The sequence below is a fragment of the Embiotoca jacksoni genome, unplaced genomic scaffold, assembly GCF_022577435.1.
Source record: "Embiotoca jacksoni isolate LCO1_2020_lvr unplaced genomic scaffold, fEmbJac1.0.p SCAF_96, whole genome shotgun sequence".
In the NCBI taxonomy this organism is placed as follows: domain Eukaryota; kingdom Metazoa; phylum Chordata; class Actinopteri; family Embiotocidae; genus Embiotoca; species Embiotoca jacksoni.
In genome coordinates, this window is record NW_027185454.1 from 284,236 (window position 1) to 356,324 (window position 72,089).

The window sequence follows — 72,089 nt, forward strand, 5'->3', positions numbered from 1 at the left end:
TAGTGGGGAAATCTGGCAGGATGCTGCTTTGTATTTGGAGTTTGTCTGCCTCCGTCTAGCCAGTCGTAAGCAGTCTGTGTGCGTGTGTGGTCAGATCAGTCTGTCTACTGAGGAGCATGATAAACTCTTTAAAATAAAAACTGTCCTTTGTTTTGTGAACACAAGAGTCACCAATTTACCGAGCTGCTTGAAGAAGTCAAACACTACGGTTGCAGAAACCACTTTGACAAGAACAGTCAGCAGGAATCTCACCTACATTACAAGGAAAAAAGAGGACACATTTGTCCGTGCGGCGGGCGACAGGCATGTGTTTTTGTTTTCATCCTCCGGTCTGCAGCCGCATTCCTTTTCCGTGTGTTGTGCGAGACGGAGAGATTGCCGGAGAGTGACTCACTAAAACCTGACCCAGCAGTGAGGTAATCACTGGAGGGATGCTTGGAGTAAAAATGAACTTTGATGCTGATGTCTGGGATCGTGTCTAGGAATCCCCTAGACAGTCAGGAATACTACAATGCGTGGGTGTCATGGAGGACTTTACGGTGACGTTTGGCGTCTCCTTAGCAGAGGCCTGTTTCCTCTCTTTCTTCTGACACTCATTCGGGAGTAATTTCTGTGCACCAGACGAAAGCGTTGTGATGATGTGTGTACGGCCTTCCAGTGCCGACCCCAAAGACCCATTACACAGTCTCTCCACATAAGGAACTTGATTAGAAAAACTGAAATACAAACTCAACCCAGCTGATAGAAGATCATCTATGATTCTGCCCTATTTTTTTTATTTTTTTTTTATTTTTATTTTTTTTTAATGTCTAATAAGATCAGAGAAGAAGAGTGGTGTTGATTTCAGATCCAGGTTTTCTAATAAGTGACTTAATAATTTTGCAGAAATAATAGTCCAACTAAATAAAATGTACTATCTTTTTAAAGGTAGAATTTCTAGTTGGGCTATTGTATCAAATTACATTAAGTTGTACAGGTGTACCAAATAACATGGCCACTAATTGTAGATTTTTATACAACATGATCGTGGATGTGTTTAATGTGTTGACTGTCTCTGCTCCCGTGTGTGTGTGTGTGTGTGTGTGTGTGTGTGTGTGTGTGTGTGTGTGTGTGTGTGTGTGTGTAGACTGACAGCGACAGTAGATAGTTTGTTGTGCAGCATCACCTGCTGGCTTAATGGAGAACTGCCAACATGACTGATGGAGGAGGAGATGCACACAGCAGCAACAGAAATACAGAGCAAAGAGCTGCTTTAATACCATTAAAACAGCCAAAGTTCAGCTTAAACTACAGTTCATTTATTGAAAGGAAAGTGAAATAAGACTATTTAAGTAAAATGAATATTCACTGAAGTTCACAGGGCATATTATACTGAAAGAAAATCATCCTCAAGAAGAAAAAGATACAAGTCTACACGATTGGTGAGAAGAAACAATCAAATTACTTTGTGTTGTGTCACAAATATTCCAAACTCTTCATTCAAATTATTTCCAAATTTTTTCAGATAACCTCTACTCCCAATGCGACCAAGTATGTATGGAGGAGGACTGTGGGAAAGTGGCTGAGGAAAACCAGGGACCTTGGTGTTTGTCTTAAAATAGTTTCACAATGGCTGTGCAGACGTCTCATTCTGCAGACGTCCGTTCTCTTTGACTCTACAAAAAACGCCCAAACACCCATTTTAGTCCATTTTGGGTTTGGATTGCTCACACACACCACTGAACGAATCACATTATGAATGAAGACCTTTCAGCCAAAACTGGGAGTGACATTACTGGAGACCACTTTCAAAACAATAACCAGATAAGAAATACAAAAAAAAAAAAAAAAGAAGAAGAAGAAAATCCTGTGACCAAAGTATCAAAGTCAGCAGATACGGAGGAGTTTGATTATTAACAAAAAGCTTTCACAGTTCGCCTGCTTCAACATCACAATGTCACAACTTATATCTGCAGTTGGTTTAAAGAACCGCGAAGTCAAGCAAATGTTTTTTATGTTTAACTGTAACTAAAGAAAACTTGACATTATTAAAATACCAATAGAGAATCAAAACAAGTCAAAATTATTATAGATTCTGCAGAGTTCACAGACTGTCACACTTTCCCCAAGTAGGTATCTGACAAATTAATAGACAGCAATTGAGTGTATGAGATGGGTGCACAAGTCTGTATCAAACATTCCTTTTTAGAGTATAAAGTGGAGTTTAGTTAAAAAAAATTACCTTGCTCTAATAAAATTTTTAAATACATACTTCATATTAATCTCCAACTGCAGCAAAATTAATCAATAAAGTTTGTATATGGTACACTTATCCACCTGGGCTCATGACTGAGAGCCAAATATTTACCAAGTTTGGACATTCTTTGAAATCATTCTTGCTATGCAAACTGGTGGGCAAGAGAAACATGCCAGACCCCATGTTTGGGTACGGGGCCTCCAGTGAGTTGAGTGAGCTTTGACCTAAAATAGGTCTGAGAAATGTGGATATGCTCTATGAATAGAGATAAAACAGACTGCAGAGGGAGAGAAAAAAACTGCAAAGATAAAATAACTTTAGGGCCTGCAAATAAACCTCCAGGCATCAGGACAGAAAGAAAAAAAATGAAATCTGTGTGGATGGTGGTTTGCAGAGGGCATGGGAAAATCTGCACTGACAGTGAGGAAACTTGGGTTCTTTTGAAGAGTAATGTAATCATGTAGCCAGAATGTGAAGATTGAAAGGATTTCTGTAAGCTGAGAGCAGCTTCAGACAACAGGATTAGTCCTGTATTGTTAGGCTCTTTGTAAGAAGACGGCAACATAAGAAGAGCAGACAAATAGACACGACTGTGAAGTATCACAAATTATCTTTATGGAATTTTTATGTGTGAACTTCGTGAACCCGTTTATTGCCATTGTTAAAGTTTCTACAACCGGATTGCTTTTTCTCCAAGTCCACATAGACACAAAATAAATAATTGGGCTTTTATATTTCAGAAAAGAAGAAGCTTATTGACAACAATTTGCCATTTAAAGAAAAAGATGTACCATCATAAGGATCTGGGAACAATGTATTATAGATAATTCGACCATTTTTCAACTGATGAGAGAGATAAGGTCAGGATCTGTGGGTGCCACAACTTGCCACTAGAGGGTGCTCGGCCCAGGCCATTTACAAACCATCATCAAAATAGACGATCAGAACAGACATCAGCTGAGACCGTCAAATTTGGCGGTACCATCAAAACATAAAAAAACCATAAAAGACCACAAGACCAAATCTGAACCGCATTTTAAAGCCTTAGCAAAGACACGTATCAAAGCTGAAAACTTTCCAACTCCATAGAAACACAAAAAATGGCACACTTGTCTTTTAAAAAAAACAAAAACATGTTTGTTATGTCAAAGTTGATGACTAGTGCATCGCATTGAGCCCCGTTATGATTTGGGCGCTCCCGGGTGCCTGCGGTCCCTCCTCCATCAAACGTCAGAAACGAGCGGTATAAAACTCCTGTGAGCCCATACCGACCGCTCAAAGTCGCACATACCTCGTTAACGTGACAGCCTGCGGTCTGCCTCCTCCACAGACAAATAAGAGGCTCTAGATTTTAATGAGACAGACAAGAGGAGAGATATGCCGAGCCGGGGGACGATTTAAGTCTGCTGGATTGCGCACAAGTATGCAAAAGAAAAGTATATTTGTACCGGATGAATTTCATATATGCGGGAGGGTGTCTGTTCGGGACTTTAAAGTGAGCGTTGTCTAATGGGGAGAGCACAAACCTGGATTTCTGCTGACAACAAAAGGGACTGCCACGAGAATTGAGCGAGGAGTTTTTCATCATTAGTTGCCAAGGAAGTTAAAGCAGGGTTTATTATCAGTTTGATTTGATTTAAAGGCTGGTTGACACGGACCTCGGGAGTCCGCGCTGTGAATCTGCACATTTCATCTACCGAGCGAACCAAATGCAGAGAGAAAGATGCATTTGGGTAAGGCTTTACTGTTTGTCCTCCTCCTCAACTGCGCGACACTGAGCTCATCCCTGTCAACTTGTGCCACCGTGGATATTGACCATGTGAAGAGGAAGAGGGTCGAGGCGATACGAGGTCAAATTCTGAGCAAACTCCGACTGACCAGTCCTCCGCACTCCCTCGGACCGAGTAAAATCCCTTATCAAATCCAAGCATTGTATAACAGCACCAAGGAGCTACTGGAGGAGCTGGGGAGGGACCGGCAGCAGAGTTGCGGTCAGGACAACACAGAGACAGAGTACTACGCCAAAGAGATATACAAATTCAACATGGTCTACGGGCCGCCAGAGAGCAGTAAGTATTACACTTTTTTTTTTTTTTTTTTAGCCGGCCCAGTTGCTATTACTTTCTCGTTTTCGTGCCAGCAATCAGCGTGTCCATGGTGCGTAATTATGCACAAAATAAAGAGTGTATGCCTAAAGCCTAAGCCGGTCAGCTGCACCCTTGTCAGAACTACAGCGAAATTATGTCATTAATGATGACTAATGATATTTCAGCCTTGTAATAGCAAACCTGAGTCTTATCACCGAGTTTAAAAATATAATAATAAATTCTAGCTTCTTTCCATCCAAAATTCAGAACCCTTGCAAGAGAAATGCAAATACCTTTCATTTGTGAAATGTTTAACTACCAGACACAAGTTGTCCCCTATTTCACCTAAAATGTCCTGACTAGTTATAGTCATATGCAAGTATAGTGATGCCTCATAATCATCTCAAACACAAAGTAAACTCAAACTCAAGGTGAGTCCAGAGAAACATCTGCACTTTTTTTTATTTCAACACACTGAGGATCTGAATCAAAGAATAAGCCAAACACATTTCTGAGCTAACAGGGCCTTTTTCTCTCCTATTATCTTGTAAACCTGCAAAAAAAAAAAAAAAAAAACAGAAACATGTCAAAGCTCTTTAGGTTTTGTAAAACTGAAAGCTGAACTTGAAGTGCACTGAACTGGAAGATAAGCTTTCTTTCTTTAGTGTTCACCAAACTGTTTAAAGTCTGAACCTGTGTTCCAGGAAAGTCACTCTCCTCCTACTCCTGACTCTACTCTTCTTCCTCTTGTCCCCCCCCCCCTTCTATGGATCATGTCCCTCTTCCCAGATGTTGCCATTTCCTTTCCAGTTAGGTCCAAATGAGAGGGACATCTGCCCAGGCGGATGGGGATGCCTTCAGGAGAAGGAGTAGGAAAAGTTAACAGAGGTGGACAGGAATAGTCAGATGATGGCAGGACCTCCCCATTAGCCTGGATAGAGGGATGTCTCTCTCCCATGGAGTCTGTCTGCGTGGGGGGAGTGGGGTTCCATGAAGCCCTCACACACACAGACACGGGTGGCCCAGGAGAATGAGATCACTCACTGCAGTGCTCAGGTTTAACTTTGCTAAATTGAGTGTGAAACTGAGCCTTAAACCTGAATGACTCCACTATGCCAGTAGGTAACATTTCACTGCTCGGTTTATAATAAGCTTTATTTTGAAGTTAAATATTTGTTAAAAATAGTCAGTGAAGGCTGGTTTGGCTCACATTCTTTCCTCTTTAAGTGACTTAAACCTCTATTTGACCCAATTATTTCCCCTATAGAATTAAAAGCTATGAACCGGATGTGGAAAACTGGTTCTGAGAACGACATGTGTCAGTGCTTGCAGGAGACTCGAGCGGCATTGTGGTCTGACGGAGTCTGGATTACTGAGAAAGTAGAATAGGATAAATGCTGTGCGTGCGCGAGAGCCGGAGAGGGCCTCACGGTCGAGAGCAAAGCCAAGACCGTTGCATCACAGTCCCTTTGAAATCAACAGGTGTTTCTCAAAAGACCTATTTTCCCTCAGCAATGTTCTGTTTTGAATCTAACAAAATGGTTTTGACAAAAACGTCAGGCGGTAGGTGCCTCGAGTTGATGTGCTCATTGCTGGATTCAGAGCCACACTGAGGTACGAAAGACAGATCTACATTTTACATAACAGCTGGATGAAGAAGACAAGTTGGTGGGCAATATGGCCATAAAATAACATCACGATATTTTAGGGTCTTTCTTCCATAACAATATTCTTGTTGATATAACAACATTTTTCGAACATATATTTTAAGAACATACAATTTCAACAAAATAAGTGTTAAAGTTTCAAATATCAACATAAAGGCAACAGTTTAACTTCAAATATTCCGTGTAAATTGACATCTTACCGTAGTTTGTTTTACCACTCTACTGAAGTCGCTCTCTTTTTTGCAATGAACTCCACCGTGGAGTTGCTTTCAGCCATGTTTGTTGTTGCTGTGCGTAAGCTACATCGGTAATGTGCGTCACACTGTAACGTTCCCCAACAGTGTGATGTCATTACAGTACGTCAAATATTGCCATTACCATGATATTCATTTTTTCAATCAGATTATAAATTATACAGTTTATTCCGAATGATATGGTATGACTCACCCTTAAAGAAGATAATTTCTTCATTTTCTTTTAGTGTAACCTCATGTAATTAGTAGAAAAACAAAGGGAAAAAGGCAGAGAAAAAAGCAAAAATGCCTTGTGTGTCCACAAGCATACATTAAGTCACCTAACCAAAACTAGCTAATGTGATTTTGATCAAATACTGCTTTCAGTCATTTTATCAAGAGCTCAAGCAAAGCAAAGACAATGACAAACAGGTCATCTTCCAAAAAGGATGCACATCATATAGTTTCCTTACATTTTGGAAAAATCTATTCAGATTTTAACTGATCCAAAGCCTCTACATAGTAGTTTTCAAAAGATGTGTCCAATTTCTCTCCAACAAGTGCTCCACTTTAAATAGCAGAACACGTCATTAGTCAATGCCCTCCAGAACGACACAGAGCATTTTCTGATCTAATGTCCCGGCCTGTTAGTGTTACAAATCCCTTTTTGAAGAATAACACTAAATCTCTTTTATGAGGTGACAACGCGATGGTACAAATAGAGCTTGGTTAGGTCCAGGGATTGCTCATGGTTTGCCTTAAAGCAAGCGCGTTAACATTATTTGTAATAAAATGACCAAACTAGTTCATGAAGGTTAGGGAAGCTTTGTCATCATGGTTACATGGTTTTCTTTACAATAAAATGTTTTGATAACACTTGAAGGCATTTGTCCCAATCAGGTGCTGGTATGCAGATTTCACTACCTGGCTGTTTCTCCTGGATTTCAGTCAATACCCTCATATTTACCATACAAACACAACAATGATATCAGTGTTATTGCCCAAATCTCAGCAAGAAAGTGAATTATAATATTTCAAAAAAACATGAAACTATTCCTTGAAGATTGGGTAAAATCAGTAGGTTGTGACTGAAGCCAGTGGTGACAGGCCATGGTCACCTTCAGGTGTTGCCCTACGAGGAATAGCAGAATTAGAAGACAGGCTTTGTGGAATCAGCTTCTGACTCTGTGCCAGTGGCGTCACTCACTTTACCCTGGTTAATGTGGGCAAACATACTTTTTCTTTGAAAGTAAACTGAGGCAACTCTGCGAACCACCATGAGTCCGTGACAGGTGCAAATGAAGCAAAAAAGCTGCTAGAAATTGCTGCATTGAGCGGCTGGACAGCAAACATGGGAAAGATTTCCTTTTATAGCATGGTCTGCAGAGACGATCTGGCATATGTCAATGACTGAGGTTGGTTTGTGGAGAAGTCCTCATGGTCAGAGAGTGCTCAGGTCCAAAAAGTTGTCAGTGGGACTGAGAAAAGCGGAGCCTTTGATACGCAGATACCAGAGAGGTAACGTCATACTGAGCTCAATGATATTGCTATTTCAATTACAGCATTTTCATTTCCACCAAATATAGACAAAGTGTGTTAGAGAGACACAAAGGAATTCTGATAAGGCAGGCAACACTAATTATTCACTGTGGGTTGATAAATGTAGTGCCAGCCACTAAAAGTCAGTGGGTCCAAGATCAATTGAGTTATGAATAAGATAAGAGGGTGAAAATGTGATCTAGAGTGTGAAATTATGATGCTTACTGACATCTCACATTGGGCTATCAGTCAACCAAGTACTGTACCTTTTATTTAAATGTTGTATATTCATGCTTTCTAATGTCAAGCTCAGACACAAGCGTACAATATAATACAATAAAGACTAATATTTAGGGTCTTTTTACAGAACTCATTTAGAAATCAAAATTATGAAAGTTATTATGTCAGAATTGCTTCATTTTTTGAGTCCAGTCTGGTTCACTGTCACCTTCTACATCCGAGAACTTCTGTCCTGTCAACTTTGAGGGAGTTTCACAAAGTGTGTCCGTGACTATACACTGCAGAAATTTCCAAGCTTTTTTTTTTCCTTGTCTTTGTTGCAGATGACCTACTTTACTGCCCGAAAGGCATCACCTCGAAGGTTTTCCGTTTCAACGTCTCCGCCATGGAAAGGAACTCAACCAACCTCTTCAGAGCAGAGTTTCGAGCTCTCAAGGTCCCAAACTCAAATGCAAAGAGGAATGAACAGCGGATTGAGCTCTACCAGGTGTGTAAAGGTACCGTTTCCTTGTCCTTCTACCCAGATCAATGTCAAAGCTTGTCAAGGACAAGAAGCCAAATCTTATTTTTCCCCTGGATGCAATCTTTGTACAAAAGAATATAACTACACTGAATTTATAGTCTGTCTGGAACTTATCGTAAATCAGCTGGTTAGTTCTCAAAAATATTATTTCATGCCCTTACTGACAAAAAGAACCAATCACAACAAGATTGTGGTTGCAGGTAACAGCCAAAGCTAAAAATCACAGCAAGCCAGCAGAATGTTTGCAGAACAAAGACACTGTTACTACAGTACAAGTTGTCCAGATCTAATATAGTCCCAATTCCAGAGGACTTTGTTTTGAAAACAGCATGTCAAGTCCATTAAGCTTTTGAAAAACAACTCTGGTCTGCTGAGTGCTAAAATGATGAAACACACAAGTTGTAGTTAACATTATTACCCCCCCCCCCACACACACACACACACACAGAATAATACTGTGGGTATTGTTCAACATCAACTCTGTTACTTTTTTCCAGTGAAATGTGTTGCAACAATTCGTAATGTAAATCTCACATCAGCAGAATATGCTTATAATGCAAGAAGATTCACACCAACATCACACCACTAAGCCAGAAATTACAGAGGTTTTGTACACTAGCACGTCTGTATGTGCAGAAGGCCTTAATCTGGTGGTCAGTGTTGTGTACGACAGCAGCACGGGCAGGTGCTCTCATCCCAACAAATAAAAAACATTTTCACCACCAGTTTCAAACACAAGAGGAAACACAACCGAAGTGTCAAATCCCAAGTCTGATTCATCCAAACACACGAGAGGGTACATGTGCATTGTTTTGCTATTTATTCCAGACGGGGCCGACGAACGCAGACTGTGACTATAGCTTTGCTCCAACTACGATCAGCCTTCAAAATAGACATCTTAATTTAAAGCAGGGTGTTGACCTTGATAATTTTAACTAATTTGCCATAAATTCAGTTCACTTTAGCAGAAGTGTCTTTTAGAATAATTCCAAAGTTCCAAGAAAGTTTTTCAGGAACAGTTAAGTAAAGAGTATAAATATAAACATCTCCAGTACCAGAAAATCTCAGAGCAGTACAGACCTGTAGCAGAGCTGGGATGATGTATCATCTTGAAGTAGCAGGTTTCAGTGTTTCTGCTCACTCCTTAGCCAGGCTCCCTGGACAGATGAAAACACAGTCACTGTAGTGTCTAAAGACTGTCCTTTCACGCCACCTACTAAATATTGTTTGCAAACCACAATTTATGATCCGTGCCTTTTGTTTCTTTGAAACATTTGGTATCAATGGTCAGCCCATATCACTGATCGACTTATAGTTCTGCCTTGCTATTACAGTGAACTTTAGATGCCAAGAAAAAGTACATTTTTACTTTTGTGAAACTGTCTAACAATCTTTAAATTAACTGGAAAAAAAATTAAGACTGATCTAATATTACAGACGAGTTAAAAAGATCCTTGTGAAGCTGGCCCCACCTCTCTTGTTAGACTTGTTAATTAGTTCCTTTGATTTTGAAACACCTCCAACCAAAAACTCCATGCATGTGTTGTTGTTTTGTAATCAGATTTAATATGTTTTATTGTGTGGAGGAATAAAATATCTAATAATATAATGTGAAACGGGTTACTTAAGGTGACAAACCAGCAACTGCAAAATCATGACTTTTAGCTTATTGGTTTGGTTTTGGGACACACATTTGCTGTATGGTTTGACATTACTGCTCTCAGCAACATTGCTCCCACCAACAACAAGCAATATACAGGCAAAGTTAGCAACTGGATGAGTGAAGAAAGTAGAAAGGTAAATTGCCAGAGACATTTCCCCAAAAAGGAGAGGCAAACCGAGTTAAAAGAAGAGTGAACATTACTTGCATGCATCAAGGGGACAGAAATGTCTCCAGCTGTAAGCAAATGTTGGTCCGCGTCTGTTGGGTGTGCATGTTGACGGTGTGGACATTTCAAGCAAATATAGTAAACGATATTCGCTAGAAATGATTCGATTATCAATTGGAAGACCCCCCGCCGCCACGCGCGAACGCACAACCAAGAGAGGAACGATTCACTCGCGCGTAAAATCGGACACAAATGCCATCGAACTTTAAAAACCCTCCTATTTGACAAAGCCGATGAGAAGCATGTCTGAGGCTACCTTTTTCTGAGATGAGGGCCGCTGTTTCCTCTGCACGTCGAACATCAAACTTCCTGATCTGGTGTCAAAGTTAGCCTTTGATTGTCGATGTGCGGGTTGGAGCGTCCGCTCGGGGCCTCTCTCCCAAATGACTGCGCACACCTGTGGTAGATTTACCTGGCAGAGTTTGCGCTGCTCGTCACTTTGTTTACTTTTTCAGGATTTTCAAACATAACTTGGTATTGGTATTTTTTTTTTGCAGGTTTCGGCTGTATCTAATCCTGTAATGTAATGTCACACCGTAACACGTTGTACCGGAGCTGCTCGTTGCATGTTTTCTTCTCCGCTTAATAATGGTGGTTGGCAAACAGTTTGGTGCATTACTGCCACTTTCTGGCAACGGTACTAATACATTATTACCATGCACCCTTATAAACATGGGAAATAAAACAGTCGCATAAACTATTTTTTATTTTTATTTTTTTTTTCTTAATGACCCTGACCCACCCCTAAGTGATTTGAATTCATGCTGGATATTTAGAGATGCTGAGTCCGCTCTCTTCTGCCCTGTTTTGTTTATTTCAGTATTGAGAGAAACCTTACCGGAGCAACCGTTTATTATTACCTTGCAGATTGTGAGGCCAAATGAGCACATCAGGAAACAACGTTACATTGGAGCCAGGAATGTGCTGACCAAAGGTACTCCAGAGTGGGTCTCCTTCGATGTGACTGAAACAGTGCGGGAGTGGCTGATCAATAGAGGTGAGACTGAGGTCACCTCATTTCATTTCACAAACTATCATTAGGATTTATGATTAAAAAAAAAACTATCATTGGGATTAATAATAGCTTGTTGCATAAGCTTTCATAAATCGTAATCACCCCAGGTTGAAATTCAGAAACGACATGGATTTCTGTTACAAGTTGAAATGAGAATGACAGTACTCCTTTCCATGATTGTTTGCCGTCAGGCTCGAATCTGGGTTTGGAAATCAGTGTGCACTGCCCCTGCCACACCTTCAACCCAAATGGTGACATCATCGACAATGAAAACGAGGTGCTGGAGGTGAAGTTTAGAGGTGGGATTCAACGGCATTTTGCCAGAATTATTTATACCAGATGTTAGTCGCTCGTTTCAATCTAGTAAATGTACATGTTAATTAATTCTTGCTGTCAACCATTTTATCATTCCTACCCCAGTTTAAATGGGTGCCATTGCATTCTTTGGTCATATTCACAAAACATGCCTTAATTCTGGTATATAATCCAAGATTATTTGTATAGTTCTCTTTTTAGGGAGTTTGATATGAAATGGTTTAATTAGAGGTGTTGTTGGTTGTTTTCTTATATTGAATTGTATAGTTAATTGCATTGACGTTTATTGTAGGTAAACTGTTGCCTTATAAAACTTTTGGCTCAGTTCTATTTTTTTCTCTTTTTTCTTAGTGCTCTCATTTCTGCATTATGTAAGAGAGTAACAGGGATGGCAGTTTCAAGCTCAATAAATTTGCTAATTAAATGTCAAAATGGAGACAAAGAAAAATACCATAATAGTTAATGGCTGCTTCAATCATGTTTATGACTCAGGCGTTGATGGAGATGAGGAGCACAGTCGCCTGGATCTGGATCATCTAAAGAAGAGAAAGGAACAGTATCTGCCTCACCTCATCCTAATGATGATCCCGCCCCACCGCTTGGACACTCAGTCCACACGCAGACGAAAGAGAGCGCTGGACACAAACTACTGTTTCTCGTAAGGGTTGCATTAAGTCCTAGTAGATAGTACTTTTGAAAGATTTTTCTTAGATGGTGTTAATCTTATAACTGTACATCTGTTGTATATCCTCATCACAGAAACACAGAAGAGAGCTGCTGTGTTCGCCGGCTCCACATTGATTTCCGGCGTGATTTGGACTGGAAGTGGATTCATGAGCCCAGTGGTTACGATGCCAATTACTGCTCGGGGCCCTGCCCTTACCTGAGGAGCTCAGACACAACGCACAGCTCGGTAAGACGGACCTTGCAGGGAAAGTTTATGAGGCTTTAAGCAGTAAAAATTACAACAAAGCATAAACATATTTTGTCATTTACCTCATGTTGTAAATTCCCATTCAGTTTTATTGGTCCAGATTTTGAGATGTCCACCTTTGGAATACTTGTGTGGAGGTCTTCATGGGCCCAAAAGGCACTAAATCTGGCATGAATCCACAGAAGCTGACATGTGAAAGTTTAATTGCTAAAAAAGGGAGATCAGATCCAAAATGGGGCCTGAGAGTATTGATATTCCAACCAAAACACCCAAAAGGACATTGAGAGAAAGAAAACCAACTCTGCTCACAATTTCTGTCACACTTTATTCAGTTCAATTTTATTTATATAGCATCAAATCACAACACAAGTTATGCCAGCGCCCTGAACATAGCAAACTCCCTACAATAGAACCGACAACATTATAGAGAAGAACCCAACAATTCAACAGCAAGTCTACAGAAGCAATGCCCACATTCCTCCCTCAGAACAGTTTTGTTTGGAATTACCTTGTACTGAAGAAACAATCCTTATAAAACTATTTATTGTGTAGTTTATTACTAAGCTGGGTAATGAGGTCAGTTTTTAAACCTCTTTCATTTTATTGTTTTGGTTATTGACGCCACACTTGAACTACATGGTTACACGTACATGTACAAAAGAAGATCCTATCTGGCAAACACTTTTAGATAAGCAGACAGCCTTTTGTCGACTTTAATCTTTGAGAAAATCTGAAATTAAATAGATAGAAAATTGTTTATTTGATCATTAATGATCTCTGTAATGCACCTCAATTCTATGTCTCAGTATTTACAGATATTTCTATGATGTTGATTTAAATTAGCCAGCAAATTACAAAGACTTTGTCTCTCATCATACATGTGTACAATACGGTTCAAAGCACAACTGTAAATACCACATGAAACAAAGTTGTTGGTTTTTTTTCTCCCCACTGTGCTTTTCAATAGCTGCTGAGCCTGTACAACACTTTGAATCCAGAGGCATCCGCCTCCCCCTGCTGTGTCCCTCAAGACCTGGAACCCCTCACTATACTCTACTACTCTGGACGAACCCCAAAAGTGGAGCAGCTCTCCAACATGATCGTCAAGTCTTGCAAGTGTAGCTGAGAGGACATGAAGGCGAGGTAGTGCGGCAGGATTTTACCAGGTACAGACCAAACACATGCTTGATGACTTTTGGACTCTTAGCTGTGACAAATACTTAAACTGATCCTGTGGCCTCATGGCTTAGATCTGAACACCACTCTGGAGGTCACATGTTTTTTAAGGATGCAAATTCTCTCAAAAACTTGAGATCCATGTTTTTTTTTTTGTTTTTTTTCTTGTTTTGTACTTTTGCTCCCACTCAGTCAGTTCTGGATGACAAGTAGTTTAACTTCAATCTTAACCCAAACTCAAACATAACCACACTTAGTCTTTCAATCCAGGTAAGACCTGAAAATACTTCCATCTGTATTTGTGAAGATGGACAACATACTAAGGCTAGATAGCAGAGCAGCTGTCAATGACAAAAAGAAAAAAAACAACATGTAGCTGCTTAATTAACAATGACTAAAAGAGACTATTTTCTTCTTCAGAGCTGAAGAAAATATTCCACAAAGTTACTATTTCTACACTGTCAATAGTTCAGCTTTCTTGTTTGTAGCCTTAGTATTATGTTGTTAAAAATCACAAATATTAACGGTGCTCTCCTGAATGGTCAAAGAGTCCTTTCAGGTCAGACTATTCCTTGAACTTGCCTTAAGTTCCCTTTGCTTCAAACAGTGGGCATTATCTTCAAACACAAAAGGAGAAAGGACAGACTTGCTGCTGTATCCAAAGCCATAGCTGTGGTCAGGGAAAAGGAGAGCTGAGCGAGAATGCCTGTTGGATTTGCAATGGAAAGTCAATGAACAAAGAAGTTGGGCCAAGCTTTTCCTTTTTTTGGCCAGCCAGCAGAAATGGCTTTTTTTTTCCCTCGGTGCATCTATTAGAACCGATGGAAGAAGAAGAAGAAGAAGAAGAAGAAGAAGAAGAAGAAGAAGAAGAAGAAGAAGAAAAAGAAGAAGAAGAAGAAGAAGAGGAAGAAGAAGAAGAAAAAGAAGAAGAAGAAGAAGAAGAAGAAGAAGAAGAAGAGGGGACCTGTATTGAAGGGAAGAATTGTGATGGAAACTAGCCACCAGCACGCTGCCATTCACTGGAAGTTTTCATCCCGAACAGGTTCAAATTATTTTTGGGACATCAAACAATATACTGGAAACAGCTGTTGCGCAACAGGTTTTTATGAGATTTCTTTTACATTAATAGCAGATTTAGTCTTTTATGCAACTTGTCATATAGTGATTGTTTCACTAACTGGGAAGGAAATTGACGTGTAACTCCATTATCCACAATGGAAACAGTATTATATTAAACTATGGGTACTGTTACATTTCCTTGTGATTTAGAAAGACAATGAAACCTCTTTGTCCATATACAAATTAGTTTAACCTGTTGTATGTGATCCAGTGTATGTCTGACTAAAGTCTTATGTTTTACAAGGTGACAATCCCCAGGAAGTTAAATCAGAGCACTTTTCTCCAGCAATAACAGGAAATGTAATATAATTTAAAATGTAGCTGTTTTCTTCTTTAAAAAAAAATCCTACTCCTCTATCAACTCACCTGTCACCTTTCACTCCAGCCAGCTGACAAGGACTCACATGTACAGTCAGGACTCGGGTGTTCACAAAACACTGCAGTCTTTCATTCCCTCTGCTCTGTCTCTGTTTGTTTTGGTGCTCTTTTACAGTGTGAAGCCCTAATGGAACAAAAATGAAGAGGGAGGGGGGAGGGGGGGAAGAGTCATAACATGACAGTGGCTGGATGTACAGTTAGACCTCATTTTCTCCGAGTCAGGAGAACGACTCTGAATCCCTGTACTGTTTGAAATTTGCCCGGTCAGAGTCATCTAGCCCTTAGATGACATTTAGATGATGTTGTTTTGGCAGTAATATTGTTTTGATTGACTTGTTGATCATGATTGTTATTAAAAAGATAACATGCAAAACTGTATGAGCCCTTTTTAAACCATAGCAATCCCTCCAGTATTTGCCTTTATATTCATGAAATAATCAAATGTAACAGATCTGCAAAAACATTTAACTCCAAATTAGGAAATGATGAATTTATCCCCTGGTCTTGTCTGCCATATTGAAATGCTATTTAAAATGCCATTTTCTCATAATGTTTTGGTTCCACGCAAACATAATTTTTCTTGCTTGAATCTCACCAGCCCCACCTGTTTCCTCCAGGCACATGCACAGGCCTTTTTTTTTTCTACCAGAGTAATAAATTCAAGAGCTCTTTCTCAGGGATTGTTCCTTAACAGCTTTCCCAGGCAAAAAGCAATTACTCATATTTTCAGGGCATATTAATGTGCAGACATATCTTTATTTTTTCATAAAATGGTAACAATAAATCACACAAAATCCTTCGAAACTTAATTCACATTTGGTACCACCTTCTAGGTATTTACTCTCCTCCTGCTTGTCACTTTATAGCTCTTAAATTCATTAAAACAACCACATCACTGGAAGCTTTGAGGTTCTTAAAAAGAGCTGCAGGGCAACTGGACGAATATAAGTTTATTAACAACTTATTGATGTTTGAAAATTATTTAATGACTTATTAGAAAGTTAGATCTTCTACACATGGATAACAGGGAGGACCAACAGCCGGACCTTGTGTAATAATAACCTAAAAGTTGTTCTTATTGCGGTTTATTGCTGATCTATAAGGCTTTACTAAATGTTGAACCACTAATAAAGACATTAGTTATATCTTATAAAGTCTTTATTAAGGGTGGCTATTTAAATAGAGATGGCATAAAATTCCATGTTATCTTCACTAATGGATTGCAATCAGTCACATAGATTTGGAGGGATGTCGGGTTGAGCTAATACGGATTGACAAGTAGCCAGAGAGAATTTTCTTTCTCTGCGTGCCCATTATTGTTCCCTGTCACAATCAATCAGAGATTAACCATGATGGAAACACAAAGACCAGAGGGCATGACGAGGTCTAAAAACAGGGGTCGGGGCTTTAATGGCTTTGCAGACAGCCCTGTACTAACAAACACACATTACTGGTACAGAGCAAGCGTGCCCCATGCATGATTGACTTTTAACCTTCAGCAAAGGCCAGCAGAAGTCATGTTACTGGCTTACGTTCAAGTCCACCATTTGCTAGGAAAATTCAGTAATACATACATCAGGCCTCACTATAGTGTAACATAAATACATACATTTCCCCTTTTCAGTAAATGCAACCAGAACTAAGTATCCGTTAACTGGGTAGGCTCCCAGTAAGAGTAAAATAATATATCTGATTCTACCAGTGTATCCTTTTCTGTGTCGATGTAATGGAAGCAGGCTGAGCGGTTAGCGATGGTGAGGCCTCTCCTAACAGAGGCAGTAGCTTGGCCTGGGTCTTTCTATTCATGCAAGGAGTCATTTTGGCCCGAGTAGCGAGCCACATTGTTCAGAGTCAGACAGTGAAACTCTCAGTGAGAGAAATACAGTGAAGCTGACGGGCTCATCAACTGTGTCTTAATATTAAATATTTGTTGCTCTCAACTACAAGCAGCAACCATGGAAATCATTGAATTTTGAAAAAATAAAAGCGTAAATATGATCTGAATTCTGCAAAGAATTGGTTATTTTCTCAGTTTGAAGATGGAGATAAGAATTTTGTCCTTTCATAAGCTGACCACCTCAACCTCAAACCTGCTATAAACCTATTTCCAGCTCCCGGCTACTGGATGTGCGAGTCATAATATGATTTGAGTTCAGGGTCCATTTCTGGGATGAAGTCTGATTTTCTCAGAACGTGTGCTCGTCCAAGACTTGCCAATGATGAATTGCATGACACGTAAATGCACAGAGGTTTGGAAAACTCTGTCTGCTGCTATTCCCTGAGCAGATTAACAGATGTGGAGGGAGAAAAAAAATGAGAGGGGGAAGTGAGAGACAGAGACACAGAGGGAAACTAAGTGTGTGTGTGTGTGTGTGTGTGTGTGTGTGTGGGGGGGGGGGGGTGTGTGTGTGTGTGTGTGTGTGTGTGTGTGTGTGTGTGTGTGTGTGTGTGTGATTGTGATTGTGATTGTGAGTGTGAGTGTATGTGAGAGAGAGTCCTCAAAAGGACTGTAGCTGCAATAAAATCATCAGGTCACATCAGACCAGTTCTCAGGCCCCAGGGTGGAAAGAGTTGTGTAATTCAGCAATGGGAAGAACACACACACACATACATACATACACAAGTCACGCCAGCAGCCATAGTTACTGGAAAAGAGTGAAGGGGTGAACAAATATGTAAACACATATCAACTTCATAGACCTTTACAGCTAAACAAATGAATGGGAGGTCTGGATCAAACTACAGCATTATATTACAGCGGAGTGCGTGTTTCCGTGACAGTCTTCCAATAATAGAGGGATGGTGTGTGCAAGAGAGAGGGAGGAAGAAAAATAGAGAGAAAAAGGAAAAGGAACAAATAGTGGGAGATTATAATTTGCACAAACTTTAAAGTCAGGATATGACGTGATGTAAAATTTAGTAAAAATGGTTTAGAAATAGAAATATGGAAAAGAAAAAAGAAAAAAAAAAAAGCCAAAATGTCCTTTCATTCTTCTGAATGAGGGTATTGCTGCAGCATGCCTCAGAATTATCATGATTAAAGATAAAATAGTTTCCCTGATATAACTTTCCAGAGATATAAAATCCTGAGACTGGTACTCTAAAAAAACACTGCAGTGTTTTGGTGTCTGATAAGCCTTTTAACACATTAATCTGATATCAGCTGGACTTCCTGGATCATATTTCATTGTCTCACTAAGGAGACGTGAACATTAAAAACTTTTTTGAGGGGGCACAGTTTCACAATCCCATGTTATTGTTATGATTAGTTTAAATTCATTATGCAATTTATTTGTTTTACATTTTACATTGTTTTATTTATTGGTGAGAGACAACCTTAAAAAAAAAAAATCTATGAAAACTTTACAGTTTACTATTGCGTTTAATAGTAATATTGGACAATACATTTCTGGTAAAAATAGTGTCTCCTCAGCAGTAACTTTTTTTTATTATTCTCCTTTTCTCCATCTTCTATTTTGTATACTAGGAGCTTTTTCAGTGGTGGAGTGTTGATTTTTTGCCACACTAATGACCTTACTGTAAATGGCAAAAAAAAACCCAGCACTAATGGTGAAGTGACTTAAAATGTTAAAGTTCTGATGCTCTTAGTAATTTATAACAAATTTATTAAAGTCATATGGTTGATCTGGCTGATCAAATCTAGTTGTTCAGCAACACATTTATAATATCACTTGTTTGATCTTTTATGATATTATATCAAAACCTTTACCAGCTTTCAAATGATAATTTCTCACAATAAAACTCTGTAAGGATGTCAGGACACACGTCATGCTACACACAGGAAGACACAATCACATTAACAACAATCAAACTGTACAATAAAACTACAAAAAAAGACTTCTTTGTTTAAGGAATCTGTGTAACACTGCCAGCAGCCGGATTTGGGTTTCCTTTAGCTCATTTATTTTGTCTCTTTATAGTTGTAAACACCTTCTCCTTTTACATGAAGTTATAGGTCCTGATGCTCTACCTGCTACTTTATACACTCTCAGAGAAACATGAGGACTGCGGATAAAGCAGGACATCTGTGTGGCCTTTAAAGCATCCTCTGCTGTGTGTGTGTTCAGCTGGGCTCGAGTGTTTCTGTGCTCAGACATTCAGAAAAAGAGAACCTTAAATCACGGGGACACTTGAGCGGTAACACTCATTAGATTAGCCTCTAGGTAAATGTAACATTGGTTTTCTCCCACATACTCATCCCAGACGTGCAAACCAGATTGATGGTAGTCATATCTTTAACAGCCTCTCACACAGCTGCCTCCACTCTAACAGGTAATGGAGACAGAGTCAGCAGGGTGCTTTCTCCTGCACAGGCTCAGAAATGAGGACTGAAGGAGTTTCAGCTAAGTTTATTATGTTTCTGCCGGTCTGGGCGTATTGAATGCTCCCACAGTTACTGAGGATCAAACTGATGAAAACAGCTATGCAGAGGTCTTGCCACAAAGACGAAAAAATTCATGCCACTTGGTGACTTCAGGCTTTGTGTAATTTAGCCATTATCCAAGTCAATGAGCTGCAAGAGGCCCCAGCAGCTGCACGAAAGGATGAAAATAAAAGTTTTCTTGGCCTCATTTTCAGTTTTGCCTTGAAAAATACTGGAAATACTAACAATCCAAACTCAGGCAAATATGCTGTGCTGTTCAACGTTCGGGGTCATTAAATCAGATTGCACTTAATGTTGGTCCATACAAAGGAAAATCTTCAGGTGTTTCATATACTGCAGAGTTTTAAATATAAGTAAACAAAATCAGGTAGTTTAAAAAAATATATTTTTAAATCCTTAAACGTGTTTACAACAGCACTCGGAGGTTTTACCACATTTTTATGTCCTCATAAAATCATATAATCTCCTTAATAATCTCCAGCTACAGGTGAAGTTTGTGTTGTGTGCTCTTTTTAGCCCATTAATCATTGTCTACATTCACATTTAGTCTGAGTACATTAAACTACGTTGGCTGTATTTGGCCTACAGTTGATGAATATACCTCACAGAATAATTAATGTGGCCTTTAAACTAGGACTGGTCAACAGTGGTGGGTTTTTCCAGTTATGATGACCCACTAAAAGTGTCTTTGTTCTGGTACACTTTGACAAAAGTCTAAACAAAGTTAAATGTGAACTGAAATTTCTCTTGTGAAGTGAAGCTGAACAATAAGCTGCTCTAAATTCGACCTCAGTTACTTTTGAACACAGGAAACTGCACTGTTGGACTTTTATACATTAACTTACACAACTTATGGCCAACATTACTCAACAAAAATGGAAAGTAAAAATTGTACTCTAATAGCGCAGTAATTACTCTTCTATTAGTAACAAGATATTTCAGCCTCACTGTTGCCAAGTAACCAGCAGAAGCAAAGACACGCTGTTCGTCCACAAAGTCAATGAGAAACATGTTTGGTTTGTGCCTCCTCATTAATCTGCACGAGACCTCATGACTCCTTCGGCTGGCAGTGCTCCATAGGCGACTGGCTGCTCTATGTCTCACACAATGTGGTGTGTGTTGTAATGTACAGCAGGCCCAACGTGCCTGCAGGAGATTTGTACTTACATGTGTGTACACGTGTGTAGGATATATGTTTGGGCCTTTATACAACAAGGTTAAGTTCCACCTTCAGTGCTCACATCGCAAACCAAGGCCGACAGCTTTGCCACAAAAAACACTATTGAAAATGTCAAAAGCTAAATGCATAAAAATGGAAGCCTGTTGTCAAAGAAATGGAACTTTTACTAAAAATGCAACAAATACAAACTTAACTCCACTCTGGGTGGCAGCAATGGAGGTACAAAAGAGGCCTGAATGTGGGTCATAACAATGGAGGTTTGGAGTAAACTGAGTGAAATCAACCATAAACATTACCTGAAGAAAATAAATAATATGGGTACAGACTTCACTATTAAGGAGGCAGGTATATTTTGCATAAAAAAAAAAAAAAATTTAAAAAAAAGAGGAAAAAATAGAGAAATCACAAAAATTGTCAGCAAAAATAAACTAGCATTATACACAAACCCAATCAGCTGCTGAACCCATTAAGGTGACTCAAACCACACCTTCATACATGCAAGAGGGCAACTCTCCCATTTAGCATCCCCGCTAGCACAACAGACAGCCCCACCAGAAAATAAATTTAACAGCCCAAACAATTCAGTAACTGCAGATACACTAAAATCTAAGAGAGGTTGGCTACTCGAAGGGCATTTTTGTTCGGAAACAAAGGAGCGGAAACAAATAATACACCAAAGAAAACTTTGCAACAAACGTTATACAAAATATATGTAAAGTAGTAATGATTAAAAATATCTTTTAAGCCTGGAACACAGCTTCCTCTCCGAGTTGGAGACATGCAGTTGACTGGAGTCTCTATTTATTATAAATAAGGACCATGTTCATTTTGACTGTTTAAAGAACATCTGCTGGTCCATATCTTTAGACTCGCAACAAACAGCAAAACAAACAAGTAATAGTACTTAACAAATATTTAGCAGATCTTTAATGCTGGAAGTTAAAAAACACATTTCATACCCCTGTTGGTTTACGACTGAACCCAAGTTTAAAAAAAACCAAAAACATTTTTGTTCCTCAGCTGATCTCTCCCAGGTGAGCTTTCTGTCCTTTTTATAGACTCTTCCCACAATGCCTCAGTCATAGTGAAAGACTTCCTGTTCCCTCTCTTCCACAATAAAGTACAGCTTCTGTCCGTTTTGAATGAATGTTTTAAGGTCTCATCCTTGCCATGTAATGTGCCTTGTGATGACATAGGTTGTGTATTTTGTGCTGTATAAATAAAACTGAATTGAATTGCTAGCTTGTGATTAAGATGATTAAAATGTCACGATTGGGTGATAAATTGAATCTACACCGTCAAACCAATCGGTGTCGGTTTACCAATCATTCCCTGTGGAATATTAATCTGCACAGTTTATTACTCTGTTTGCTCAGGTTATCAATTCATTCACACGGGTTTTCACTGAAGTATTTTTTTTCAACAGAATGGTTTAATATAGCAGTTACTTGTGGCTTGTATTGTCAGTTTATTGTAGGAGCAGCTAACAACAGCCCCACCACTGGAAAAAAAAACGTGCTCGTTGTCTGTTATCTGCACAGGATTTCATTGAAAAGTTTTCTAAATTATAACCAATATTTTTATGGCATTTAATCACTATATTTTCTACGTATGTTCTACAGGATCTGCTGGACACGATTATTGACAAATGTGCTTTTAAAGTGAGATGTTTTCTCAGGCTTTATAAATCAGGTCGCACCATTGTAATGGCTACTCTTCTACTTCTGCTCGTTTTTTTCTAAAAATGAACATCGTGACATCCGAACAGTGAGCTAACTGGAGGTTTTTATAAACATCATGGGGCAGCGAAACGAGATTTAATGTCAATTGTCAGAGTGATCCGTTGGCTCACTTTTGTACACAGTCGTACAGAGAACATGGCAGTATCACAGAAGATTCTATACTTTAGTGCATTATGTAGGATTTCTAAGTCACTATAACACTTAAACAAACACGGCATAGTTTTCAAACCACATCCTGTCGTCACTGTAAACAAAAACTAATATGGGCAGTTCCGCCTCACATTCCCACTCCAACACACCACAGTAAGATTTGGCCTTGACATGCTTCAATTTTCAATACAATCACTGATGTCCTGATGGAAACAGCCTCAAAGAGCTACACCGAATTTTTTCTTTTGTTTCATGACGGTGCTTCCATTGAAATTAAAAGCCTCTAAACAAACTGTTGCCGCTTCAGTTTCTTTGTTCTCTAATGGCTATATAATCTAATTTGTCCAGATGGCCAAATGGGATCTGTAAATATACAAAATGGGATGTCTTCTTCCTCTGCCGCTGCTCTTCACTGCTCCACGTGGAGACCCCAGTCTGATTTCTCTTTATATTCCCTTCCAAATGAAATAGTGGTCTCACTGTGGCTGTAAACCGAGCCCATCAGCTGAATTGTGTTATGTTTGCAAAGGCAAATAACAAACAACCTTGTAGTCAAGCTGCGGGCTGTCCAATGGTCCACTTCTCCAGCCCAGTGACTAACATGTTTCTTTTATTACACAGATTAAATTCAGTTTTATCTTTTCAGCACCACAAACATAATCAGTGTAATGGGAAACAGAAACCCACCCTGCATTAAAAAACTGTTGTTTTACGATTAAAATTTCCAAAGATGGAATAACAAATAACATTTCCACTTGAGAAGCTTTATTGAGTAATTCAGCTATTTTAATCAATTTCTCAAGTCAGTAATTTTATTTTTATGGCATTATGTTTTCACTTAGTCTTTGGCACATTTAAATAGGATCCATTAAACTCAAAAACACAGATTTTCCAAATATAAACTGCAAACTTGTGAAGAATATTGATGAGATTGTGTTTCCTCTAGCAGTATCATGCTCGAATTGATCCATTGTCTAAAAGGACGATATGAAACAAAAAACGCCGGCTGTTGAGCAGCAACACACTTTGTAGCCAACAAGATCCGTTTTGGATACTTACCTGAATATTGTCGAGGTGTTTGGTCCTGGCCCGCTTTTCAGAACCTTAACTTCAGCACGTCCCGGTCGCTCTTCGTGCGAGTTCCCAACTCTTCTCCCTCTAGTTGGGCAGGTAGGAAAGAGGCTGCATTTGTCTGCTACAGAGTGCAGTTGTCAATATTTGAATCAAAAAAGTCATGTATGACAAGTAAAAGTAGCGGAATGGCTCCTGACACTTTTAATTACTGGCAGCATGATAATGTGTCGACATCTTGGCATCTATGGCATTGAATAATGTACAGAAGTGTTTTTGTAAAACATTATGATGCCACAGTAAAGTTGACCTTTGACCTTTTGGATATAAAATGTTTATCCTTATCCTTTATCCTTTTAGAAATTTGTGTGAAATTTTGTCATAATCTACAAATTCATTGTTGATTTATGGTCATAAACGTGTTTTGTGAGGTCACAGTGACCTATGACCAACAAATTCAAATCAGTTCATCCTTGACTCTGTGCAAATATTTGTGCCAAATTTAAAGAAATTCCCTCAAAGCATTCCTGAGATATCATGCTTAAGAGAATTAAATGGGCATTTGAAAACAATGTTGCCGGCACAAAGAAAGCATGGCAAAAGCAGCAAAAATGCACATATTGTTGAGATTTTTTATTTTATTTTTTGCATTATTATGGATTGAATGATGGTGTGAATTCAACTATGGATTTTTTTTGTAATGTTTTGAGGAACGTCTTTAAAACCTTTGCAGATCTAACTGTGTATTTTGAAGAGTCAGCAATGACATGAATGCATTTTAAAGACATCTCTACTAACTATTCTCCAACATCATTTCGGTAAAGTAACATATGCTTGAGAAGCATTTGATATTCTTTATAGCACTGACAGTTTCAGCTTGTCTCCCTTGATTACATCAGATCGGTCAGACAGTCTCTGTTCTTTCATCACTGCTGTAAATGTAGGAAGGAAATTCCAGAGTCTGACTATTCAAACGTCCCCTGACATCCATAATCTCTACTTCTGGCTAAGATTTCACCCCATCCATTACAATCAGATAAGAAATCAGGGCTACTAAACAAAAGATGGAAATCTAAGAGCAATCTTTAGGAAATAAAGAGTTCAGAGACACTTAAAAATCAGTTTATGGTGGTGCGTATCAGGGGATTTCCAGAGAAGAAGCCTCCTACTTTTTTTCTTATCATACAATCGTTTGGACATTGCCAAGAAATGTTTTGAGATAAGATGTCCATATCATATTATTGTGCGAAAACATTTATCAAGGACATGAACTTAAAACGCCTTACTGCTGTGGTCTGTCACTACAAATTTAAAGTTCTGTGTTTTTCACCAGCCTGAACCACTTTAAGACCCTCCATGTTCAATATATGCTCTCAAGAGGCTTTCAAGAACATCTGTTATCATTTTTTACTTTTAATGACATAATGTTATAATGCGGGGTTCAGGCTTCACCCACTCAGGGTAAACCAATGCACACTGAACTGATTCACCAGCATTTTTTAATGAACAATTTAGCCAGCAGGTCAACCATCAAACACCAAGAAAATTACAAACTCACTGTACGGTAATAGAGACTGGTGCCTCATTTTAAAGTTGGTACTGAGAGCTGATTAGCGACCCTCCCTCTGTTATTTTATGAATAATAAATCCAATCTCCTTCTTAAAGAAAAACATAATGATTTACTTCAACTCTTCAAACTACAGCTAGAGGCAACCAACCAGTGCCATGAAATCTGGGCTTTTCACCACACCCCACCACACACATTGAAAAGTATGAGTCAGAACATAAACAGTGTCTGTAGTACATTTTCCCAACACTGGTTGGTGTCCCACACATGCTGGAGCTGTGACAGTCAGGCGTCTGGTGGGTTGCTGTTAGTTTGCTTACTATTGCTATCAAACGACGTTGATCAGATTCATTTGATGAATTAATCCCAAGGCAAAATTTCTCTTCCAAATTTCAGGCCTCACACAGAGCCTGCTGTGTTTGGAGGCAATCAAATGCAAACATGCTGTGGTTTTACTGATGTATTTGAGTCAAAAATGTGTCATCTAGCTAGTATGAGTTAAAATATCAAAGAAAATAACAGCAGTCTTACATAATCGCCTCTCAGCGTTTATCAATCACAGCTATTCAAATGCAACTGGGAGTGTATCCCACATAAAGATTGCAACTTCAGACGAGCACAGTGCCAGAGCTGCCGGGAAAAAATTGGGTAAAAAACATAATCTGGCAAAATTGTTACCCAGCTATGCCTGAGAAACAGTGGATGTGGCAGAGCAGGTTTATCTCTGCCCAGAATAATGGCCCCTGGAGGCTGTCTCGCTGTGTCACTGGGCTCTCATTAGCATGTTGCTGCTCACTGTGAGCGGACTTGTCTTACCTCAGGGGGATCAGAGGCTCATAGCCCCTCATCTGGTTCTGATTTACAAGACTGAAGGTGGAAAAGGGTCCTTTTCTCTTCCCCCTTTTTTTTTTTTTTTAAGTAGGACTAAAAAAACTTCTTCATTTCTGCACTTCTTCTTATTTCAGCTTCTCAATTAGCTTTTTTGGATTGTCAGCCTTTTGGATGCTTTCACTTGAACTTTACATGAACTCAACCGTGCAATTGTCAATTTAATCACCGCTTAATGCCAAGATTTTACAACAGAGAAAAGTAAAAGGAGTTCAATTTCATGTCCAGCTTTCATCTTCAGAAAAGATCTATTACTGTATATAAAAGTCAACTGTATAGGATTATGTGACAGGGCTCATGATTAATGTATTACTTTGAGGAACTCAACCCCTGTGAGAAATTACCCATTTTTCTCCGCAGCGGAGTTTAAACACCTCACAGAATCTGAAATGTATTTCTTTTCATATAAAAGTTTAAGGACAAATACATTTTCCTTAAGAGAGTGGAGTTCTTAAATCTGAGTCAAGAGAAACTAAAAGTATTTTATACTAACTGCAGACATGATTTTCTGCTTGCCCTCCAATTTTAAAACTGGTCTTATGATCCCAATTCTAAATTGTACCATATGTTCCCCAAAATTACTTTTTGCAAAAGCACATCCAGCAAGACGTGGAGTTAAAAATAGACACCAGGGAAATTTGGAGGTTGTTCAGGTATGTTGTTGGTTAGCTTCATATGGTAGATCTATTGAAGCCTCAATTATGATCAAGTATATCTACAGATGTGGTTGGAGAACAGATTTATAACTGACCTGTGTGAGAATTCTTTGGCTGAAATCAGATCAGATGTTAATCTTGAACTCACAGCCATTACAAGGGAAAAATGTAGGGTGCTTTAAAAAATATTATTGTGAAAAAAAATGGTTCGAGTCTCATGAATCCAAGTCTGAAACTGTGGGGCAGAGTCCAGCTGGTTATGTAAAACTTTATATGCACAAGCAGGCACATGTAAAAACTTTTAGCAAGAACCAGCAAACTATAACTTAGTTTTCAAAAGAACAGTTAATTGTGGGGGGGGAGCTTCAGTTTTCTGTGAATAGCTAAAGAGGATTAATACTATTTCCATGACTGGGAGTCGCTTAGCTTATTTTAGTACTAACTCGTAGTGACCTGAAAAACCACGGGGTTCGGGTGAAGTACCAAAACTACATTGTCCAAAGTTGCAATGTCTCGAACTCAAACTCTAGTTCACTGGGTGAAAGTCCACAACTTTACCTGTGACGTAGGTCTTATTTTCACGCTGCAGCAATGCTAATTTCAAGACATGCTACCCTCTAGTGGACTAGAAGGTGTATTACATGCATTGCTGTGATACTGGGCTGTGCATGTTGGATGGAGTCAGGCTAGCCTTTTCAACCTGCCTCCAATTTTTGCTCAATTATAGGCTGATTGTTTGCTGGTTCTGTCTTCATACAGTTTGTAGCATACAGATTAGATGAGGTGAAAGGGACAGGTACATGCTGGGGTTTTAAAAGTAAGATATTATTGCAATGGCACTTATACTTCTTGTTTACATCTCTGCTTAAATATAAGAACAGTTTCAAGACTAGTGATTATCACCCAAACAGGGCTAAGACCAAATAATGATAGGAGTGTCAAAATTTCTCATGCTCCTTATATTTCACTCTCCTCAAACTAATCATATACAAATATTTGCGCTTTGTTGGAAACTTGTGGATAAATAGACAAAAAAACAAAACAAAAAAAACTTCTTAAAATCATAGAGGATGAGCAGTTATGTGAATTTTGAGGGCAGACTTAGAAAAAGCCTGAACACAGTTTGAATACAAAAAATAAAGGCCCTGAAACAAAAACTGTTTTAAAAGGTGGACGTCAAAATGGAATTGCCTGTCAGATTTGACAAAGACAGGATACTGGTGTAGAAACATTTTATATGACAAATTAAACTTAAAACATTTCTTGGACTTTATCTGTTCTTACTATTTGATTTACTGTCTTACTGGATTTGTTATAATCTTAATTATACAACAAGTAGTACAAGTAGTTCTGACCCAGCAATCTGATTGGTCAACTGTACATTTGGAACGTGTTCAAATAAAGCAAACCCTGCTCATCACTTGGAATATCACTCCGCCTTCTCAATGGGAATATATAATTGGAATTGAATTTCATATAATATGCACTATAATGTTGATTTACTTATTATAGGCCTACTAATTGGTATTTCAGCTTAAGAAACCATCTCTCGTAAGCAATAAAACGGACTAGATCTCTGTTGCTACGTCGTTACTAAGGGTCGGACTACTTCCTGGAGTGGTAAACATTGCATACATTACATTCGCTTCTACTGACACACTGATTGTTTGCCAGTTGTTAGCGTTACCCCGTGTATTGCCATGAAAACGGAGATCACGCTAACAAAAAGTTGTATATTTTGAGAGCGAATGGCCACACAATATAAATACATTTTGTTTACATATTTCATTTAGTTGGTAACCTGTTGTATAATCGCAATATTACACTCAAGGGTGCGCTTTAACCTAATTATTGGCATGACAGTGATGCGGTCAGGACCGAGGCAATAATCACATTAAAGCACACCCTTTCGTGTAATATTGTTTATATTATATTATATTGTTTTAATATTAAGTAAAGGAATCTGTTATGCCCGCACTGTTCTAATACGCACAAGTGCCTGTCATAGTTTATCCCACATTTAAACACTCCAGTCTATGTCCTCTGATTTTTGTGCCATTCACTTACATTAACATTCATTCTTGGGATTTTTTTTTTTACATCAATTATGGGCACTCTGAACACTGTTTACACTGCATGCCATTTGTTCCACGTAATACTCGAGATCTACAATTTTAAGCTTGTTCTGCTCGTTGAACATCGTGGTGGATCAAATATCTTAATGCAAATGTAAATACGGGTACAGTCCAGATATAGAAAAGCTTTTTTTGAGGAAAAAGCTAATGAAAAAGCCAAGAAGAATGCAATGTTTTAAAAACTTTCATTCCAAAGATTAAATCACCTTTTACCCCCTACACTAAAGACCCCTCTGAGACTATTACACTCACCTTAAACTTTTACTAACTTTGACCCAATACCCCAAAGTAAGTGCACATAAAAATGCCACAGAAATGAATTACAAGGAAAGTTGATCTTCCCATTGTTAATTCTCTGGTTAAATGTTGCCATCCCGGTGGGAGTATAGAGATTTCAGGAACAAAAAAAAAAAAAATAACTCATCAGGAGAGCTCATTATTGTGGCTCGGTCTGTGAAGATATGGTTTCAGTCCAGGAGGCAGCATGGCCATAACCACAAACACACCAACAAACACTGGTTCAACTTTCTTCCACATGGAGAAGATACAAGGCTTTCGGCTTTGATGCTCCGTCTGTCTTTTCTCAAGAATGAATACCATTATAGAATGTCATTAAGATGCCTGCCTAGCAACCCACTGGCATTCGACTACATTATGTTGGCTGCAATCCTGAAAGGCAAAGAAAACATTGGCCCAAGTGATGATCCAGGCTTGGCTGAGGGAGAAGGGAAGATATATTTTCAGTAACATTACATCAGTAAGTGCAGCGTGCCCGTGTGTTGAAACATATCTCAAAGTGGATGTAAGCCCAAAGAAGGTTTGTTTGCCTTTTACCACTACTGCTGATACTGTACGATAAGCGTCAGTCCCCCAAAAAAATAGATGATTGAGCCTCACAGTTCGGCTGCAGCTACAAGTCTGCATTTCACATACAGTATATGTTCTTTTTAACATATATTTATAGCTCATGAAGTAACCTAAAGAGGATATACAATGCTCTGGGAAATAACTAGCCATTGTAAACTGGGGTTATAAGATAGGACACATGGTTCTTAAAATGTCTCACTACAGGCAATCTTCCCTGACCGGCCATAAAATTGTCTTTGTATCTCTCTCCTGCTAACTCTCTCTTCCCTGTTGGCGTCTGCAGCAAGTTTCCATGAGACTGCAATGCCTTACTTTCTCGCTCTCTCTCAACAGCCTCTAAGATACCACATAGTAAATGTAAAGCGATAATTCACAAGGGGAAAAAATGACTGCATGGCTAACTGGTAAAGGCATGGTTGGACTGGAGGACAATGAGAGGTGGATGACAGATTGATAACGGAAGAGACGGAGCATGTACTTCTGTTCTCTCCATTATCGTTTTACTGCGAATACATGCTGTGCTATGTCTGAAGCCATACAATATTTTGATAGAGCACATTCGAACTGCTGTCTTTCACAGAAGCTGTAGGAGTTTAGTGTCTCGCCAGTTTGGATTCATTATTCACCCGAGAATGAACAGTTCAAATTAACGGCAATTCACTTCTGGCCAATATTTACGTTTTTATAGAGCCAGTAGTTCAGGTGGTGCATATTGTAAAGGCATAATGTGTGCAGGTATTATTGTGGAAAGAGTATATAATTGTATTTTTATCATTATATAAAGTATGACGACATTCAAAACTTCAAAGAACTGTCCCTCAAACTCTATTGACATGACCAGACTTTGATAGTGGCTTTCAGAAGAATCAAAAAGCACGAGGTTCACTTAAACAAGGCCAACATTACCGTAAATATTGCCACGCTATTCACCACATCCGTCAGTGAGCTTTCTAAAACACTGGTAGCAAGATAGTTACTCCCAGGACTTATTTTCTGGTGGATTGGTTAGTGCCTCCCAGGTGTTAGCATTTATCTGGGAGGTATCAGAGGACAGGAATGCTGAGGAGGAAGCCAGCAGGTGCTTCCTCATGTCAGGGGGTTAATGATGGATAAAGGGATGTTAGCATCTCCTGTTCCCTCCTCTCTTTCTTAGACCAAGATGTAATGGCATGGCACTTGCTGAGAAAATCTGGATCATCTGGTTATTATGAGTCCAATTCAAACCAGCTGATTTTACAGAGGCCTGGTGCATTTTGATGATGTCATATCTCCTGAAATCCCCCTTTTGTACAATTATTTAGTTCTCCCCATGAACACTTGAAGAGTGTAGAATTCAATCACAATTAAAGGTTTTGAAAACTCATGAATAATCATAATTTTGTAGTGTGAATGACTTGCCTGGAGTTATCAGAATCAAAGTCACCGCATGAATGGCCACACAGAATTGAGGATTGTTTTGAGCGGTTGCATCCTAATGGGCATAGACCTCAAGCTAATTTTGAAACTACTGTAGAAGCCTTTACCCAATCTGTATTGAGCACCATATGACATATGTTGTGCATCAAAACTCTATCATTACCATTATTATTTAAAGGCTGGCACTAGACTGGATCAGCGAAAGAAACGCTCTGCCTGTGAGCAGGGACTTGGTTAGGGACCAATTGAATGATATTCAAAAAAAAACACATGACAGCGACATAGAAGTCAAATCATGCAATTCGTCCGATTTTCTATGGAGAAACATGTGCTTGATTTCCATGTCATTGCATTTAACCCCCCGTGCTGATCGCTGACATTGTTTGGAGGGCAGGTTGGACCCAAACACATTGATATGAGGTTTTAAAAAGTAAAGGGATTTATTTAAACAATAAAAGAACAGAGGCTGTAACTAAAACCGAGCCAACAAGGTTGACCAAACCAAACGAACAAAAGCGCAAAGGAAAGAACTTACAGACAAATCAAACTTCAGAAGGGACTCAACAATGGATTCACAGGCTGGACACAGGATCGGATACGACAGGGAAGAACAAACTGACAACCAGGGAGTGGAGACAGGGAGAATATATACTTAATGGGGTGATGGATAAGAGACAGCTGCTGGGGCTGATTAGGAAACAGAGAGCAGGTGAGGTGGGCGTGGCATGCTGTATCTTGTTTTTATCTGCCTTTTTAAATTTGACATTCAATAAAACACAGGAAGGCAAATATAGCGCACTTGGTAGCAAATGGGTGATTTCGTTCATGACGAATTTCGACCAGTGATGCAAGATCATCAACACCCTAGCTCATTAAATAGTATGTTTATCAAAAAAATACAAAATAACTCATCATGCAAAAGACAGAGTCCTTGATCATGCAGGCAGTGGGATGCAGCCAGCAGGAGCTTTTGACAGCAGTCTGGTTTTCATGTGTATTTGGTGAATTTCTGCACTCCATTAGTCTGCAGTGTTTTGATGCGCTCAGGCTTTTGTCTTTCCAATGAGCCATGAAACAATCTGCACTATTACTAATCTCATCCACGCACTTTGAGTTTCCCACCGTGTTATCTACAAGTAAAACTGAACAAACACAAAATGCGTACCCCTCTGGACCGCGTGAGCCTGTGATTGTATTGTTTGGCATCACTGACGCTTCCTTGGGAGCTGTTATTGGGCTGAAATTTTGCAGCAAGGGGACAATTATCTGGTCTCTTCAGCCCACAAAGATGATGTAATGAATTGCAGTTTTGTCCTTGTGACCAGTTCTGGAGAACTCTGCATTGTCAAACAGCAGCAGCAGCCTTTCAGGTCAGGGACACATGCTGAATGGAGAGTGAAGACAGAGTTGGAGAGTTTGAAAGGTAATAGGCTGTTTCATAGATTAGTTGACCTTGAGGACCACTAATTTCAGGGTTGTAGAGGTCCGAAGTACGAGAAGAATGTGGAAAATACATCCTCCCCGACGGTTGTGGAAACCGTTGTTTGTTTTTGCACCTGTGTATGGGGAAGGAACATAAAATCTTGGATGGATACCACAGTGGAGAGAAGATAGCTGCTCACAGTGAGTCACTGCCTCGTATTTGAGGAGGAAATGTATCCATGGAAATACTTATATTTTTTTTCTCTCAGAGTCCCATATACAATGAGAAATTACACTTAAAGTAAAACATTTTGATATTCTGACATTCCCAAAGATTAAGCTGACAACGATGCATCAAATTATTTTCAGGGTTATTCTAAAATATAAAAATTGTCTTGAAATGTGCAAAAAATTACACAAATGAATTACTTTTACTGTAGTTCTCCTGAAGGTAGTTACTTTTAGCCTGACTTGTGTCCATATAGCTGGAGAAGCTATTCTTCATCAGTAAAATGTGTTGATGCTTTTTTTCCATCTTTGTTTGCAGTAATCAAACCAACATTTTTCAAATAAATCTGTCAAATATCTTGTAAGTCCAGAACCATAAAAACCCTGCATTATGATCAGAAATGCATGATTTGCTAAACGGATGTCTGTCCAGTTACTGAGTTGATTTTCTCTCTTTTCTATCTGCTATCAGCTTCCGTTTGTGTCTCCTGTTCAAGTACATGTCATTGCTGATATGTACAAAGAAAAGTTGCGCTCTTCAAACACGAACATCTGACAATGCAGGATGAAATAAAACACGGTGTAGTCATCTCGCTGTTCACTGTCCCGGGGTTGGAATGTGAAGCCCCAGAAGGAGACATTCATTAAAGGATTAAGGCCCACACTTTGTACTGACACATGAATGAGAGCAGTAGAAAGGAGAACAATGAAATGATCAAAATGATATTCAAGCACCATTTTGCGCATGAGAGGAGATGCTGGCGGTGTAAGTAGCGGTAATCAAAACAAAGTGCAAAGATCCTGCCTTTTCTGAGGCAGCACCGTGCTGACAAAGATAACAGCTGAGGTGGAATCCTGCTGCAGCTAAGCCTCTTTAGTGCACTTTTTCATGTCATGTTTTAAGGTGTCAAACAGGCTGAGATCAAAGAAGCTATGGCCACTTTTAGCATTTCTTTAAATGTGATCAACAAATTCTCGAAAGGCTGGGAAGACTCTTTCTCTCTAGAGGGGCAGCAACAGCAGCGACTAACTCAATAGATGAATTCAGAGAGTAATTCAGTTAGGCAACGCTTCATGGGAATGCTACGTATCTTCCAGGGCCTTCCAGTAAGACCTTCATATTTTCTATTTGAGATGTCTGAGCTCTCCCCAAATAGTTCATTCTTTGGTGTCCTAAAAAGAAGTCTTAAAGTGTTTCAACCGTAGTTCCAAACCAAACAAAGGCATTACATTTCTTTGCTTGTTTATTGAAACTTTCAATAATAGGCAATTTGGCAGCAACAGTAGGAATCCTCGGCCGAAAACCATAAAAGTGGCAGTATGTGTGGTCTGGTGCTGCCGCTGCAGTGAACTCCGAAGAAGCAGGAGAACCAGGGCCAGCGTATTTCCCGTAGCATAACACATGCCGACAGCAGGCAGACATGGCAAACTGGACTCCCCTTGTTCTCACACACAGTGCCAAATTGGGGGAAATTCTTCCAGTGGCAAGTATCAATTACTCACTTTAAACAAACATCCAAGGCTTTTGAATATCAACATGGTGCGTGCATGTCTCCCTATAGGGCATCTGATACGGGGAGACCACACACACGGGGTCACCTTTCAGCATCACCTTTCTCCTCGTAGTGACTTATTTCCTCATCCATACTCCATATATCCCTCTCTGCTCACTTGTACAAAATCAGAACAAGTTTTCTTCTGATCTCAATCAAAATAAGAGGCGATGACATCAGCCTAAAGAAAGGTTACATCCTCTCTACTGTCTTTTAAGTCATTAAAATGAATCACAGTGTCCTCGAGAGAAATATTGTGATTCTGCCACATATTGAGAAGCTGCATTGAGACGTTTTTTTTTTTTTAAACAATTGTGTCACTTAAAGCATCAGCAGGAAAAACACATCCATCATTTTCACTCCAAAATGTCTCACTTGCAAATTGCATGTCAGTGAAGTCGACAGCCATGAAGTCTGCATCGCCTGGCTCTGCCCCATCTGGTACGGATATACAGGCGACTTCAAATGGTCAGCTTCATCCTGAACACAAATCACGCTGCAGCCACACAGCCACATGGTCCTTGTGAAGCTGTGCGGATTAGATATTAAAGTAGATGTGGGTGGATCGCACAGCTTGTGGTCACCTAAAGAAAATTCAACTCAGTACCAGACACAGTAAAATCAGAGGACGGGAGACACCTGCTGCTAATAATCTGAGGCTTTGATGAGGCAAAGCCACAAGAAAAAAGTGTCTTATTGGCCCTCTGTATGCGTGAAAAGAGTCTGCACAAAAGGACACAAAGCTGTGATCACTAAATATTATGTTTGATTATTCCCAGAGGTATCAGTAAATAAAGCAGTGTTTATGACACCAGCTACTGGTAATTTTTGAATCCATTTGTGGGTTATTGGGGCTGTTTGTATGATGTTCCCTCATATCGCTGGACAGTCATGCAGGGATACTCAGAGTCAACTTGATAGAACTTGAAGGTATTTTTCCCCAGACATCAATAGTTTTATCAGGATTTTTACAAAAGAATGAGCAGAGGTTTAATTTTCGACACACCCGTTTGCATCAACACTTAATAATCGTTAAGACAGAATCGATGAGAACAGACAGAGATACTGAAATTTGTGAATCAGGAAGTTTGTGGATCAGGAGTCGGATGCTGTAGCTGTTCAGGCTTGATCATTTATAAAGTGGAGGTTAACACATCACTGAATTATGTGAATGTGTCACACCACAAAATATATTTTGTACATTGGGATTTATGACCAAAATACTGTATTTACACTCAGTAACTATCTTCTGTAACTGCTACAGTGTAACGTCAGCTTGCTGATAAAAATACCAGTTTAGAGTGAAAACTAGAAGTGCACTCGGAGAGCGCAGGCCTCCACTAAGGGCAGCAGTAGCCTACACTCTTCTAATATATGGAAATCTTATCTGCACCACTATATGTCTGGATATATTTACAAAACTATTAAAATGAGGTCACAATATGCGTTTGCTTCACATCTCAGCTGCACCGGTTCGAGTGCTCCAAAACAGCTGCTTGCTATATTAAATTTGAGCAAGCACATGTGTATCACAGAGGATAACTGGTACAGTCATCCATATTTCTAGAATGGCCTATGTTTTGTCACAATTGAACTTTACTGCCATCATGTGGATTTTATGGCATTTAGTAGGTCAAATATTTCGCAATCTTAATGAGTGATAGATGCCCCCCATGATTTGGATCCAAATGGTAGTTTTTTCCAGGAACTGTGCTGACAACCAAACCAAAAAAACATAACTTCGTTGGCGGGCGGGATGAATGGGAACTGGTTTAAGATGCATCTAACAAAACGAAACTGACAAAACATTAGAATGCCAGCACTTGATGGGTTTCAGGTGTCAAATAAAAGAGGTAAAAGGAAACTATTGGGTTATGTCTGATGTTACATTGAGGTTTTGTTTTGGACATAACGTGATTCCCTATATGACTGAATTATTACACAATTTTTTCTCAGCAACTGATTTACACATTTAAGCAGTTTAAAACATTTCTTACACTTTAATGCTGAAACCAACTCAGTCAGTCAATGTGAAAGTGATAGTCAGTACCCATGCAACATTTTTTGCATTGGAACAATGGTTTTTTTTTTGTTATTGTTCTAAAAAAAAAAACCCCTGTTATAATCATTTTTTTAAATCAAAACTGTACTGAAGTAAAGGATGCAGGTTAAACCAAAGATGATAACTTCAGTTTATCAATCAATTAAACCTACAGTAGAATTAAAAACCTACAAATGATCATCACAACTTAACAAGCTAGCACTTTCTTTGGTTTAATTTTGAATGAAAAAGCTATGAAGTTATGTTCTGAGTCTTTTTAGGCTAAGCAAAAAGCACTGCAAATCAAAAATCAAGTAAAAATCAACTGGACAGCAAACAATGTCACAATCACCAGTGATGGCAGGATGATGTTAGCTGTGAAGGCTAAGGCTGCTGCACATGTCAGCAGCTCCACATGCTGTAGCAGACTCCATGAGACTCCTACACAGGGGTGTTTTTAGTGTGAAAACTATTGTGAAAAAGAGTCAAAAGTCCCTCACTCGCTGGGAAATTGAAAACATGAGGGCATTTTCACACAGGAAAGGAGAAGGAGGCTTTGATTTCTTCAAGTGTTGACAGCGCAAGGACACCTTATCCAGAAACCTCCCTCCCAGTTGCTCCTTGAGCAGCACCCAGTGCAACAAAGACTTCAAAAGAGCTGCAGGCCATTCAGTTTAATGGCAGCACCACAAGAGACGTGCACATGATGTAATTCCTTCATTGATCGTTCGCTCTAATGTGATTGTAATTTTGAACTAGAAGGAAAGGGCAATAGACTGAATGTAAATGAGCTCCAAAATCTCCTTTTACTGTTGCAATTATGGAAAAAAAATTAGATCCAGGTGTCACATTATAACTATCAAACAGTTTTTATTTGAACTGTGGGGTTGTGCAAAACCACTCCGCTGTAAATCCAAAACAAATAAGTCTTTTTGTGGCGTGCTGATCAGGGGCTGATTTGAGGCAGACTGCAGACCCGAGGTTAAAAATCACACAGTGAGAAAAAGACTCAACCATGAGAATAGAGATGAAGCTGGGTTTTCATATCAAACTAATAAGAGTCATATGGCGAGAAAAAGGCATCGGCAGTCCACACTGGGGATTGATGTGGAGAGTAGAGTGAGAGATCATGGCAGCGCTCTGTTTTTCTAGTGCTGTTGCGAAAACAGACACTAGAACTAGAGCAAGTAGCAGCCACTCTGTAATGTGTGGTTTTAGAAGCAAATGAGCAATATAACCTCAAGTGATTCTGAACATCATGTATCAACATAAAACAACAGTAATCTGCACTGTTTCATTCACATCTATTTCACCAATATATTTGACAAAGAAGTGTAGTTTTAAATCATATTTTTACTGAAGAAAGACATTTTTTTAATGTATTTTTCTAAACTGGTGATCTTCTCTTTATGGCAAAAAAGTTCATTATAGCAAACATAAAGATGGTCAGAGCCTCCAGCAGATTACCTTTCACTGGGAACAGCTTGCCAGAGGGCCCGGAGGCTTCAAGCAAAACCCTAATTTCCTTGCAAATCCCATACACCAATATTGGTTTTAAACTGGCAAAGCATTTTACATCATTTCAAGAGACTGAAGGCGTCCAAAAGTATAGGAAATAGAGTCACAGAAGGATTTAACACTTGTGCCAATTTAAGAACTTAGACGTCCAAAAGTATAGGAAATAGAGTCACAGAAGGATTTAACACTTGTGCCAATTTAAGAACCTAGACCTTTATGAATTTAATTTTGTTCATTCATGGATCTGACAATCTGTCGAAGCATTTCTTAGGAAAAAGTGTGCTTTAAATTGTGTGTTGCCGCTCTTTTACTTTAACCCCAAAAGTTCACGATATAAATAATCCCTTTCTGTAAAAGTTGTGTGGTGGAAACTTTCTGTTTTGCTTTGCCGCCATTTTTCACAACTGATCATCTTTTATATTTTTAGTATTGCATGACTTATTTCACCTGCTGACCATGATAAATATACAATGTTAATGCTTTTGTAAAATAAGGTTTTCTTTCCGGTGTAATATACAGTGCATCCGGAAAGTATTCACAGCGCTTCACTTTTTCCACATTTTGTTATATTACAGCCTTATTCCAAAATGGATTAAATTCATTTTTTTTCCTCAAAATTCTATACACAATACCCCATAATGACAACATGAAATACATTTCTTAGAAATTTTTGCAAATCTATTAAAAATCAAAAACGAAAAAAAAAAATCACATGTGCATAAGTATTCACAGCCTTTGCCATTACACTCAAAATTGAGCTCAGGTGCATCCTGTTTCCACTGATCATCCTTGAGATGTTTCTACAACTTGACTGGAGTCCACCTGGTAAATTCAGTTGATTGGACATGATTTGTTAAGACACACACCGTCTATATAAGGTCCCACAGTTGACAGTGCATGTCAGAGCACAAACCAAGCCATGAAGTCCAAGGAATTGTCTGTAGACCTCCGAGACAGGATTGTATTGAGGCACAGATCTGGGGAAGGGTACAGAAAAATGTCTGCAGCATTGAAGGTCCCAATGAGCACAGTGGCCTCCATCATCCGTAAATGGAAGAAGTTTGGAACCACCAGGACTTTTCCTAGAGTCGGCCGCCCGGCCAAACTGAGCGATCGGGGGAGAAGGGCCTTAGTCAGGGAGGTGACCAAGAACCCGATGGTCACTCTGACAGAGCTCCAACGTTGCTCTGTGAAGAGAGGAGAACCTTCCAGAAGGACAACCATCTCTGCAGCACTCCACCAAGCAGGTCTGTATGGTAGAGTGGCCAGATGGAAGCCACTCCTCAGTAAAAGGCACATGACAGCCCACCTGGAGTTTACCAAAAGGCACCTGAAGGACTGTCAGACCATGAGAAACTAAATTCTCTGGTCTGATGAAACAAAGATTGAACTCTTTGGCCTGAATGCCAAGCGTCATGTCTGGAGGAAACCAGGCATCGCTCATCACCTGGCCAACACCATCTCTACGGTGAAGCATGGCGGTGGCAGCATCATGCTGTGGGGATGTTTTTCAGCGGCAGGAACTGGGAGACTAGTCAGGATGGAGGGAAAGATGAATGCAGCAATGTACAGAGACATCCTTGATGAAAACCTGCTCCAGAGCGCTCTGGACCTCAGACTGGAGCGAAGGTTCATCTTCCAACAGGACAACGACCCGAAGCACACAGCCAAGATAACAAAGGAGTGGATCGGGACAACTCTGTGAATGTCTTTGAGAGGCCCAGGCAGAGCCCAGACTTGAACCCGATTGAACATCTCTGGAGAGATCTGAAAATGGCTGTGCACCGACTTTCCCCATCCAACCTGATGGAACTTGAGAGGTCCTGCAAAGAAGAATGGGAGAAACTGCCCAAGAATAGGTGTGCCAAGCTTATAGCATCATACTCAAAAAGACTTGAGGCTGTAATTTCTGCCAAAGGTGCTTCAACAAAGTATTGAGCAAAGGCTGTGAATACTTATGTACGTGTTATATTTTCGTTCTTTATTTTTTAATAAATTTCCAAAAAATTTTAAACAAACTATTTTCACTTTGTCATTATGGGATATTGTGTGTAGAATTTTGAGGAAAAAAATGAATTTAATCCATTTTGGAATAAGGCTGCAACATAACAAAATGTGTAAAAAGTGAAGTGCTGTGAATACTTTCCGGATGCACTGTATATAGTTGGAAAAGCAAAAGTGACTTAAGCTCCAAGCAGAAGCATAATAAAGTTGCCTATAATAATAGCAAAAGTGAATCATATTGTTTAGTCAAAAAAAGCCCACCGTGTACCTTTTTTTTTTTTTAAGAAAATTAAATTGTTAACTTAAACACTAATGGCTGAGTACATTTGTACATTTCAGACTGGTATCATGCCAAGGTGTGGAACACGCCAATTAACCCACTAAAGGATATCATGCGAGTGTCACGTTCATTCAAAGTGCACAGATGTATTAATGGCCCCTTCTCCTCATCAAGTCTGCATTGGGAGGACATTGGGAGCGGTCGGATGGAAGATACACTGGACTTTCATCTTGGAGACCAAAGTTTCAAGCCTGTGAGAGAGCAAAAGGCAACGTAGATTTCTTTAAAGTAAGTTTATAAGTAAGTACTTATCATATTTAACCTACGTAACTTACTTGACTTAAGGTTACACTAATAATTCCTTTTTTAAACCCTAACCCTGTGTTTTTTTATGCCCAAACCTAAAGCACCTTACTTCTCACAACTAACCTAACCTACCAGTCTGAAATGTACAAATGTACTCAGCCATTAGTGTTTAAGTTAACAATTTAAGGTGAGGCAAAACGTGATACAGACACGTTATCTTCAAGTGGAATGATGGGTGTATTACACCACGATGTGCATATATGTCTAGTTTCTTCGCCTATGGACGTTTTTTCTTTTTGTATATTTCCATATTATCAAGTTGTATTTCTATTGTACATTAAGCATTTATAATAAATTTTTCACATCTGCATACTAGCTGTACAGATGATATTTGTTTCAGTTTTCACTGTATTACATAAGTTTTGGCTGGGCCTGAGGAGGTACAGCAGGTCAGCAGTTAATTGCAGGGTTTGAAGTTTGATCCACAGCTCTTCTTGGTCACATGTCAAAGTCTCCCTGAGTAAGACATTCAACTTCCAGTTGCTTCATGCATGGCAGCTCTGTCACAACTGGAGTGTGAAGGGGTGAATCAGTGGCAGTAAAAGGCTTTGGTCCATTAGAAAAACACTCTATGCTGTAAGTGCAGACCATTTACACCATCTAACTGTTTTGTCAACCATCCTTTTGCTATTTGCTGATGGAGCAACCCAAAATTCCCCTCATGGACCATTAAAGCTCCATTTTAGCTTGTGATTAAGTTTACTTTTGCTTCCAGCGAGCTCAGCAACATGAGGGGGGAAAACCCCAACAACCAACTGTATGTGATGCCTCATCAGCCAGTATTTCTCTGAGAAGGATAGTGTTGCATCACTTCACATTTTTTTGTAGTGACTGATGTTTTGAAAGGAATACAAAAGGCCTGGACAAAAGCAAAGACTAATTGCCGTGTGAGATTAAAATAAAAAGTTCAGTAACTTCCATTACACTGAGGGAAAGTGTAATCTGGGATAAAGGAGGATTCCACCTCAAAATTGACTTTGACAGGCATTTAGCTGCCAGGATCCTTTTTGACCCTGTAAGCACTTATTCTGTATTTTGTGGTAGAAACACAAGCATACTTGTGCTCCTGACTTTACAAAAGTATAACACTGCTAACTGAAACACAGATCTCACTGGTATGCCGAATTATTGGGTTTTTAGAGTAAATACAAGGCTTTAGAGTTCAGTCGTCGACTTAACTAAGCCAAAGCCAGCTCTCGCTGCAGCTCCACATTCATTGGGCTAAGACGATGATTGATAATAATTCACTAAACTGGCTTATTGCAGTGCTGATGTAACTTCCCTCTTCACCCTCAGTGATCACATTCACAGCTGACCCTGTCTTGCCAAGGAATTGTTTCCAGAGGAATTGTGTTTTTTTGACCTCACTAAAATCCAAACATGAAGAGTTTACATGACATTCAGCCAGAAGGGCAAAAAGGCAAACAGACAGACAGCTGATGCAGCCAATCAGTGATCTATGTGATGATTCACACAGCTGTTTTATCCAATAGTGAGGTGGACAAATGAGAGCCAGTCAGAGGAGCCTGGATCAGGTTTAGCCAGAGGGGGCCAGAAAATGACTCAACAGCAGGTTTTTTAATGTAGAGTAAATCAAAGAGGACAAAGACTGTGGACTGTGGACCATAAGAGCAGGTGCCTTAAAAACCTATTTTAATAAATCTTCAGCGCTGGCAACGGCTGCGTCCAGACGCAGTATGTTTTCATGTTGTCCATCTGTCCCCTGATCGTTAACGCGATATATCGATTACGCTTTGAGGGAATGTCTTAAAATTTGGCACAAAAATGTACTTTGTCCCAAAGATGAGCTGTTTAGATTGTAGGGGTCAAAGGTCACTGTGACCTTATGTAATCCCAGTTTTGCGAAAGTCAAAGAGCAAATGCCTTCAAATTTGGCACAAACATTTAATCTGGATGCTATCGGCCAACAGCAGCTGTTTTTGTTTGGTGAATCACAAACAGGGTGTGTTGTGCATACTACTCTCTCTGCCTAAACTTCCTGACATCTTCATCCAGATGGTGATTGTCAGTTGAAGAATTTAATATTCTTGTGATCTCAGATCCTGTTTGGTGGATCAAAGTGAAAACATGGAGGTGATCTGGCAAAATGTTCCCCTTTTATGAAATATTATTGATCTCAGTAATATTTGTTGAAGAAGAGATTCAAATGCCATGAGATTTGGTTTCCAGCAGGACTCTGGAACAGTGAAGCATGATGTATTTATACTGACCATAATTTTTTTTATATCTCATTAATACAGATGTGTGTTTACTGAGGCTAATGTGTTTCTATAATGAGAACACAAGCAAACCTGAGGAGTAATACAGAGAAAAGTGACAGATAATTTGATAGTTCATATATTTTCCCAAAGGTCTACTGTTGCTTTAATTTATTGAAGAGGACATTGCAGGTGTGTGTACAGATGTTGGACGAGTTCAGTGTGAGTACGGTCAACACGAGTTCAGTATGAGAGACAAGGATCTCCATCACTAGGATGACCAGGTGTCCTGTTTTATGTGGGTCTGGACAGCATTTTTATATCTTGTCCTGCGTCCCAAATATTGTGAGGATGTCCCAAATTTTGATTGGCTCGAGTTTTTAAAAGTCCACTCTACAGGACAGACACTTTTCTAAAATGTGTTTTTTTTTTTTTCCAAAGGCTGTGAAGAAAGCAGGGAAGGCTATTATCATGTGGTTGTGTCCAACTGTGCATATGGGTCAAGTGAAAGGTTAGTCTGTCACCACCTTTGCTGCTAATTCTACCCCCAATTGGGAAAATTACAAATCACAACAAAGTCAAAAGCTATGCAGATTTCTTCAAAATATGATTAAAATTACCACAACGAAAATAGACTGCAGCAACAACAAGGACATAAAACTATTTATATCTTGCTGATGCTGGTAAAAGTGGATTCTCAGAGTTTTTTTGCTGTTTTGTTTTCAATTTCACATGGGAGAAAATACGGTGTGGAGTGACACATCACGTGTGAGTCTCATAAGAAATGTGGGGCTCTAAAATAGATGTCCTGATCTGTGGATGCGTTCCTACTGAAACCCCAAAATGATTTCCAGACAGATAAGGACAGCGGCTGAAATAACCAGTGTTTACCACACTGCGCACTACTCCCAATTAAACAGATCACCAGGCTGTGGTAGTAGGCTAGCACCACATGCGACCATTTACTCCGAAATTTTAGCTTCCTTTTATGCTCACTGAATTTACTCGGCATTAGCATCACTTTGCATTCAAACAGAGTATATTTGTTTAGTCCTTGATGGCCTAACCTGTAAACTGCATAATAGATTGTGTGTGATCTCACGTACAATCTCAGCATTGGTACCTGTCCCACATTGTTGAAGACAAACCTACTCTTTGCCCCCACATTTGGTTTGTTGGATCTGGTCAACTCTCGCATGCACAAGTAAGTTTAATATCTGATCAGTCAAATGTTCTACTTGATAAAAGAGCCGGACACTTAAACGCCAATATAACCATTCGTCAGTTGTCAAGAAATTACGACAGACCTTTCCTCGATGGTTCACGCTTATGCAGACATTAAAGGTCCCAGGTGCAGTTAAGATACATTTTAACTTTTATGCAGGCAAATTGAAAGCAATGATGGGTGTGTGGCACATTTAGTAAAGGACAAAACCAGGCACCTGCTGGTCCTCATTATAACTGAGGTCATTGCCTCTGGCTTGTAGTCAGGAAGGCAGGCAACCTTGTCATTTCTGGGCAGAAAGCTGAAGGTGCATGATTCGAAGCAGAGTGCAGTTCGCCTGTGGATAGGGTGTGAGAGGAGGTGCAGGGAAACAAAAGGAGTTTTGAGGATTTCCTCTGTCAGGCCTCACATTTGTCCCAACGTTTTTCTGCCAAAAAGACCTAATACCTAATTGATGATGTTATAAAAGCGTGGAAGTCTGACAGGGTAGTGGCCATGAAAACAACCAAAACTGTGTAGATTCTACACTTGGGACGGCAACTTCTTGACAGCGAGATCACGTCTGAAATCACTTCCAAAGAGACCAGAGATAATTCTCTACTATTTTTCAACTTTAAAATTTGACTTCTGAGGTGTTTATGGATAGTAAAAGTGGTAAACATTGTAAAAAAAAAAAACCTTTCAGATGGCAAACTGTAGGCTCTATCTTTCTGATAGTAACTTCAGTTTACATGCGGGTGCTGAAGTCTCCAAACCTACAACCCCCAAAACTGCAACAGATAGGGCTTAAAGCCATGTATCCATTGATTGACTATTTTATCACTGTGCATCACCAAAGAGCACTTTGGCTCTGAGTAAGCACTCTGCTATTGGATTTGTCCACAAGCAAAAGGGAACAGGAACAGCTTCACAGTGTCAGAGAGCTTTTAGTTGTTTTCCAACATCACACTTCCTTCTGGTTCACTGGATCCAGAGTCCATTTTGGAAAAAAGGGTAAAAATTCTTCTGTACATTCCATTTCTTAACTTGAAATATTAAAGAAAAAAAACCAAATTAAGCTTGTTGGTCAGAATGTCAGATATCGAGATTCCACATGAACTTTACAGGGCTTTCTTTTTTCTGCAAAACATAATTGTTGATGTGGGTAAATATAATATGTCATGTGTATATTATCAATGGATATGAAATGATAGAGGACACAACAATAGTTTAACAGTTTCTATTTATAGACTGAAGTCATTCCAGACTTTGTGTCCTGAATGAAACATGAGAGCTGCTCACATAATACAGAATGTGTCTTTTTTAATGTGATTGCTGGTGAAGGGATTGAGGGTCACATTGATATAGACTGATTGTAGCTGTCTTTCTTCAGGCTGAGGACAAATGCCGCAGTGGGTGATTAAATCCAGGCCCTACGCTTGGACGCGTCTGGGGCGGATTTTCCGAGAGCAAGGGACTTGGCGCCGGGGATCCTGTGTATTTTCCACCCTGATCTATGCTTGGCAGAGGCCTAAATAATAAAGCTCTTTTTACTGAGCTGCCCGGGGTTCCCTGTGTACAAACACAAGCCTCCCCAACCACCCCCTTGTCTCTGCTGTTTTAACATGACCCGCCGCCATGGGGGTTTACCTCACACCCCACTAAGCTCCTGTCCTGCAGTTGTCCAAAAGTCAGGCCCTACTCTGTCCCAGACACACACACACACACACACACACACACACACACACACACACACACACACACACACACACACACACAGGGTCAAGCCAATTTGGTCTTGAGGTAATTTCACAAGGACCAAAAGTGCACAATGCTGGGGATTGATTGGAGAATATTGTGAAAAAAAAAAAGTAATGGAAAAAGCTTTAGAAGTGAAAGTGATTTGGGAAGTTTTTTCAGTGCAGTACCTATACCTCTCTGCTAGTCAATATTCCACATATGTTTCTGTGTTGTGACTGTTATTTTTAATTGCATCATGGAGTATAGCAGCGTGTGAGTCCAGTACGATCACGGAAACGTAGTGAGCGGTGATGAAACGTCCATTCATGCGGCCATGCGTGGATGTGTGTTTATTTAACTACTGTGCAGGTTAATCTGGGTCCTCAAAGCCTGGTGCTGTGTGTTAGTGCCAAGGCTCACAAACCTTGTGCACTCTGATCCTCCTGCCAGTTTTGAAACCTGAAGCGGCCAGAGAAACCTCCTCCGAAAGCTGCAGGCCTCTTCTGAATTTATAAAGGTAAATCAAAGAGGTTTTTTTTTCTGCAAACTATTGCATGAATACCTCACTTGTCGTAAAATGCGCGCTTCACAGTATAAAGTGTTCCATATGTCCGATTGCACTGTCGGTCATTACAGTGTATCACTGACAGGGATTTGGTAGCACCTTTACCTCCACATGCCCACAAACATAAAGCATTTAATGGACATCCAGTCTCTGAACGACTGCGTAGGCGGAGGCGTGCGCTCTAAAAGCCAAAACAGTAGCCCGGCAGTGGAGGAAAATTAAGTGATCTTTCCATTTTTACCAGCTGAGCCAGTTTTCCCATGAACAATAAAATGAAAACAACACATAAGCCTCGGGGAACACTGGAAGAAATTATTCCCCAATTGCAGTAGCTAATCAACACAGCCACAACACACATGCTGCGACGCCCTTTTTGCCTGGCAGAATGTTTCGGGCAAATGTGAGTGTGGCACCCTGTAATCAGAGTAAACCACATGAAACTCACCATGACATAAGGTTATTGAACATTTTAGGGGATCATGGAGGAAGGATGTTTAATAAAATGGTATGCATGCTTCAAGTTTTACTAAAAGTTTTTACCTTCAGGTTCCAAAATATATGTTTCACTCCTTAACAGACAAAAATCTGTGTTTCATGCGTGAAGTTCAGAATAGAAAACCAAACACACATTCATTTTCTGTTTGCTATTTCAAGCACTCATTATCAAACAACTGGAGTAGGCCACACACACACACACACACACCCACACACCCACACACACACACACATACACACACATTGGGGAAAAAAAGAGAGCACACGAAGAAAAATGGGATTGGTCTTTATCTTCTCTGTGGAGTGAGGAAGAAGAAAACACTGGTACCAAGCACAGCTCCTCTGGCTCCAAGCCAGCGTTAAATATGAAGAATCAGTTTACAGTTTGCCTTCACAGCAGCACCTCCCTTCTCTGCAGTCCATCTGCAAGTGAGTTAAGTTTCTCCAGAAGGTGCATGAATGAGGTGCTCGTTCAGCAGCCTCTCCAAGATACACCGAGCGACCATCTGTGTGTGACAAAGTCTTCACCACACTTTCTTAGATTTCACTTTCAGTCCTAGTAATACTTTCATCCCAACATTTCAAGGATCTTTTCTTTGTGCTGATATCCTGCTTGTCAGCTAGGCCTTCTCATGTTTTAGCATTTCTGTTTTTCTCATTGCTGTAAAATGATTTAGCTTTATCTATCGCTCTCTTTTTTTTTCCACCCGTGTGTCTGCGCTGCGGTGCACACAGCTCCCTCTTTACTACTGTGTGTCGTACGTGGCCAGCACCATCAATCTCTGTTGCTGTTTGAACAGGCAAAGACAAACAGGAGGCACTGCGTCACGCAGTGTTCGCCTCGGCCTCCTCCCCATACATTTCTCCATCCAATTCATGCTTTATGGGTCTGATAGCTATCTGCACTCCTACACTAACTGCCAGTGTTATTGGCAAATTGATGGTTTATTTCAAGCCTCTAACCAGTTATGAGGAGGCCTACGATCTAGTCTCTAAACCTCATTTTGAATTAGACAGCTGTTTTCCTACTATCTATCTCTCGACAAGGTAAATATAGTGTTTGTCATTTTAGCTGTGTATTTTTGGTTTTTGGGTTTGTGGGTGCAGGATGGATCATGGTGTGGATAGCTGATAGTATCTGTGAAGCGCCAGCAAGCAGATAGGATCGGCCGCACTCAGAGCAATGACGCACTTTACCATCATGCAGTGCAGAATAAATCATCATGGCATGGAGTGAGGTACACCATCACCCAGCCTGTGGTAATGCTGGTCATACCGCCAATCTGTGGCATTACTATTCCCACGATGCCGTATATTAACATGTCTAGGGTTAGGTCATATGACGATACATTTTATAGGAATATTTCAACATTCTTGGAAATGTGCACAACTTTCTTTTTGAGAATTGAAGGGTCAGTATTTTGGATTTTGAAAGATCTATCGGCAGAAATGGAATAACATTTTCATAATTATTTTTTTAATTAGTGTATAATAATCCTAAACTTACAATCGTTGAGTTTTCATTACCTTAGAATTGGCCCTTAGTATCAATGTGTCCTATTTTGTAGAGGCTACCAGGTTTCTACATTAGACATCTAGTTCAAACTTCATGGACGGCACTTGTCGGGTGTCAGAGCATAAAAAATAAAATGAGCCAAACAAGTGGCATCTAACAAGCAAGAGCGCTCTGTAAGAACCAAGTAACCTTTTGCACGTACAGTAAGTTCTTCCAAACAGCTCTGAAATGTCATATGCATACAAGGGGCCTTATTCAAACATTCATTTCTACACGTGGGTGGGCAGGAGTTTCCCCAGCGAGCCTGAGGTCACACCCTGCTCGTCCTCATCCTTTTATGACTTCCATGTCCACAGTTCATATATTCCACATAAATAAAGCTCATAAAAAGAGGGAAACTGTGTGGCATGCAGTATAAATAGTGTTGACACAACAAATGACATGCATTTTATATTCCTAGACAATCTCCCTCTTGAATCTTTCTCGTCCTCCTACACTTCTTAACAAACTTGTTAAAACAGTAAAAGCACCATTTCATTTGCTTTTTAATGGGAGCTGATGTAAAACTGCATTTATGGACACTGAAATACTACTACTATTTCCACAGATCTGTGGGCTGATGAACCTGTAGCACCAGGAAAAAGTCATGACTGAAAATGTAAAAAACAGTGAGTGCCAGGGATCAGTCACAGGCTAACTAGAGAACAATGAGATCATCAGAGAATCAGTCAAATAGGAGCTGCGCTCTCGGTACTGGCCTTAAGTCAGGATGATCTCATAAGAGAACAGCTCAGAGGCAAGTTTATCTCTTCATGCCAATGACAAGTTCAGTATCGTTGATGTAGTTTACTCAGAACAGCACTCTCACTCTCTGAGGCTAATCTGGCATTTTCAATGTTGATTCAGACACAGTGAACTATTATGATGACACAAGAACACGAATCATGCATCTTGATTGTTTTTCCTCTGCCCCTCACTCAAATCCTTCTGGGTCTATGGGTTTGTTAAAGGGGACAGTGCTGTTTGTATGTAGCAATGCTGTCACCACGTGGCGAAGTGAGGTACATACAATCCTCCATTTGAAAAGTGGAATTAGGAGGAAGGGTTACAATCTCACTATAAAGCAAAGTTATATCACTTCAAGTACACCGCTACGATACATTTTTCTTTTGACTTTAGGGACACAGTCGAGCTGCTGTATCTAACGAAGGTTGGAGGACATTAAACAACTCTTTTGTAGTTTGACTTACTGTTCTAAACTCTTCCTCTACAGCAGCCTCAGCAGACTTGCAACCAAATGAGAGAGCCCACCCAATAATGGAAGGTGAAAAAGGGAGTTTCAACAAGAAAAGCTAGGCTTCAGTGATGTAAACAGCGTGTGGATAAGCAGAAAAGTAAGGGAAAATAAAGCAAATTAATCTAAAGTGAAGGCCATTTGGTACAGCACCATGGCTCCTCAACAAAAGGAAAGAGAGGTGCTGGGGTCGCAGCCCTTTTAAAACCTTATTGGCCACGTCATCTTCAGGGGCAACCAATTAACTCTGATTAACCTCTTGATGCTGAAACTCCAACAAGACAGATAATGGTCCTTTTTGGGGATTATCATGGCAGTAAAAGCACAGGTATGATATTAAAAACCACTGCCTTTCATAAAGGTGAATTATTTTCAGGTTCCTGCTGCAGTCTGTGGTCCACTGTCAGGATTTTACTGTGATACCTGGTGGGACTGAGCCATCGTTACACACATTGGTTTCACCTGTGATTTTCCGACTATGACAAGCCAAAATATCTGCCATGAAGAAGGCCTATTGGAGAGAACTAGAAATAAAAATGAAAGAGAGAGAAAGGTAGAGAGCCATCACAATATGTTGATTCGGTGTTGTTGAATCAGACTGAAAAATGATCTGCATCCATGTACAGTTTGATTTATTCATCACAGAACAAGACAAAACCTGTGTATAACTTTCATCTTCTCATTAACATGTTCAGCGTGACCTCATGCTGTGGTTGCAGGAGGGATAAAGCTCCTGTTTGTTTGTGTGCCTGCAGCTGTCCTGCTGAACGACTTACTTTATCTTCCTCGCATTGTTATCAGTGCCATCTGAATCCTAATAACAGAATGATGTACAGTACAGGGCAAATATTCTAAATGTCAAAAAATAAGTCATGCATGGAGAACATAATAAAATTGGATTTGTCAATTAAACTCCAAACAGTGTGGAGAAAACAGAAGAAAAAAAAAAAAAAAAAAACGAATCCCAAATCATATTAGTGTTTGCTGTGAACACTCTTTTCCTTCAGAAACTCACTTGTACTCCTCTGTACACTTGTACAGTTTTTCAGGGCTCTTGGCTGCTGAGTTGTTCAAAATATCTTTAAGATTTTGCAACATTCCCTCTGTCTATTTATTCTGACTTCACGATGTTGGACTCTGTGGGGGTCATGTCATCTGTTGCAGGAATCCCGATCTGTATTATCATTAAAGATAGTTCTTTACAAGTCTGGCTGGATGTTCAGAGTCACTGTCATGCTGCAGAATGAATTTAGGGGTGTCTACTTGTTGGTTGTGCAATGAACACAAATTTAAACTTCTAACCTAAAACTGCTGCACAGCTGTTTTGCATCTGAGTTTAAATTATGATTTTACATTGAGAAATTGTTTTCAAATGGCAGTTTAAACATGAGATACTAACGTTAAGCACACAAAAAAATGAAGAAAGGAAAGTTTATAAAAGTTTTATTTCTTGTTAAATAATTAAACATGAATAGTGTTACAAATTCAATGACACAGTTCATAGTTCATTAATATTTTTCCTGTTCGTCCCTTACTGTCGACTGCCATGGATTAGAAAACCTTGTACGATCTTCTACCAAAATTAATCATAAAATCATACTCAATGTATTTACATGGAGAACTGTTGATGCAATGACAAAGTGAGTGTAGATTAATTTTGGCAATTGTGTTTGTGTACAGATAATCAACATTGGACTTTAAAAACACAGCCAGATAAAACTGATGAGGCACAAATGTTTCTTAGGTTTATCTATAGTTAGATTAGTGTGAGCATTTCATGTATACTTCAAAAAAAGTATGTGAAAAAAACCCCCGTCTGATCAGTCAATTAAGTGTTCATGCTGTTACACAACATTGTACATCTAACTCTTCTTAGAAGGCAAGTGTATCTAAAGGCGGCCTCATTCTTAGTGCTTTCCACTGTAACAGGGAGGTGTCAGTCATTTTTGAGGTTTTTATGTCTGTGTGTCTAAAACTGGGCTTCTCTGACGACAGACGGGACATCCAGGCTTCCATCGAGGCAGTCAGAGGGTTCCTATCAATCAAGAGGTGTGGTTAATTCAACTGTTTTATGAATTCAACACAAATGTTGTCTTCAGTCTCTGTAAAGGACGCATTCCCATGCATTGCCTTTATGCAATCCCACGTGTACGCAAACCAATATGCGTAAACATGATACACGCACACACGGACATCGTGCGATACGCACATACGCTACAAACATGCACGTGTAAACACGATATGCGTAAATGCGATGTCCGTGTGTGAGTACACGAATACAAGGGTTAACATGTACACACGCAAACGCATAGATGCGCACATGGGTATGAATGTTTATATAATTTTTGGGAACCTGTCAATTCTTTTAAATTCATTTTTCTATGACAGGATGATGAAAGGAGAGCATTGTTTTATTGCCAAATATACACTTCCGATAGAGCTGCAAATAGTGGCTTTGCTCAGATTTTCAGCATCTCGTAATGCTAATCATCTCAACAACTGCAATAAAAATGTCCATCAACAACATGAATATATATCGACAATATGAACTGCAGTTTTTGTAAACATAAATTTGCAGATGTATACAAGTAAAGCAAAAGGGCCAACTAACATTAGGAATGGAGTAACTGTAAGAAAATGGTTTCTGATTAAAGTGACTGCTGATTGAAAGGCACCAGGATTGATCACACCTGACGGTTAGCCTGGTCTGGAGCAGGCTGGTTGCACAGAATAAATCTCCACGGTAACTCATGAATATGAACCAAGCCTTAAATAAAGCAGGAAGGCTGAAAAATCCCAGCTTAATCCCTCATCCAGGTGTTGTGAAAACCCTCCGGTGTACGGGCCATGATGGGGTTAATTATTACCTCAGCTGACTTCACAAAATTGCTGAGATTGCTGTTGAGGCTGTTGAAGAATATCATAAACTGAACAGGCATTGTGAAACAAACAAACAAACAAAAAAAAAAATCACATTATTGATTGTGTGAATATTCATCTTCAGTAACAAAGAGGCAGAATAGAAAGGGTGAACAGTGAGGGTGATTAGCAGGTGTGGGTGATTAGTGCCAGTGTGTGGTGATTGCTCAGTGCTCCTACCTTTGTGCATCTGTTTGTTGAGCTAAGATTTGAAAAGATTTTTTTTTTTTTTTGCAAGGGAGCAGAAAAATTGATTGATCAGGCTTGAGAAGGAGGAGTCTGCGGCTGGGAGATTAGCGCTGTGGCTCCGTAGTCTTGTTCCGACATCCGACCCTCCGCCTAAAACAACAGCTAGTGATCACTTCTCGTTTAACGTTGATAGAGGTGTGCAGCTGCAGTCTGGGATGAAGTTCAACAGAATCTGATCTATTAGACAGATTTTTAATTCCCCCACTGACTTCATTCTTTTGTTTGTATTTTATGGGTGATTAAAGTCACTTATTTTATCCTTAAGGTCAAAACAACCCCAGCTTGAATGCTTGAATGTCAATGATTAATTCAACATGTTTGGGAAATACATTTACTGTATTTGCTTTATTTCCAAAAGACATATGAGCAGATGAGTCAGCAGAATTGACTGTTTCAACTAACTCACCAACAGAAAGCTGTCTGATGTCAAACTATTTCTTTGTGTGACCGGGGCATGTTTATAAAATTTAGGCACTTGGTAATATATTAGCCGTAGATGGGAGAAATTTGCCGATGAGCACTCATCAGTAACTTCACCACAGAGCTTGGAGACACACCCAGAAATCGAAAGAAATATATGATGGTAGAATGGCTTAAGAACAAGAAGCAATCACATCAATTAAGCACTAACTCCTGATAGTATCCAGACAAATTCAATAAGCTTTAAAGATATACATCTTGATACATATACACAACCCTGATTTAAATTCTGATAAAGAATTCCTGCTTATGAAATTATTTTAAGCAGGCACATGGCAATAGTTATGAAGGAACAGTTTTATGCTTTCTTTTTCAATATACCTGAGACAGGTGAAAACACCCACCGATAAGCAGGTCACTCTAAGCATTCTTTTAGATTCAACAATATTTTTAAGCAAAATTGGTACAAACATGCAGGCTGACTGATCACAGCAAAAAAATAGACAGAATTGGGAGCACAGAGTATTAGTTTAGATAATTAGTGCAGCAGATGATGCACATATCGCTGGCTGTGTGCCTTCCATGCAAACTTATGACAAGTAACACATGGGTCCATGTCACAGCAGACTTTTGACTTGTCACAGTAAGGCACAAGTGTTACTAACAGCATGAAGGCGATGGTGCTGCTCTGTTTAAGTGACAGTATACCACCTTTTGTCTTATTATTATTATTACATTATTATCTAATATATCTGAGTCATATATAGTTGCAATTGTTCTTTTCCTACTGTGACATGCCAACACGTTTTCAATTAAATGGCCCTATTTATATATATATATAAACAAACAAAGCATCACACATTCAGGTTGCTTCAACACTTACGGCTGCCCTGGCCTGCAGGTTTGCATTTTGTCTCCGCAGATCCGATTTGATTAAACCTGCAGGAAAATATAGACACAAAGCAGATAAAGCCTACATGACATAACAATAGATAACTTTTCTATTACAAAGGAAAAGGAGGATAAAAATAGTATTGTAGGTTCATCCTAGTGTTGTAAACATACACTTACCGGCCACTTTATTAGCCTTGCTAGTACGGGGTTGGACCCCCTTTTACCTTCAAAACTGCCTTAATTCTTCTTGGCATAGATTCAACAAGGTGCTGGAAACATTCCTCAGAGATTTTGGTCCATATTGACATGATAGCATCACGCAGTTGCTGCATATTTGTCGGCTGCACATCCAAGATGCGAATCTCCCGTTCCACCACATCCCAAAGGTGCTCTATTGGATTGAGATCTGGAGACTGTGGAGGCCGTTTGAATACAGTGAACTCATTGTCATGTTCAAGAAACCAGTTTGAGATGATTTGAGCTTTGTGACATGGCGCGTTACGCTGCTGGAAGTAGCCATCAGAAGATAGTACACTGTGGTCATGAAGGGATGGACACGGTCAGCAACAATACTCAAGTAGGCGTTTAAACGATGCTCAATTGGTACTAAGGGGCCCAAAGTGTGCCAAGAAAATATCCCCCCCACCATTACACCACCACCACCACCAGCCTGAACAGTTGATACAAGGCAGGATGGATCCATGCTTTCATGTTGTTTACCCCAAATTCTGACCCGACCATCTGAATGTTGCAGCAGAAATGGAGACTCATCAGACCAGGCAACGTTTTTCCAATCTTCTATTGTTCAATTTTGGTGAGCCCGTGCGAATTGTAGTCTCAGTTTCCTGTTCTTAGCTGACAGGAGTGGCACCCAGTGGTCTTCTGCTGCTGGAGCCCGTCTACTTCAAGGTTCGACATGTTGTGCGTTCAGAGATGGTCTTCTGCATACCTTGGTTGTAACGAGTGGTTATTTGATTTACTGTTGCCTTTCTGTCATCTGGAACCAGTCTGGCTGTTCTCCTCTGACTTCTGGCATCAACAAGGCATTTTTGCCCAGAGATCTGCCGCTCACTGGATATTTTCTCTTTTTCGGACCATTCTCTGCAAACCCCAGACATGGTTGATGCTCGGTTTGAACTGCAGCAGGTTGTCTTGACCATGTCTACATGCCTAAATGCATTGAGTTGCTGCCATGTGATTGGCTGATTAGATATTTGCGTTAACGAGCAGTTGAACAGATGTACCTAATAAAGTATACATAAAAGGCATGTGCAGGTTAATGATTAAAGAACAGTGTGGTTAAGGGACATGATGTAATAATAGTGACTGTTCAGTAGGGGGCTCCTATGCAAACATTTCAGTTTTAATAGTGGCTCCACTATTTTATAATATATTTTGATAAATATTTCCAGAGATTGTGTGGCAACGAATGCAAATCTAAAGACAATATTGTGTGACTAAGATATCCATTGCATTAATAATTAACTTCAATTTCCACAGAAGGAGAATGATTCACAACAAATTATAACCTTTGTACAGTAACTAAATATATTACAGAGAGCAAATACAGGCATTTTGATGGCACCTCTATGCACTTCTGTAGCTTCACATAAGAATGTATACTACAAATCAGATGTGGGAGTTAATTGCCAAAATAAGAAGCCCTCATTATGTCTCAATGCTAAATGAGTCAGTTACAAAAGATAGTAGGGTCAGTCTGCTGACCTTTGTGAGCAGAAAAGTCTCATTAAAGGGTCATGTTGTTCTGGTGTGCTCAACGTTTAACACCTCGGTGGCTAGGTCATTTAAAAAAAAGTGAAACATTGCTCATAAACCCCTCAATGGGCCATGCAAAAAACATCTAAGTGGCTTTGGAGTAACTGACGCATGAAGTCTCACCTTTGACACCAGTGAAACAATCCTCCTGTATGTAGGTCAGCTGTGCAGCTGCTGCACTAACTGTATGCTAACTATGTTCTTGGTGGTGCAAAAGTTTTATTGACTCAATTAATGGTTAACAAATGTTTACTGCTACTGCCCTCTAAGTGTTTCTCAAGAAACATCTGCTTTGTGCTTTTCTTCATGAAAAACATCCATTTCTGAACAAGACAATACCTGCGGTTTCACAATGTCTTTTCCCTTTCAAGGAATTGAAAGAATTTGTACCAACTCTAAACCCTGAGCTGCTTCCAGCCTTCCTGTAAGGAGGTGACCAAATTTTCTGCGAAGTACACACTAAAAACAAATTTCTAATGATATTGGAAATATTCTATTTTGCGTCATTTAACATTCAACCCTGAGAAAGACCTTCAAATCACACAGTAACATTCTTGGAATTCAACCCTTTCCCACATTAGTGAACTCATAACAGAAGCAGTGACAAAGACAATTTGCGTGCATCCCTGTGTGTGGGATTTAAACACAGCAGCTTGTTATGACTCCATACGATATGTTAGTCACAGTCAGAAAGGTCTTACCTGTTATTACTGTGCCTATTAGAAGAAAGACACACAAGAAGATGTTTCCTGCCAGTGTGCCAAATCTGTCGATGATCTTCCCCTGGCTGATGGTGAATATAATGCCAAACACCTGTGTGGAGAGTCAGGATTAAAAGTGGGGTTAGCGCACGTGCACACACACACAAGCAACCTCACGATCACAACAAAAGAAAGATGCAAAACAAATACTGTCGAAAGCTACTTTGATCCCTCAGCAGCTAAGGGCTATAAAGAACTAAGGTCTACCCTGGCATGAACGCTGCATTGATGGGAATCTTCAGACTGTTCATGTCAAATGTATTGTGTGTACTGTGTGTTGTTAAATATATCTATATATCTACATATCTATATCTATATATCTACATATCTATATCTATAGATCTACATATCTATATCTATATATCTAGGCCTCCCAGGAAACTTGTTTTGATAATGAGTCAATTGTTCAGGAAAAAGGAGAATTGCTCATTTGGGCTGTACAAGAAGTACAGATTGATCTGTACCTGTGCTGAACAGTTGAGGAGTCCTGAGGAGGTTCCCTCTGACTCTGGGTACGTCAATTCAACTGCAAATTCAAAGCCCAGTGGTAGGTAGCCCGTCATGAAGAACCTGGACCCACACACAGAGGAACACAAAGACGCACAGAAAACAAACCTCTTAATCACATAGAACCACACATTTTATTGCGGCTCCATTTCGTGACAAACTTTCTGTTACTAATGTTTCTTTAATATTACAGCCTGGATTGAACATGTACAGGATTAGAGGACACAGGCTCTGTCTAATAATGTGTTTTGCCTCTCCCTCATCATAATACCTGACAAGTGGATGAACACTTTGAACCTATTAAATGTGATTGACCTTAAAGGAATTCAAAACTTTGCACCCTTGTTTTTAGCTGAATGACGCCGGTGATGTTAGACAGGCACAACAGGTTTTGAAATCAGTCGTGACATCAGATACTTTTTAAAAGCAGGATGTTGTCCTTCCACTGAAGTGAAAACCAGTGAAACTCAAATAAAAACTTACAATATGGCAGCAGTAGCAAAACACATCAGCCTGAAGGACGGCATACTGTGTACCAGACACATTTCTCATCTTCTGCCTCTAAATATGTTTTAAGAGAAGAACACAGAGCAGCAAACATGATGCTTCAGCTTGCGGTTGGTCTTTCTCCACACCAGGGGTCTTCAACGTTTTTCAGGCCAAGGACCCCCAAACTGATAAGAGAGATGGAGCAGGGACCCCCTACTGTATATATTGTGCACAATTGTGTTTTATATTAAACTGGAGGAGTGCAGGAGGTTTGGAGGGACAGGTCCAGGCTAGTCTCGCGCTGTGAGTGAACCGGCGCCCAGCTTGAGAGAGCTCCTGTGTGACTGAAAGATAACATCTTCTGCCTCCATTTATCCATTCGCTACAATATGTTGGATTCATGTTAATGTGTATTTAAAGACATTTAAATTTGTGGGAAAAAAATTGGGGGGGAAAAAATATAAAAGAAATATGAAAAATTGTCTAATCAACCAAAGATTTCACGACCCCCTGCAGTACCGCCGCGGACCCCCTGTTGAAGACCTCTGCTCGACACAATAACGTCCATTCTTTAAGAAATAGCTGATTTTTGGAACACCAAAAAACTTTACAATGGTTTAAACCTTGTGTTGTCCTCTGGTCAAAATGACCTGCAGCTGTGTTCAACCAAGTTTTATTTTATTTTCATATTTTTTGGGATCATTGGTGACAAGGAGGCTGTGAGGGTTTCTTTAAAGAATGATGACCAATGATCCCAAAAAATATAAAAATATAGAAATAAAATAGAACTTGGTTGAACACAGCTGCGGGTCATTTTGACCCAAGGACAACACGAGGGTTAAAACTCCAGAAAAAAGGCTGAGGAAATGCTTTTCAATCCAAAGTTGACATGAACATCTCTGTAAATTATTATTCCAAATGTCAACAGACGTGTTGCACTTGGAGAAATTAACATAACTGAATTCAAGGAAGGACCAAAAGTATTTACTGATGTGGGCTGCACAAAGTTGACATCCTTTTCTATCGACTGTGCTTCTTATATTTTATTTTTAACTAACGAGAAATAAACAGCCTCTCCGTCAGGAATGTGGTGCACAAAATTGGAGTGTCTTTAAATTTAATATTAAATAGCCCAGTGCAGCTTGCTCACTTAGGATCCAATCCATCTTGAAGGAGAATATTGTTGGTGATTTGGTTGTAAATTGGTCATCTTTACATAGATGTAATTTTGCTTTTCTGTCCCTGGAGTGACAGCATTCAGTTGAATCAAGTATTATATAGCTACATGAACAAAAAACAGTATGTGTATATGTTAACAAAAGGAATTAATAAAATAATACCCGAGAGATCCAGCGGTGATGAAAACCACCCAGAGGTGTCCCAGATTGAGTGTGGCAGTGTAGACTATCATCCCCACCAAGGACATGAAGTAAACTGCGAGGGTAGTCTGTCTGGAAAAACGCAGGAATAATATGCAACATCAAGCACAATAATCATCATCCTGATAAACTGCTACATTTTAAATTCGTGGGGAAAAACTCTTCACATTATGTACTGTAGCAGACCATAGTACTTTCTCAAGTGATTTGAAAATGTATAGATTTAGATTTAAATCAGTTTTTGATTGCTGGTGGTGCAGTATCACCAGTATGGTGCTTCTATCAGCATTGTCTTTGTTTTTATGAAAGCACACCAGCAGCTCATTAGCATGGTTTCTCAAAATAACACATTTAAAATCACTGCTTAATTACCAGTTCTTGGTGACTCATTATTAATATTATTATTATATGACACATGTTTGGAGAAAAAAAACACAAAAATTTGAAAGACAAAACATAATGTCATCATATATCGTCTAGTAAATATTGTTCGCTGACCAAAAGAGAATTGAAATAATCGCACATTTAGAATAAACGGTAACACATTGCTGATTTTAAAAATCAACATAAATCTGTAATAACACAGCACTCAAAATAATTGTAATCTTACAGGATTGTACTGATATTAAAATCAACAGATGAACTGCAGAGTAATGTAAGAAAGACAAGAAGACTTTTTAACTCTTTAAGGCCGAGGCTTCTTTTTGAAATGTCCATCTGAATAAATATCCCCAAATTAGGCAGCGACAGCTGCAACACTGAGACCAAAAGGAACAACCTCGGCCTCTGCAAATAAGAGACTTGGGAGATTTTAGAAATACAATAAGTCCCCTCATCCTTATCACCAGGCCAGTGAGATTTAAAAACTGCAGCAAAAATGAAATTTTTTACTTTCCCCTAATCAAAACTGTAAACTGGAGTAAATAACAGTTTTAAAACAGTAAGTGAGTAAACACTAATGCTGAACCTGTTAAACCTGCTCTAAAAATGTGCAGCTCCACCAAATTTGATCCAACAGAAAGAAAGCATGACAAATGTCACACCCATTTCAGTCAGACTAGTACCAGGCCATGCTTGGTAACCTTTGAAAAATGACATCGGTTGTTTTCAAAGTACAGCCGGTACAGGAACCTCAAGGAGTGAACAGGGTCAAAATATGTGAGGCAATATGTAGATTAGACAACAAAGCCAGGTGAGACTGAACAGGTCTGTAGGATACAAACATGTCTGCTCTCCCCCCCCCCTCCCCCCCCCCCCCCCATTTGTAGAACAATACACTTGTAACTACAACACAGGGGGGAGGTGGTTGGGTGGGGTGATTGGGGGGACACTGCTGCCACTACACAGCCCGAGAGCACATGAGGCAGGGAGCCAAAGAACAGAGTTGTAGCGGCATGCTGCACCTGAATAAACAGATAGAGAGACCCAACAGCCAACACATAAACACTAAACACGATCTACAGCAAATTGAGAAGGGAAAAGACAATAAACAGAAAAGAGCGGAGCTTGTGTAGCTTAAGGATGGATAAAACACAAGTACAAAAAAAGTTGCAAACTTTCGATTATCAAGCCATCACTCGTAAAATGTTCAGTTTTTGTTCAATTTTGTTCCACATGATCTAGGACTCCATCTCCCCCTGTGTGCATCTGTTTGATGCTGCTCATGTGCTTTCCCTCGTTTGACATTTGCCTTACTTGTATGTTTTAGTTCTGTCCAACCAAATGCCACAGATCAGGGAGCCGACCATCCCCGCAATGACAATGGTAAGGCCAATCCTTCCTGCATTCACCTCTTCTCCCTAAAAACACAAAGAAGGCAAGTCAGACGGATCGAACGAAAATTGTTGGGGATGACTACAGAAGAAAGACAAAAGCAAAAGTGCAAATCTTTGCTATCCATTAAGGCCTCGTTCACACCTAAGATGAATATGTTTCTTGGTTGATCCAATCGCCAGTGGACAGCTGGAAGTACAGCTGTGAATGCACCCAAGATGCATTGAGATCCGATCGCTGAGACCACATTTCAAGTGTGTACGCTAATGTGTCCTCAACCGCTCACTCAACGAACACCCCCGTGCATGAACAGAAGTACCGTATGTAATCTTTCACGCACATCCCTTTTCTTTTTCATATTCTTCCACCCAGCAGCCTCTCGCTGGTTAAAAACTGCAACGTTTTTGGTCTTCGCGAATGGAAATGATGAGGATGTTTATTTGCATGAAGAGCAGGGAAGTGACATCCGATCAAGAGGACACACTCAATGGCAGCTGTGAACCGACATACTTTGAGTTGTTCACCTATGATCAGATCACCCAGGACGCGTGTTAAGTCCAGGTGCGAACAGGGCCACAGAGACACAGTGTGCAGGACTTACAGGGTAACGCTCGATGATCATGCGGTTCAGCAGGGTCCCAACAGCATAGAAACAACCCACGTTCAGACCTGTGGGGTTTGGAAAATACTTTCAAATGAAGTAAGCACACTGAAGAACTACAAGAGAAAAATATCTGAGGAAACTTTACACTTCTAAGGAAGCAATGAGTTAACTTTATAAACTGAATTATGAGATATTGTGATTCGAGCATTCAAAGGTTTTTGGTTTTCAGTTGTGTCTAATGAACCTAATTAGGCTGGTTTCCAAAACAGAGAGCTTTCCTACACCAAGGATTTCTATAAAAGGATAAATCTGCATGGTGTTTTATAACAACAAAAAAGTCAATAATTGAGACATAAATGTCATAGAAGAAATATTCACCTGCTCAAATAAAACTGCACTATTGCTTTAAACATTAAAACAGTCGTCAATGCAATTTAAGAAAAATGTTACCGTAATAAAGATGTAAAACAGCAATAAATGTGATTTTTTTTTTTTTCTTGTAGTATCTTGTACAATGTACATGACTATGTTTCTTGAATATAGCTGGACATTAAGGACCAGCAGCTACAGCTCTCTTTAACAGGCAGGGACAAGTGGAGGCTGCAGCCTGCAGTTTTACCTGACAGATTGCCCTGACAGTTGCCGTCGGGACAGTAGGCGACGGCAACAGGTAAATCTGAAACTCAAGTGAACTGAACTGAATCATTTGCAGGACGACAGAGGGACAGAGAGACACTGTTAGTTTTAACACTAATTCCAGTCACATGAAAAGACAAGTGGAAGGTCAAGGCTGAAATGCGTCCTTCAACTGCCCACAGCTGTTGTTGCTATGACTGGAAATATTTGCCTGGAAATAAACCAGGGCAGCAGCATATGATGATTCTATACAATTAAATGTCAGTTAGCATTTAATAAATTACTTCAGAATTATTTTTCTATTGATGAATTAATTACTTAATCATTGGAGGTCTAGTGGAAACTAATTTATATTCCAGATTCCCTTCACGTCATTCAGTGTTTTTGATGATTGGGTCACATTTGTTAAACATTGTCAGACTATAAACAAACTTTGAACCTCTCTGGACAAATTTACTATCATCGCTGTTCATTTTTATACTAACTATAACTAATCACTTTTGTGCATTTTTATGGGATTTAATGATAAGATAAACCTCGTTACACTTTAAACCCAATGTTTTGAGTCTGTCTTGGGAATCTGTTATTAGTTTCCATGCTGCAATAAAAGCTGTTATCCTGGAGAATCACTGACTGATGTTATGCAGGGCAAAAGTGTCGAGACCATTTTCAGTTTGGACGGGTTGATTTATATAGTAACTGTGAGAACTCAAACTAAAGAATTTTTCATTTTATCCACCCCTTTTGTTTTATCCTGTATATTTAATATATAAACATCTTCCACTCTTAATAACAAAAAACTTTAAGTCAAAACAAAACCTAAATAATAACTTAATATCAACATGCTGCTTTAGTCTTTTTACATAACAATATTCTATCATAAAAATGATCAGTAACACAGTTTGATGGTAGTTTAGAGAAAAATAATGACTGACCGTAAGTGATGATGAGGAGGATGAAGGGCCTGTTACGGAGCAGTCTTTTGATGGAGTCTATGTAGGAGTACTGCTCTGGTGGGATGCTCCGAGCTGTGGCCTGGGCCTGCGTCGGAGGAAGTTCAGGACGTTCCTGGAAAACTGACATGTGGAGACATGGTAAAACATCAGCAAACTCTACAGTCAAAAATACAAATTAAAACAACAGGTGCGGTTGAAGGGGTAGATTCAGCCATGAGACATAGCATGACGAATGTATGACTCATACGAGTCATACTAGTAGGAGTATTTCATAAAAGTCAATAAGTCATGCCGAATTATGTACAAAATGATGTACAATAACAGTGTAGTCTGTAGAGTTTCACTCATTTTAAGCAACATATATCTTCAGTGATAGACTGGATCAAGAAGATACAAAAATGGTGAAAAAAAAGTTTTAATTTCGAAATTCAGGGGAAAACTTTTGGGTTAAGTACCTAAAACAACAAAACATACGGTTCCTTATTTAGTTTCTCCATTTTTCACCAGAAAACAGGGTTTACTGGATTACTCTTAATTGGCCCACTGAGCATCAGCCAGCTTGTGGCCCTGAGGACTGTCATTGTTTTAAATGATAGCTGTGATGTAACATGTTTCAGTCAGCCTTTCTCCTGGGTGGAACCACGTGTCCTCAGGCCTCATGGGGAAACACAGATGTCTATCTTTGTGTTTCTTGGAGTCGAGCCAGCTTAGCCTTTTCTCCCCCCCCCCCCAACGAATCTGACCCAAGGGTCTGTGTACAGTAACCAGCTCTCATTGATCCAAGAAAATGACCCGCACAGCTGCTCTACCACTGGAAGACAGGTCATTTAAATTACAGCAGGATCTCAACGGCATTTTAGTGCATGTGTGGTCATGTTTTACAAAGGGGACACAAAGTTTTACTCAAAAAAACGTTAGATTATTTAAACCGAATATTTGTAAAATTGTTAATTCTCTCTGTGATTCCTCTTATTCAGTCACGTCTCACTGCAGACTGTCTCTGAGGTTAACTTTGTCTTTAAAGAGAGGCAGCAGCCAACCGTCTTCTCTCACCTCTCTTTGTACACTGTTTATGCAAATCGCTCCATCCTGGGACTCTGTCTGCCCCGCTGACTCACCGGCCTGTTGCAAGGCCACAGATGGCCCTGCCAGCAGGACAACCCTCACACATGGCATCTTGCATGTATGCGTGAGAGTGTGCTAAGTGTGTGAGTATATATGTGTCATTTCATGAAACTACCGTGGCCAACTGTTGAATTATCTCATTGGAGTGCCCAGGAGCAGCAAAAGCCACATCCCTCCGTGAGTACCACCCTGAAAGTGGAGGAAAGTCTGAGTGTCTTGTTAAGAATCAGCATCGTACAATATATTTGGTTCTATTCATATTTTATGAGTTTATCTACTCTTTTCTTTTTAATGTGACATATAGGTTTACACAGTTTTACCTCCTCTGGCCCCTAAAACTTGTTCAAATTAGAAGTCCCCTCATGTCACACAGACCTGCCTACTGGGATGAGGATTGCAAGTAATTAGTGTTGAAATAATCATTTGAGAATATATCTCTTTTCTTTCTTGCTAAAAGAACATGAGATGATTCATTCCACTGTCAAGTCTGTGTGTTATTAAATAAAACCAGAAGGCAGTCAGCTTAGATTACCATAAGGGCGGGAAACAAATAGAAACACTTAACTGCTGTATAAAAAAAACTAACTACAGGCACCTTTAAACCAATTGATATGTTATAGCTCACAAATTACAGTAATTCACCAGATAATTACATCACATTAGTCATTAGTGTATTTGGGCAGGTAAACAAACCAGAAATAATCAGTTAATTAGTGAGCATTGAAAGCACTGCTAGGCAAATAGGGTTTCTAACCCTTGTACAGAGGGAGTTTACAGTTGCCCATGTTACATGTGTTTATGTTAAGATACGCTAACCCCAGTAGGAGCCCATCTTTATGGTAAACAAAGATAATCCCTGTCCCCTGTCTTTAAACTAAAATAAGATAACCCCTGTAGTACCCTGTCTTGATGCTAAATTAAGATAACACCAGTTCCCTGTCTTTAGCAAAGCTAAGCAAAGCTAAATATTGCTCATACCATACAGACAGTGGTATCAATCATCTCATGTTACTCTTGGTGAGAAATATCATGTTGAAAAAGTTTAGTGAGTCACAAGAAAAAGCAACTCACACAATTAAACAGGTCAGATTAAAAAAAACAAACCACACATGACACATTGTCCGACCAGGCACATGAGCAGAGCATGAGCTGAAGTTGGTGCTTTATCAACAACAGGAGACTACAGTCAAAGCACTAACTAACGCTCACAGTATATATTCAGTCTACATTTTGTGCATGGTAGTACTAGGAAACGCCTTCACAAGCATCCTTTTGTGTTTAGGAATGCAGAATACTTACGGGCGCCCCCACCCTCCCTCTTCCCCAACAGGACAACAGCGTGTTCATGGTTCTCTTACTTACAACATGTTTAACCATTTTCTGACTGAACACTTCTCTTGTCTTAATTCACCTCCTGCGTAAATTGCACAGCATGTGAATGTGGTTTACTCAACAATGTAAATAGGATGAAACAAAAATGAATGTGCTACATTTAAAGTGCTAATCATCTGTCAAATATAAACTCTTGAGGTAATCTATAAGGGAATTGGACGAGCAAGACAAAGAGTCAAAATGCATTGTGCTGGCAGATATAAAGAAGACTAAGCATTTTCCAAACAACTCATATCCTGTTTCTTGTGTCAGGTCACGGCATTTCCCTCTATCACAAAGAGTAGAGTCCTTTTGTGACCATAGGTTCTCTCTTGCTTTAACTAACACTGACTTTACAAAATAATACTTTTGAATTCAGTTTGTGGAAGCACTTATGTGTGCTGCGACATTTCTCCTGACCTTACTTGATAGTATCTTTTTTTGTCATTCTCCATCTCAGAGGAGGTTTTGTATTGGTGCGAACATGCAGGTCAGCACTTATTCTTGTCCCCTGAATGGAGCTTCTTGTCAGAGTGACAGTCTGGTTCAAATTAAAACCATCATCGGGTAGATCCACTGAATACAAAATTCCCATCGGCCTGACGAAGAAAAAGGCCCAAACAATACACATCTTTTTAGAGAACCATGTGGGAAAAGCTCAGAGACTGCAGTGGTGACACTACTGAAATGTCACTCACTTGACTGCTTCTTTGACCACTTGCCTCTTTATCCATTCACAAAAAAATATTAGTTTCACACTACAATAAATTCAAGTAATGAAAGTTTCAGATCTATCTATTGAAGTTTTGTGATATCTGCTGCCACTCCAAAATGATGGAGGTGAATGGAGTCTTTTTTGTGCTGAACAAAGCAATGGAACAATATATGAGAGATACTGAATGATCTATAACTCTTTGGGACATTTTTGTGTCAAAGAAATTGTCCAAGGGCAATTTTAAAAATAAAAATTTGAGTTGCACATTTTACTTGTGATAGTAGAAGTTCCAGAGATGTCTCATAAATCCAACACTTGTATGGATAGAAACCACAATAACTAAGAAAGTAGTAGTGTTTTGATTTGGGTGGACTGACCCTTTATGTGCATGTTACATTTATCTTACCAAAGACAACAAGGATGAAGAGTACGGTGGCCGCTCCTGCTGTTATGTAGAACATAACGCTGATGTGATGAGCCAGCTCATCCAAGTCATCCACATTAGGTACCAGGATCGGAGGCACGAGGAACCCGATGGCGATACCCAGCTGTACGATAATAAACACATTTAACACAAATTAAAGAGAAAAAATTGTTCAAAAGTGTTTTTTAAGTAATAATACATCTCCAAATAATACAACTCCAAAGCTTTTACTCCATTTTTACCATTTCATCTCAAGACCTGCACATTTTAACTGAATAGTGTAACACTAAGTGTATTTAAAAAAAATATGACTAATTGTTGTGACAAGTGCATATTACAGACATTCACCATTATTCCTTTGCTTTTGGTTTAACAGTAAATTTGAGGTACAACTTTAAGACCCAGCTGACATTAAGGGAATGAGAGCAGTGTTACATGTTGTACATTATACAAAGACAGTTACCTCACATGTTGTTTGTTAAATATTATCTATACAATAAATGATTTCAAAAGATTTTAAACTATGAACTGATACATTTAAATGTATCTAAATTTCCAATCCTCTCAAACAAGCTAGTACTCCTCTGAAACCAAGTAAAACATAAAAGATGCACCTTTTTGCTTAATAAAGAAGCACCTCAGACAACCATTTGGTTCTTTTATTACTACCAAATCAACATCTGTGTCATCTGACTGATTCAACATAGAAATGTATGAACGGGAACGGATACTTTTACACTGAAACCTCTAAACAGACTAAGTATGATGAGACGCTTTCAACAAACAGTTAACACAATTTTCTCCGGACTCACACCAAGACACTAGAAGCCTTGAGTGACTCTGGCATCCAGTCCAGCCCTGCATAATCTACAGACAGCTCTTGCTTCACCATACAGACCCTGCTGCAACAGAAAGCAAATGAAATGCAGATCAATTAGATATTTCAGACAAACCTGGTTTCCCAGAACTCCTATGGAACAAGCAGTGGAGACCTCTTTCTCTCCAAACCACACCGAGGCCAGGTAAGAGGGAATACCGAGGACAAACACTGTGGCTACTGAGCACACAAACTGGCCAAAAAAGGTGACTGGGAACAGATTGGGACCTGCACTGCCAATTTTTATCCAAGCGCCAATGCAGTTAAAGGCTGCCCCGACGAGAACAACTTCCCGGATGCCCCTGTTGTCCAGGAGCCAGAGGACGGGCAGAATGAGTGGAATGTAAGTGAGCAGGTAGATCATGGCCAACCAGTCGATAGCCAGAGAGTCAATGTTGTAGAAGCGCATGAATATGTTGCTAATGATGCCATACTGGAGCCACATGAAGGCGTTGCTGGCTGAGACGCCGCTGAAGAGAAACAGCATGAACCAGCGACGACGATAAAGCTTGGTCTTAAACTTTGGTGTCAGTTCTGCCTGGTCGCCCAAAGCCTGGATGTCTAATCGTGACCCAGTGGACACGGCTCTGCCTAAAGGCCCTGGACTCCACTGCAGCGAAGCGAGGCCCGGAGTGCGATTTTTTGCAGCCTTGAACTGTGGCCATTCTTCACCACTGAGTTCAGAATTTGCATGGTTGTCATTCAAAGTATTGTTTTGTGGCATTTGAACTGTCCTTAAAACGGGCCCCTGGGACGTGCGAGTCGAGAGGTCTTAGGATTTCGAAGGTTTGTCCTAACAGCTCGCTCTCCTGTGTGCAAACTGCTTGTTATTTATAAAAAAAATTTTTAAAAAAGCCAGAGAGTGAGCGCAGCTGGAGTTACTATTGCCTTAGTGGTGTCCTCGGTCCCTTCACAACTCACTGCACATGATGGCATTGAGCCTCTTGATGCCATGTCCACATATTTATTACCTTCAGTCCTGTCATGTGATGTTAATATAGGAAATCTTCCAATTCTACCAAAACCACTCCTACTAACTCAGACATGCATTGCTTCTTTAGTCAACTGTCCACATCACGGTGACCCAAGAAAACCAAAAGGGACATATTTCTATATTTAAACTATAACCCATTTAATCCTATTCCTTGTGAAAGCTAACTCATTTGATAATAATTCCAAATATTTGTTATTGTTCACCCAGTCTGTACTCTGATGGATGATAGAATATTGTGTGCTCATTTTACATGCAAGCTGTGTAAAACTTCTTAACACAGACTTTGCTTTAAGTTATCTATAAAGATCCAACTTTTCAGTGGCAGCTATGCTTGAAATGAACTGCTATCTCAGCCTTTGAAGATACTGTGAATGCAGAGACATTACATTAGAAATGAAGCCATGTACAATTTGATGTATTTGAGATAGAACGTTGTGATATGAGGAAATGCGCTGAGATGCAGGCAGTTTGGATGTAATGAAAAAATAAAAAAATATGACAATAAAACTGAGGTCTGCTCAATCTGCAAGGTGTTTGTCACATAGTTCAGACACAAGTAATAGAAAAAGGCTTCTGATGTTGAGAGGAAAGAGCTGATTTGTTCAAGTACACTGACTCTGTGCAGTAATCTGAAGTCATAGAGAGAAGGAAGTTTTGTCAGGGCAGGTTTAAATACAGTTAAATCTATTTGAATTCACAAATATTACGATTTGTAAGCCATCAGTCAACCAGAGACTCTACAACTGTTTGTTCTTATTCATTTAAACTGTATCTAAAAGCCCAGTTCCTGCATATTTTTCCAGTGCTAAATGATGACATTTCGGTGACATTTACTTTCAGTTGATGTTAAGGTGACTCAAGTGTTGTTTGTTCAGAAACTTTAAGTGTTAACTCTACATGTGCCTTACACAAACAATGGCATACTGCTGATCTTTGCACATTTGTCTACTTTTTTTTGCTGCCCACGTGAATTTTAAAATGCTGCAGCTACTAATTTATACAGACAGTACAATGACAGTTTTTTTATGAGGGTGCATTGTCATAAAAACTAAATGTGATTCATAATGGGAAGATTGTTGTTTATATGAGGGGATCCAAACAGGAATCTACAAAACAAGTTGATGACCAACAGTACTGCGTGTTTAATATGTAATAACTGGTCACATTACAAACAATGTCATTCTGACTGTATGTTTGGCTTTCAATTGTTTTTAACAGCAGTAATATAGGTCTTACCTAATGTGTCTGTAGCAGTTTTGCCTTCTGTTATAGCCTCTATGTCTGCATCATGCCACTAAGTAAAGTAACTGCTAGTTTATGAACACACATCGTGATTCTGTCCTTGTTTTATTGCACAATGCATCAGTGTTTCTAAATCGTGTAATCTTTCTGAATCTTTTTAGGTGTTGCCTGTGCCAAGACCAGAATCTGTGGAACAGAAGCTTTGAAAGCGGCTCACAGATTCAAGACACCTTTTCACTTTATAGCACTTTAAAAAATGGCATAAATTAGAGGGACATAATTTTGTCTTTGTATTCCACACTGCCTGTGCATGCTCTGATCTTGTCAAACTGTTTATTATTTCCCCATTTTTTTTTTAATCTCTTCAATACAGACTAATCGTCTCTCCCTCTATTCTGTTTGGTAATTTGTACCAATTTTCCCCTTTTATATAGCTTGTAACTTTCAAACAACTTATTTATACAGTCCTGTGCATTACTTTTTTTTGTGTTTGCTGTCTAATTTTAACTAGAGCTAGGAACTAGGAGCACTGACCTGAGGGTATATTTAAAAGAGAACTTGTTTTCTACAAATGTGAGCCTTTTCTATTAAATGGAGGTTTGTCTGTGTCTGCTGGTAATGAATGCCAAAAGCTCACAGAGTTCATTTTGTAGAGGTCAGCTTTAATGAGCGCTGTAGTCTATATGCATGATATGAGAAACTGTTTTTTTTCTCCATGCGTCATTATAAAGTTGGAAATAAATTAAGGCACATTTAGATAAATGTATGTTTCTTCTTGCATTTGAGTTGAGTGTGTATTGCTGCCACTGTCTTCCACATCCCCAGCACGAAGTGTCGTGCACGAAGTGTTGTGCACAAGAAATCCACTGAGGTCTCTTGAACGTGCTTAATTACGCAAACTTGCCAAACATATGAGGGGAATGTCCAAGTGATTAGTGGAGCCACTGCATATCAGCCTAATCAGTGACCAAGTAAGTGAACAGTTATTTCGACCTACTTAATAACTAGAAGACGGTCTTTTTTTTTTTTATCACAGCCTACCTGATTCCCAAAGACTCCGATGGAGCAGGCGGTGGACACCTCCTCTGAGCCAAACCACACGGACGCGATCCTAGAAGGCATCCCGAGGATGAACACTTGCGCGCACGAGCAGGAGAACTGTCCCAGAAAGGTAACGGCGAACAGGTTAGGTTTAACGCTGGCCACTTTGATCCACGTCCCGGCACAGTTGAGCGCTGTGGCCACGAGCGCGATGACCCGGAGCCCCTTCTTGTCGAGCAGCCAGGTCACCGGGAAGATGAAGGGAATGTATGAAAGCATGTAGATCATAGACATCCAGTCTATGGTGAAGCTGTTCACCTTGTAGAAATTCATGAAAATGTTGCCGATGATGCCGTACTGTATCCATTGGAAGGAGTTGCACAGGGAATAAGAGCTGAACAGGAGAACAATCATCCAGCGCCGCTTGTACAGATGGGTGGGTTGCACCACTTCATGACCGTCCTGCGGACTCAGATCGTCGGCGCACTTGTCCGCGTCACCCACCTCTGGCTTGACATGGTTCTCCAAGTCTTCCTTACTTTGATCCTCGCTTACATTAGTATCTTCTAACGCTTGTTTCTCGCTCATATTCACCGGGTCTTCTCAATATACTCATGGAGTATAAGCTTAACTAACTACAGTTGGTAAAACTACAGTAAACTCAAGTCAAACGCCCCGTTTCATGGAGGTACATTCAGTACTTTCCAAAAGTGTCACTTAAGCGTCAGACAGTCCTACGACTTCCTGTTTTCAGCAACAAGCAGCAGCTCAGTTCTAACGTTATGTTTCAAATCTCCAGTCTGTTCATCTGAAATGGTTAAGCAAGAACTAGAACAGACGCTACGACTTCCAGTTTGAGCGGCTGCCTCAGGTCCATTAATTCATTTCCTCGCCGGGTTGAAGGAAGTCGAATTGAACGCTCACAGTAGGAACAGGTTAAGAGTTACAGATACAGATCATTTCATCAGTCAAATATATAGTTATTGGAGGTCGAGTTTTCCGAGTGTAAACACGTGTAGGAGCGCCTGCTGTGACCCTCCACCCGGACCAAATCAAAAACCGC

General features: G+C 39.6%; 2 protein-coding genes across 4 annotated transcripts in view; one reads left to right on the forward strand and one right to left on the reverse strand.

The window, feature by feature from the left end:
* Positions 1-3,528: 3,528 nt before the first annotated feature.
* LOC138193832 (transforming growth factor beta-3 proprotein-like) lies at positions 3,529-15,724 on the forward strand. Its single transcript, XM_069142081.1, has 7 exons — positions 3,529-4,305; positions 8,326-8,489; positions 11,282-11,411; positions 11,621-11,728; positions 12,237-12,402; positions 12,504-12,657; positions 13,646-15,724. Exons 1-7 carry the CDS (start codon positions 3,960-3,962, stop codon positions 13,802-13,804), a joined length of 1,227 nt encoding a protein of 408 aa, XP_068998182.1. The 5' UTR covers positions 3,529-3,959; the 3' UTR covers positions 13,805-15,724.
* A 35,576-nt stretch (positions 15,725-51,300) lies between these two features.
* flvcr2b (FLVCR choline and putative heme transporter 2b) overlaps positions 51,301-72,089 on the reverse strand; it is a 20,874-nt gene continuing 85 nt past the window's right edge. The window contains exons 1-11 of one of the 3 annotated variants that reach the window (XM_069142038.1): positions 71,027-72,089; positions 66,855-66,996; positions 63,217-63,357; positions 61,643-61,710; positions 60,964-61,067; positions 59,230-59,340; positions 57,358-57,463; positions 56,834-56,945; positions 54,346-54,401; positions 52,974-53,132; positions 51,301-51,909 (exon numbers count right to left, since the gene is read on the reverse strand). The exon at positions 71,027-72,089 is cut by the window's right edge and continues 85 nt beyond it. In XM_069142038.1, the coding sequence (XP_068998139.1) occupies positions 53,052-53,132; positions 54,346-54,401; positions 56,834-56,945; positions 57,358-57,463; positions 59,230-59,340; positions 60,964-61,067; positions 61,643-61,710; positions 63,217-63,357; positions 66,855-66,996; positions 71,027-71,614 (1,509 nt within the window). In that variant the 5' untranslated portion in view covers positions 71,615-72,089 and the 3' untranslated portion in view covers positions 51,301-51,909; positions 52,974-53,051. Of the gene's footprint in view, positions 51,910-52,973; positions 53,133-54,345; positions 54,402-56,833; positions 56,946-57,357; positions 57,464-59,229; positions 59,341-60,963; positions 61,068-61,642; positions 61,711-63,216; positions 63,358-66,854; positions 66,997-67,825; positions 68,666-71,026 lie in introns of those variants that run through there. The other 2 variants (XM_069142036.1, XM_069142037.1) reach the window with 2 other exon arrangements.

Coding starts and splice junctions, on each gene's coding strand:
- LOC138193832 (XM_069142081.1), top strand. CDS start 3,960: ATGCATTTGGGTAAGGCTTTACTGTTTGTCCTCCTCCTCAACTGCGCG. Junction 11,412..11,620: donor GGAGTGGCTGATCAATAGAG/GTGAGACTGAGG, acceptor GTTTGCCGTCAG/GCTCGAATCTGGGTTTGGAA. Junction 12,403..12,503: donor GACACAAACTACTGTTTCTC/GTAAGGGTTGCA, acceptor TCCTCATCACAG/AAACACAGAAGAGAGCTGCT.